General features: G+C 41.2%; 1 protein-coding gene and 2 non-coding genes across 4 annotated transcripts; 1 reads left to right on the forward strand and 2 right to left on the reverse strand.

Annotated features, from left to right (window-relative positions):
* The first annotated feature begins 7,387 nt into the window (after positions 1-7,387).
* On the forward strand, positions 7,388-7,494 carry LOC131232085 (small nucleolar RNA R71). Its single transcript, XR_009164688.1, has one exon. It is a non-coding gene; the product is annotated as a small nucleolar RNA R71 (small nucleolar RNA).
* A 17,816-nt stretch (positions 7,495-25,310) lies between these two features.
* On the reverse strand, positions 25,311-27,612 carry LOC131230956 (lysophospholipid acyltransferase LPEAT2-like). Of its 2 annotated transcripts, XM_058226978.1 has the most exons (3): positions 26,904-27,612; positions 25,925-26,164; positions 25,311-25,846 (listed from the first exon to the last, which is right to left on the reverse strand). In XM_058226978.1, exons 1-3 carry the CDS (start codon positions 26,964-26,966, stop codon positions 25,685-25,687), a joined length of 465 nt encoding a protein of 154 aa, XP_058082961.1. In that variant the 5' UTR covers positions 26,967-27,612; the 3' UTR covers positions 25,311-25,684. The 2 variants fall into 2 exon arrangements, with proteins under 2 accessions (XP_058082961.1, XP_058082960.1); XM_058226977.1 differs by lacking the exon at positions 26,904-27,612 and having other exon boundaries at positions 25,925-26,759.
* Positions 27,613-63,646: 36,034 nt separating this feature from the next.
* Positions 63,647-63,753, reverse strand: LOC131232096 (small nucleolar RNA R71). The gene has a single exon (XR_009164699.1). It is a non-coding gene; the product is annotated as a small nucleolar RNA R71 (small nucleolar RNA).
* Between the last annotated feature and the right edge of the window lie 8,336 nt (positions 63,754-72,089).

Consider the following 72,089-nt stretch of genomic DNA (forward strand, 5'->3'; position numbering starts at 1 on the left):
CAGAGAGAGTGTAGGCGAGGGCATGCATCATTTATTCATACCATTCTTGCCTTAATCAGAGTACTTAGGAATGTTTGATTGTATTGTTTTATCATTACTGCTTGACTGAATTGAGAACATGTTAACCTTTGCTTTATTGTTCCACTGAGTTGATCACTCACTCCCACGTTACGGGATGGTGTTGTACACACCAACCAGACTCTGTCTTAGCTGCAGATGGAGACCCGACTGATGAGGCAGAAGCGAACTTTGTCGATGATGAGGATGCCTTCTCATATATACAGTTTTCAGGCAGGTTCGTATAGACCGTTCTGATCGGCGGGGCTTCAGGGTTATACTTGTAGTGAACTATTACATTTTGACATTTTGTAACTTAAAACAATACATGTAATTATTGACCTGGCAATGCATACATACTTTGGGGACCTATACTGAGTTATAACGCTATACATATTTGAGTAAGTCTTCTGCTTGCGTATTATAACTGTCCCTGGATTATGTTTTGCTGCTTTGGCTTAATCTTATTCATGTTTTATGCACTAATACAGATAACATTTAATCATTATTAAATATGTTGCATTAGTGATGCGTTGGAACTCGGGAGTTGGACTTCTACTCGACATCCGATTTTCAGGGCGTTACACATACATAAATCCTAATCCAAATCTTAATCTAAGCCAACCCTAAACTTAGTAAACCCAGTCAACATAGACCCGACAAAAACCAAGCCCCAAAACCTAACCTTTAAGAAAAACCAGTCAACCCACTTAGTCATCCTACCCAGTCAACTCACCTTGTCAAACTAAGCCCAAAACCCATTTGGTCTAAGCCCACATCAAAGCCCAATCGAAGTACAGAGGAAGACAACAAAGCATCCATGTTTGGCCAGAGCTCTCTGAGAGGTATGAGAACTAGATCAAAGGAAGTTCAGAATTGAATTTTAATGAATTATCTTCCAATTGGATGAAGATAAGACTCTGATTCTAGTTGTGTTCTTGAATCAAACATAGATCTCCCTGATCTCTACAAGTGGATCCTTGGAAACCCTAGTTTCCCACCTTTGAAATTTACAAGTTTTAGTTAAATAATTCATCATTATTCTCCTACATTCTCCTGATTTAGATTACCTCTTCTTCTAGTTGTAGTTCTGGTTACTTTCGGAATACGCACAAGGTTCAGTCCCTGTGGATTTTACCTCGGTCTTACTGAGATTATTACTACATCATGACCCTACATTCAGGACGATTCTCAGACTCTTTATATTTAATCACTTGATTTTCTCGGATCTTTGACATGTGAATTCTTCAATCTCGGTCTCTTAAGATCCGTCCATTGCCTTGGTGATTTTTGAGCATCAAATCTATGCTTTTAATACCCTTTTTAGTCCAAGCTCTTAAATTCACCTTGCAACACAAACATGATTAAAATAGAATATTAAGCATTATCATATTCATAAAACCAAGTAATAACTGGGGTTTAATATGCAATATTTGACCCTCAACACAATCACCAACCAGTATTTTGCAAGTCTCGAGCAAAGTATGCGAAAAATAATTTGAGAATTACAGGACAATTCTTATAAACTTATGTGGTTTTTAAAAAGCAATCTAGATAATAGAATTCCAAGATACATCAATGTTGAGCATTTCCTTCTCTTAAACTCAAGCACACGGTAAACTTCATGGTCAAGTTCAAAGTATTAATTCATCAATTAGAACAATTCTAAACATTGAGTTCCATGGGTCAGAGTGTAATCTCGACTTATCACAATTAAAGGTCTAAATCTCAATTTTCATGATAACATTGTCAATCAAAAAGAGCATTCCGGATAAACAAACCTAACCTAAACTTACCTTACAGTTCAACATTTTTATTCTTCCAGCTTTTGATTTTTTCATCGATGGCTTCACACCATGTCAACCTTTTTAAAGATCTTTAATAAGTAGCCATTTTCGATGACACTGTTTTTTTAGCTGGGTATTCCTTTTTTTTTCTTTCTTTCTTTTTAACTCATGAACTGATGAACAAATTCCCCAGGTTGGTTCCTTTCATGCTTAATGATCACCAAGTTAATAATTCAATATCAAACTGAACCTTAATGTGCAAGCTAGATGTGACATGTGAAATCATGACTCAATCAATGTTTAAAACTTCTAATCATGAATTCATAATTTGAACTTAACTGTGAAATCTAACAGGTAACTAAATCCAAGAATCATAAATCACCAACATTAAGTATCTTATACTTCTTAAATCAATACTATCCTTCAAAATCACTCGAATTCACAAAATTTTTAGAAAAAAATTTAAAATATTTTCACAATTTTTTCTCAAGACTGAGAAAGCACTAATTAGGTAACCTAATCTCCCATCCCCAACTTAAAACCTATATTGTCCTCAATGTAAAATATATAAGTATGCAATGCACATGAGACAATGAAAGTAAAGGAGAAGTGATGGAAAGGTAGTACCCGATGAGGAAATTGTACAGCTTTTTCTAAAGGATCTCAGCAGGAAGGTGGGTCAACACAAGAGTTAAACCAACAAAAAGAAACTATCCTAAAACAAATGGAAAGCAACCTATCCTAACGGCATAAAATCGACTATCCTAAAATAAAAAAATAGAAAACCTAACTGCACCTCCATCAGACTAGGAGATCAATCCTGATAAACAAGATCATTCAGAGCTATGAACATATCCTCTGAATCAAATTTCTCAATAAATAGCTTTAATCAATGTCCATTTACTTTAAATTCATTGCCATTGTTTAGATTCTGAATCTTGACAGTCCTATGAGGATAAACATTGATAACAGTGAAAGGGCCGGTCCAACAAGATTGGAGCTTACCCAGAAAGATATGTAACCGAGAATTATACAAGAAGACTTTTTGACCTAGTGTGAATGATTTTCGAAGAATGTGTTGGTCATGAAATGCCTTCATCCTATCCCTATAAATTCTCAAGTTCTCGTACGCATCTTCCGGATTTCTTCGAGTTCATTCAATTGTAGTTTGCGTAGCGAGCTAGCGTTGTCCAAATTGAAGTTCAGATTTTTGATCGCCCAGTAGGCTCTATGTTCTAACTCTATAGGCAAGTGGCAAGCCTTCTCATAGACAAGTCTAAAGGGAGACATTAAAATAGGAGTTTTAAATGCAGTACGGTAAACCCATAAAGCATCGGTCAATCAGATTGACCAATCCTTACGATTAGGGTTAATTGTCTTTTCCAAAATGTGTTTGATCTCTCTATTGAAAATCTCAACTTGCTTACTTGTTTTTGGGTGGTATGGAGTGCTCACCTTATGAGAGATGCCATAATTCTTCATTACATTCGCGAATGACCTATTACAAAAATGTGAGCCCCCATCACTAATGATGGCTCGAGGTGTTTTGAACTGCGAAAGGATATTCTCTTTTAAGAATTTAATGACCGTTTGATGGTCATTGTTTCGGCATGGAATCGCTTCGACCCATTTAGTTACATAGTCTACCGCGAGCAAAATATATAAATGGCCAAAAGATTGGGGGAATGATCCCATGAAATCGATGCCCCAGTAATCAAATGCTTCTATAATCAAAATGGGGTTAAGAGGCATCATATTTTGACAGGACAATGCTCCTAATCTCTGACAACGCTCACAAGCTTTGGAAAACTCATGAGTGCCCCTGAACATAGTGGGCCAGTAAAAGCCACACTATAAAATTTTGGCAGTGGTCTTTTTAGAAGAAAAGTGACCACTACAGGCTTGAGAGTGACAGAAGGAGATAACACTTTGGTGTTTATTGTCTGGCACACATCTCCTTAAAATTTGGTCTGGGCAGTATTTAAACAAATAAGGATCATCCCAGAAGATTTTGCGCACCTTGGTGAAAAATTTCTTCTTATCTTGCGCAGTCCAATGTGTCGGCGTAAAACCTTTGGCAAGATAATTAGCAATATCATCAAACCTAGGTGAATGAGAGACTTTGAACAGTTGTTCGTCAGGGAACATGTCATTGATATGTGTCGTCTTAGGAAAATTAGAAAGATCAAGGCGAGAAAGATGATCAGCCACTACATTCTCTACTCCCTTTTTATTTTTCATTTCCAAATCAAATTCTTAGAGTAGGAGGATCTATCCAATCAGGCGGGGCTTAACATCATTCTTGGAAAGAAGATACTTGAGCACCGCATGATCTGTGTAAATGACGCTCTTAGTCTAATCAAGTAAGACCTAAATTTGTCCAAAGCGAACACTACACCCAAGAGTTCATTTTCCGTAGTCGAGTAATTCACTTGGGCAAGATTTAAGGTTTTATTTGCGTAATGAATAACGTAGGGCTTCTTTTCTTTTCTTTGGCCTAAAACCGCCCCAAGAGCATAGTTAGATGCGTCATGCATAAGTTCAAAAGAAAGGCTCCAGTCGGGTGGCTGCATAATAGGTGCAGTAGTTAACATACCCTTAAGCTTAGTGAAAGCTTCTTGACATTGCTCAGTCCACTTGTATGATGCATCCTTTTGAAGTAGATTACATAGAGGACGAGAGAGGAGACTAAAGTCCTTTATGAATCATCTGTAAAACCTGACATATCCTGAGAAGGATCGGATGTCTCGTATGTTCTTGGGTGGAGGTAGGTTAGAGATAAGATCAATTTTTGCCTTATCTACCTCGATTCCTTTAGACGAAATGATATGTTCAAGGACATTTTCCTTACGAATCATGAAATGACACTTCTCCCAATTGAGTACCAAATTCTTTTCTTCACATTTTTTCAGCACACATTTAAGATTCTTTAAGCAATCGCTGAAAGATAGACCGAAGATAGAGAAGTCATCCATGAAGACCTCTAGATATTGCCGCACCATATCAGAAAAAATACTCATCATGTATCATTGAAAAGTGGTAGGGGCATTACATAGTCCGAATGACATCCTTCGATAAGCAAAGGTGCCAAAGGGACAAGTGAATGTGGTCTTTTCCTGATCTTCAGGGGCTATCTCTATCTGGTTGTAGCCCGAATACCCGTCAAGGAAACAATAGTACCAGTGACTGGCTAGCCTTTCTAAGATTTGATCAATAAAGGGCAAAGGAAATGGTCATTCCTTGTGACGGTATTCAACTTCCTGTAGTCAATGCACATTCTCTAACTAGTAGTAACTCTAGTTGGCACGAGTTAATTGTTGGCATTGGCTACAATGGTGACTCCAGACTTTTTGAACCACCTGAGTTGGACTCACCCATTAACTATCAGATATAGGGTATATGATACCCACATCCAATAGTTTAAGAACTTCGGCCTTAACCACTTCTTTCATGTTTTGATTTAGTTTACGTTGTGATTTCCATGAGGTCTTCGAATTATCCTCTAGATAAATGCGGTAAGTATAAATCAAAGGGTCAATTCCCTTGAGGTCCACAATTATCCATCCAAGGGCTCCCTTATGCTCAATGAGAGTAGATATGAGCATACTCTCTTATTCTTACTCAAGGTGGGAAGAAATCACCATTAGTATGTCTCATCTTGACCTAAATAGACATATTTCAAATCAGAAGACAAATGTTTTAGGTCAAGCTTCAATGCCTTGAGGTTAGACGGCAGAAGCACTTCACCAGTTTGGGGCAACTCTTCAAATTCTGGCCTCCATCGGTTAACTTCAAGTACCGGCATAGTATCAAGCATGACACCCATCTCCCTAATCATGTCATCATCAAAATCATGGGAGTGGGCCAGGCACGTCTTTAGAGGATTAAAGGATAAGGTCAAAGGTGTTCTATCTTTCACGAAAGAGTCAATCATGTTATTGTCTTGGAAATCGTCATCATCCTCTAATCGTTTACCTGTATTGAAAAAGATATTTAGCTCCGATGTCATATTCCCCAAAGACATACTCATGACTCTATTCCTACAATTAATGATTGCATTTGAAGTGGCAAGAAATCGGCGACCAAGAATAACAGGAATCTGAATGCTCATGTTACTGATGGGTTTCGTATCTAGGATGATAAAATGTATAGGGTAGTAAAATCTGTCAACATAGACCAACACATCCTCAATTATCCCTCTCGGTACACGAATTGAGCGATCGGCAAGTTGTAGTGTGGTTAGGGTAGATTTTAATTCACCAAAACCTAATTGTTTGTAGACCGAGTAGGGAATCAGATTTACGCTTGCTCATAAGTCAAGAAGTGCGTACTCAATTCGGTAGTTCCTAATTATGCAAGGTATGATTGGGCTACGGGTATCTTTAAATTTCTGTGGCACATCTTACTTTAGGATGACACTCACTTTCTCAGTTTAGAAGATTTTCTTTTGAATATTTTACCGTCTTTTGGTTGTACACAAGTCTTTCAGAAATTTGACATATGAAGGTATTTATTTAACCGCATCTAGTAGAGGAATATTGACCTTCACTTATTTCAACACCTCTAAAATGTCTTGAGAGTTAGATAAAGGTTTTGGTGCAACCAACTATTGGGAAAATGGAGCAACTGGCTTGCCTTAAAGTTCTGGTTCTAGTTCTTATGGGGCATGGCTAGATCTATAATTGTTGTCCACTTTCGGGTCCTTAGGTTTTTTAGCCCTAACTGGAATGGTCTTGTCAATAGTCTTCCCACTCCTAAGAGTGGTGATAGATTTATCTTACTCCATCTGTTTCGAAGAGCTTGGGTTGTTAACTTCATATTGTGGTTTTGGATTGGGAAGAGGTTGAGCTGGAAGGCTCCCCTTTTTTCCAATCGCACTTTTAGTCTCAAGTCCTTGTATGGCCTATGTGAGGTCTTGAAAGGCTTGTACCATACCTTGATTGAAAAGCTCATGCTTTTGAAGGTGTTTTAGAACCGGGTCCTCTTCAGGTTTCTCTTGATTTGGAATTTGGTTTAAGAAACCTTGAGAGGTAGCAGTTTGTCTATTCCTTCAACTGAAGTTTCGATGATTTCTCCAACTAAGATTGTATGTATTAGAGGTGGGCCCACTGAAAAGTCTTTGGTAATTACTTACGGCATTAGATTGCTCATTCAGTACCTCTTGAAAGGCAGATATTGTCGGACAATCTTCAGTTGTGTGAATGTTACAACCACAAATACCGCAAACAATTTCCTTACCCTTATCATTCTTTAATTCCATGGCCTCGAGTTTTCTAGTGAGATAAGCCATTTTAGCATTGATATCATCGTCCTCTTTCAGGAGATACATTCCACCCCTCTCCTTGGATTGAGTTGGCTTAGACATGGTGCTTGGTTTTGGGGTGATGTCCCATGATTGTGTGTTTTCAACAAGCTTATCAAAGTAATCCCACACCTCATCGACACTTTTATTCATAAACTCCCCATTATACATTGTCTCGACTAATTGGCGCATGAGAGATGTTAGTCCATCAAAGAAAAAGTTCGTGATGCGCCATATTTCAAAACCATGTTGTGGGCATGAACTGAAAAGATCCTTGAACCACTCCCAGCATTGGAAAAATGTTTCATCTTCCCTTTGGGTGAAGTTCATAATCGACTTTCTAAGGGTGTTCGTCTTATGGTATAGGAAAAATTTCTTTATGAACTCCCTTGTCATGTCATTCCATCTACCAATAGATCGAGGACGTAGTGAATGTAACCACATCTTAGCTTTCTCTTTCAAAGAAAAGGGAAAGAGTTTCAACCTGACCATGTCGTCAGACACGTTAGGAAAATATATAGTGGCTATGATCTCATAAATCTCTTTTAGGTGTAAATATGGATTTTCTGACTCAAGCCCATGGAAATTTGGAAGGAGTTGGATCACCCATAGCTTGATATCCATATGTCCCGTATTTTCTAGAAAAACCCTGCATGAGGGCATGCTCACCCCCACCGGTTGTAAATAATCTCTTAAAGTACGAGGCAGGGGTGCTTGATGCACCTTATTTTCATCCTGGACTTTCCCAACCCGAGGTTGAGGTTGTCCTTCTGGTTGATTGGTCAGTTGATTTACAGTTATAACCTCAATTAACTTTGGAGATCTTAAGTGGTGTTTAATCCTGCGATGGATAGTTAACCCCTCAACCAATCCTCCTTCACTCAAAAGACGTCGAGTGTTGTTATGGACCCACTTGGGCATGAAACACTCTCAGCCCTCAATCTCAGATTCTAACCTAAACATAAAAAGGAAGAAAGGAAATAGAAATCTAGAATTAGAAAGAGAGAGGGAATTAGAAAGAAGTTACCAATTTAGAAGTTCCTATGTTAGGTCCTGCAAAATAAAACAAAACAAGTCAGTTTCTAAAATAAGAATTCTAAAATAAGAAAGTTCCTAAAAATAAAAATAGAAAGTAAACTAGTTTCTAAAAAGGAAAGTTTTTAAAAAACAAACCTTAATCTAAAAATAGAAAGAAAAAATTAAAAAGAGATTACAGAATTAGAAGTTTCTATATTACGATTCTACAAAATAGGAAAGTTAGGTTAGTTTCTAAAAATCAAACAAAAAAACCTAATCCTAAAATTAGAAAGTATAAAAACCTAATCTTAAACTAATATCAAAACTAGCTAATTTCAGAAAAACACAACCGTCAATCCTCGGCAACGGCGTAAAAACTTGTTCACAACCCCAAGTGTAGGGTCGCGTTGTAGTAATAATCTCGGTAAGACCGAGGTCGAATCCATAGGGACTGAACCTTACACGTATTCTGAAAATAACCAGAACTAGAACTAGAAGAAGATGTAATCTAAATCAGGAAAATGTAGGAGAATAATGGTGAATTATTTAACTAAAACTTGTAAAATTCAAAGGTGGGAAACTAGGGTTTTCAAGGATCCACTTGTAGAGATCAGGGAGATCTATGCTTGATTCAAGATCATAACTGGAATCAGAGTCCTATCTTCATCCAGTTGGAAGATAATTCATTAAAATTCAATTCTGAACTTCCTTTAATCCAGTTCTCAAGAGATGAGAAGTATGAGAACTAGAATTGATTCCATCACAAAACCATGCCCATGAGACAAAGCAAACAATAGAATTTAACTAATCCACAACCAATCTAAGAGAATTGTGAGAGTTAGGGAGAATTCCATTATCCAACCATGCCCAGGGGATGATAGTGAATTACTGGGTTCCCGAGTTCACAATCCCTATAATGAAGAGAACATACTCACAGCTATTGTAGATCTATTGTAATGTAAGTCACAACAAACCATTAAAAACTAAAAGTATTTCTCATAATCAAACTAGAATCAAAGTGAGTTCAACTTAACATAAATCAAAACCATAAAAAAAAACACCTTATCATGCTACAAGCTTCACCTCTTAGCCCTAGCTAAGTGGTTTAGCCAACCATTGGCATGCTTAACTAAATTCTCTTAAAAGAAACATATGAAAACAATGAAAGGAAAAGAAGAGGAAACTCCTTTTACTGGCCGTCTCTCTCTCTCTCTCTCTCTCTCTCTCTCTCTCTCTCTCTCTTCTCTTGCTCATTCGCGGCTCCACGGCTGCTTGATGATCCCCTCGCATCCCTTTCTCTCTCTATTTTATAGGCTGGAGTAGGTCGGTTGGCTTGGAGACAGTCAGTGAAGAGCTTACTCACTTTTGCACTTTATGCAGCTAAACCGCAAGAATGAGTTGCGTTTGGATTGGTTTTCGGGGCAGGGATCATCCACGCCGTCCATTCTTACTCCATGGGAAGGGTCGGTACCACCTTTTGCAGCTTTTGGACGGTCCGGATCATGGATCCGAACCTGACCGTGATCGCACAACGGCCCACGTTGGCCGGCAGCATCTAGACGCACGTCCTTGTGCATGTACCTATGCTGATATGCTCGGTGGGCCCATGATCAACATCAAAAGAGAAATCCACTCCGTCCATTGGATTTTTGGCGGAATTTCAGACGGAGATGGGTGGTTTTGGATTGTTGTTGACGCGGCCCACTGAATCTTAGCTTCTACCGTCCATCCTGCGTTTGAACATACTCCTCTTGTGTGTGAGTGCATGGATGCATGTGGACTTCATAGGTTTTGTTGGCCCCACCTTCCGGACACATTGGACAGTTCGAATCGGTCATCCGAATGAAGGAGGTGGGCCACCATGCATCACAGCGGGACCCTGTCCGCTCGCTGCATGCGTAATGGAGAAGGGAGTCGGGTCAGCGCACGCTGACCGACTCCCATGATTCGGTGCACTGTGAGTGCACTTGTACGCTGCGTGGGCACACCACTCAAGGTGGGGTCCACGGTGATGTTTTGAGGAATTTACTCCGTTCATCCGTTCTTCCATCCAATTTAAGGGGTGAGCCCAAGTTTAAAGCATATCCAGAGATCAGGTGGGCCCCAAATTGGTGATTTTGTCACTGATCTTTTCATTGGGCCACTTCCACTAAGATCCAATGGTTGAAATTTTACATATACAGTTACTTTATGATCCTCAATCTGAATATAAAGTTTCATGCCAAACGGATGGTGGGAACCCTGTGATCTTGCATTCAGGACGATTCTCAGGCTTCTTTATCTTCAATCACTTGATTTTCTCGAATCTTTCACTTGTGAATTCTTCAATCTTGGTCTCCTAAGATCCGTCCCTTGCCTTGGTGAATTTTGAGCATTAAATCTATGCTTTTAGTACCTTTTTAGTCCAAGCTCTTAAATTCACTTTGCAACACAAACATGATTAAAATAGAATGTTAAGCATTATAATATTCATAAAATCAAGTAATAACCAGAGTCTAATATGCAATATTTGACCCTCAACACTCTCTACATGTGTGGGAGAGCTCACCTACCAAAACTGGAAGGCTGGCTTTGTACAAGAGGCCCACAAGATGATGCTTACCACGTGGCTCGATCTATACTTTGGCCAGCTACTCATCCTTATGCAACTGGTTCCTTTAGAAATTCCAAGCATGTGCAAAAGTCAAATGCTCCAATAACCCCTCCCTTGTGCCAAAATTACATCATATGCCATCAAATCCAACACTTAAGAACTTGCCACGTGGTAATCTTAAATCTCAGCCATCCAACATTCTTTAACCTCAAACTTGGCTAGAATTGTAAGAAAACCAGGCTTGTGAGCTATAAATCCCCCCTCACTTCACATTTCAAAGCATCCTCTCTCATTTTCAAAGCCTTTAACCATCCCTAACAAGTGGTTAATCCTTAGTCTAGTCACTCCATCCCTCCACCAAGGAGATGAAAGAGCTATAGGAAAGAGTTCATCCTAGGTCTAGTTTAGCCCAACCTAATCTAGAGCCACCTGAGCCATCCAAATCTCAATCCAAGACACTCAATCCAATCATTGCATCACTACCGTTCATCTAACCGTTCAACTTTTAATCATCTTCATCTTAGCATTAGTATTGTGCAACATTCATTCCCTTATCAACCCTATTGCTTACTAAGTTTATCAATTCTGTATAATATTGCATCTTGCGCCTGGTCGATATTAACGTATGCTCTGTGGCTTGCCAACTAAGTCAGATCCTGTGCATCGGAATTTTGGACCGATTGGTCATTTTGCTTTGGCAAGTGAAGGGATTAGGTTGGATTTCTCTAGCACGAACCAAAGCTTGTCATAAGCTTTGCACTTAACATGATACTCCGCACACATTTGCTTCATTTGTGCACGAGAACTGATCCTTATCCCTCAAGAATAAGGATCTTGTGAAGTAGAGATCATATGAAAGTACGGGCAGAGAGGGTGATTAACACATTCTCTCTTTATAATTGTGATCCCTCACCCTCAATCTCTAGTCACAAACTAACAAAATCATCCTAGGGTTGAGAATCTCTGGATCCTCTCTCCTAACGTTTCTATAGCTAGGGTCTAGCCGACTATAAAGACGAACAACTGGCTAGTGGGGACTTTGGTCAAACACAACACTTTTTCAATTACAACACGAAGCCCTTTAAAAAAGGCACCCGTGGAAACACGAGTTGATTCCGCACCCCAGGATTCAACATCCACATATGGGCAACTCACATCAAAGGTGGGCTCCACATGATGGGCAATTAATAATGGTGGGCCCCACATGATGGATGATCCACATCAAAGGTCAGCCTAATGATGATTCACCCATATCCGAGGTGGGTCCTGCATGATCGATGGATGGACCGCATTGGAGGTGGGCCCACATGATGGACGGTCTACATTAAAGTTCGGCCTAATGATGAGCCACCCATATATAAGGTGGGTCCCACATGATGGAGGACCCACATCAAAGGTGGGCCCACATGATGGACACTCCACATCAAAGGTAGGCCCCACATGATGGGTAGTGGATAATGGGATGGGCCCCACATGATGGACAATAATATTGATGGTGGGTCCAAATGATAGATTACTAACATCAAAGGTGGGCCCTACCTAGTGAAATTTGCACATTAAAGGTCAACCCCTAATATGATGAATGGCCAACAACCAAGGCGGGCCTTGCATGATGGACTACCCACATCAAAGGTGGGCCTTGCATGATGGACAACCCACATCAAAGTGGGGCACACAATGAATGATCCACATCAAAGGTTGGCCCAACATGATGGTCGATGACTATGAGGGGAACCAAACAGACTTTCAAAATAATTACTTATGATGGAGACCAAATGTGCTTTTCTACCTTTTGGATGATAAGTATGTTGTTTGCTAAACATATTTATCTGTTAATTAACTACAAACCAAGATAAGCTACATATGACATAAGTAGCTTACCTAAAGTAACTTACCATCCAAAGGCCTCCTTAAGATGCCTGGTATGGCCTAATGAAGGATCGGAGTGGCATTTGTAGAATATGACCTATATACATATGAGTTGGGTTGGCTAAAATGCCTTGAGCCGACCCTGGCCCAAAAATTGAATGGATGCCATCACGCCATGCTCAAGCCCGGCCCATGGGCCTATCTAGTGGGTCTAAGCCAGGTTAAAAGCCGGCTTAGGCTCTTTGGGCCCGGCGGAGCACTAAGCCCATTGCTGCCGGTAATGGATTCCATGTATGATAATTACATGAATAGGTCATAGATGGGAACTAAAGGCCACAGTGCCTTTGTGGACAGTTTCTAATCGCAGAGAATAATCATAGGCAGTTGATACCAGATTCAACCGAACGCGCCATATATTTTCTTGAGAGAAAACATTAATAAACCAAATTAGAAATTAATTTCCATTACAACGCTGTTTGGTTGCCACTTAAAATTGAGTTCAAAATTAAAAGTAATTATGCGTTAGAAATTATGAAAAGGATTAAAAAATAATCTTGATAACCCCATAATTTATATAACACTGCGTTTGGTTGAAATTTCATGATATTTTGCATCCAATTAGACTTATTAATCATGAAATTTCTTAATGTTTGTTGTACCCAAAAGCATACTAAACTATGATCTCTGTCCTATAATATCCTAGGACAGAGATCATGAAAGTAATTATGCGTTAGAAATTATAAAAAGGATTAAAAAATAATCTTGATAAACCCATAATTTATATAACACTGCGGTTGGTTGAAATTTCATGATATTTTGCATCCAATTAGACTTATTAATCATGAAATTCCTTAATGTTTGTTGTACCCAAAAGCATACTAAACTATGATCTCTGTCCTATAATATCCTAGGGCAAATACAAAATGAAAGAAAAGGAAATAAAAATAAAAATAAAATCCCATGAAATTCTGAGATTCAATAAGCGAATACTGACCCCACTAGGACTGATTTGGCCTGACCCTTGAGACCAAAGGCCAAAGCCTGGACCATGCCCAGCATGGGACTAGACCCAACCTGGCCCAGACCAAAAATTGCTAAATTTCCTATTTCTTGCTCAAAAGTTACTAATCTATCCATCACGAGTTGGCCACACATGTGCAAAGAAATAGATATTTCGGATGGACGAAACTAATGTTGCATTCAAGATGCATGATGCTGCCTGACCAAGGATTGAAATGGCATATTTGTAGGATAGGACAAATTTGGGCTGGATTATAAAAAGCCTAGAACCGTTGAACCGAACCTGTTTTTACAGTCCAGTTCCAATTCGACTCTAGGGTGCAAATGGTCCTGTTCCGGTTCTAGTTTTCCTGGAACCATTGGGAACGGTTCGGCTTTGGTTTCACCCAAAACCAGATCGAACCGAACTGTGTGCACCTAGGGCTGTACACGAACCGAGTTAGCTCAGTTAGCTTGCTCGACTCGACTTGAAAATGCTCGATTCAACTCAGTTCGAAATTGAGTTCGAGGCGAGTTGAGTTGATTTTGTGAGTTCGAAAAAATTTCGAACCGAGTTTGAGCTTACTCGAGCTTGACTCGACTTGGGTTAAACCCCAACTAGAATCGAACTCGGTAGTTCAGTGACTCGGTTACTTTGATATTGATGTTGCTTACCAAGTGTTTGATGAAATGACTCAATGAAGTGTCAGTTGGTGGCAAGGAAAGTATGTATACGAAACGAATATATTTTTTCTTGATTTTGATCTTGCCTACAAGATGTTTAATGAAATACTTATAAACCGCTATTGCTATTTTACATACAGTAAGAAATTAAAAGTGCACTTCATATGTTTGTGAAAATGCTACAAAGGCTTGAACTCGGCTTAAACTGGCCCGACCGGCTGATCGAACCGAGCCGAGCTGGTTGCTCAAGGACCGAGCCAAGTCGAGTTCTAGCTGGGGTCAACTAGTGGCCGAGCCGAGTCGAGCTGTGCCAAGCTCGACTCGAAGCTAATAGGTCCAACCGGGTCCAAAGTCAAGTCGGTCTTGTTGGGTCCGGCCGGTCGCCATTCCCATTTCCACCCTTAAAATTGAGATTGTTAGTCCAAAGGCACCTTTTTTTTTTTTGGGGGGGGGGGGGGGGGGGTTTGGTTTTTAGTACACACCCATGTCAGTACACACACTCATTGTTAGCCACCCCCGCTAGGGATCGATACCAAGACCTGGGTTAGTTTGTTATTTACAATTTCAGCCTCCATAAGATCCATTTTTACGGAGCACATCTCATGTACAATGACCCTCCTGAAAGACAATAGTTTTGCTGGTCCACATGGGCACACTACACAGGTACCTTCACACGCAACGCCCATGACAATGTGACAATTTTTTGGGACACCTGACCAATGACTGAGATTGTCACCATCATGAAAATTACCACAAAAGCAGGCTATTCCAATCAGCAGGTGGGCCACCCTTATTCAAAAACATAAATACTCTTGTGGCCCGCCTACCTGCCTTAATCTTACATATAGAAAACATGATGGTGAAGGCCATTTTATTCACCAATCAGATGTGGGCCCCACCATGATGTATATGTTTCATCCATGCTGTTCATCTATTTTTCTAGATCATTTTATGGTACCAGATCAAAATTGAGGTATATACCAATCTAAAGTGGATCACATTAAAGGAAAGAGTGTTGAATGAACGTCAACTATTAAAAACTTTTTGGGCCATAAAAGTTTTGGATCAAGCTCATCTTTGTTTTTTCCCTTCATCAGGGTCTGTATGACCTAATCAACAGATTGGATGTCAAATAAACAGTACGGTGTGCCTTAGGAGAATTTTAATGGTGGATATCCAATCGCTATTATTTTCCCGTGGTGTGGTCCACCTGAGATTTATATCCCTATCATTCCTGGGATCAAGCCCTGAAATGATCCGTAAAAATGGATGAAACACATACATCATGGTGGGCCCACGGAGCACCGACCGTCAGCCACCGGGCTGGTGGCTGGGGGAGCAGCCATCCTGGTTGGCACGTGTGTTGGATGTGATAGCGCGTGTTGGGTAGCTAACCTCTGAAAATGATATAAGAGATAAGAGATTGTAACTCAACAACTGAAAATAGAAATTACTAGTAATAGTATACTTAAAAATTAAGAAGAAGATGAAGAAGAAGGAGAAGAAATTAGCATTAGTAATACTCTTTACTCAAATCTCACAAGGCACGCTCAGGAAATTAGTCAGAGGTGAAAATCTAAGCCACTTATCAATTGGGTCCACCGACCTGGCTGGTGTGTTGACGTCACCGAGAGCTCCACCGTGAGGTATACTTGAAATCGGATTGCGTACCGAGTTACTCAGTAGCTCTTATCATACTGAGTAAACTCAGTTGGGCCCACCTCGAATGCATGTGGTTTATCCATGCCATCCATTCGTTTTTCCATATCATTTTATGGGTTCAACCCAAAATTGATGCATATACAAAGCTCAAGTGGACCATACCACTGAAAAAAGTGGAAGTATTGATTTCAATCGTTGAAAACTTTCTAAGGCCCCTAGTGATGTTTAATTGTCATCCAACATGTTTATAAAAACAGAATGACATGGATGAAGGGAAAACACAAATATCAGCTTGATCTAAAACTTCTGTTGTCCCCAAGAACTTTTCAATGGTAAATGTTTAATTCACACTATTTCCTGTGGTGTGGTCCATTTGAGGTTTGGATAACTCTAATTTTAGATTAAGACCCTAAAATTATGTATTAAAAGAGATGGACGGAGTGGATACAATGCATGAATAACACTGGGCCGACTGAGTTTACTCAGTACGCCTTCCGTACTGAGTTACTCAATACGCAAAACGCTTCCGTTATACTTGGATCCCCCCTCTAATTGTTCGTACATTTTGGGGCTCCAGAAGCTGACGTGCTCTTATTGGAGCGCCACGTGAGCACCAGCAAAGTTCGTGGTGTGTGGTACACCAGCGAATCCGCCTCTCATTTAAACGGAAACAGATTGGCTACTCCCTTGCTACAAGTGGTCGGTGCAATGTGGATCCATCATGATGTATGTGTCTCATCCATGCCGTCCATCCATTTTATCAGATAATTCTATGGTATAAATCCAAAACTAAGATAGATCAAAATCTCAAGTGAGCCACGTATTGTTGATTGAACTCTCACCATTAAAAACTTCTCGGGACTACAAAAGTTTTGGATCAAGCTGATATTTGTTCTTGGCCTTTATCCAAGTCTGTATGACCTAATTGTTGGATGTTGAATAAACATTATGGTGGGTCCTAGGATGTTTTTAATGATAAACGGTCAATCACTAATGTTTTCCCATGGTGTGGTCACCTTAGATTTTGATCTGCTTCATTTACCGGATAAGTCATTAAAATGATGTGTTGAAATGATGGACGGTGTGAATAAAACACATGGATCATATGGTCGAGCCCAGGTAGCATCGACTACTGTCCACCTGACCAGTGGCAGCGTCACTAGCCAGACCGCGTCAACAGTTCGCACAGCTCCGAAGCTCTAGAACGTCAGCGCTTGCATGCAAAACCGGATCGACTACTCAATTGCCAATAGCTAATGACCGGTGGTCGATGCTACGTGGCACCCAATATGATGTATATATTTTATACGTGCCATTCATCTATTTTTCTAGATCATATTATGATATAAAACAAAAAATGTGATATACTTCAATCTCAAGTGGACCACATTATAGGAAACAGTATTGACTGAACTTAGACCATTAAAAACTTTTTGGGGGTCATAAAAGTTTTGGATCAAGTTGATCTTTGTTTTTTCCCTTCATCCAGGTCTGTATGGCCTAATCAACGGATTGGATGTCAAATAAAAAGCACAATGGTCTTAGGAGGATTTTAATGGTGGATATCCAATCACTATTTATTTTCCTGTGGTGTGGTCCACCTGAGATTTATATCCCTCTAATTTTTTGGATGAAGCTCTAAAATGATATGTAAAAATGGATGAATGGAATGGATGAAACAAATACATCATGGTGGGCCCCACATAGCACCGACCAAAAGGGGGAGAAGGGAAGCGGATTGGCTGGTGTACCACACACCAGGTATGTGTTGGAAGACAGATTTGTTCGAACAAAGGTGATCAAAGTTACATGGCCCCACAATGATGTCTTTATTATATCCATATTGTTCATCCATTTTTCGAAATCATTTTAAATTATTATCCAAAAAATAAATCATACCTAAAAATCAAATGGATCACACCACAAATAGCTGTGGAGATAATAATTTTCATCGTTAAAAATTTCGTAGACCCACCATTACATTTATTTTCCATCCTATCTGTTCATAAGGTCACAAGGACCTGGATTAGAGGATTTTTTTCCCTCATATTGATCCAAAACATTTGTGAACCCTAAAAGGGTTTCAATGGTACATTCAATCCCCTACTATTTGTTATAGTGTGGTCCACTTGCTTGTTATATCTGTCTTATTTTTCATCTCAAGCCTTACGACGAGTTCTCAAAATGGATAGACAGTTTGGATATAACATAGACCTCATGATGGGACTTACAGAACTTGCTAATGCTCAATACACTAGCAATATAGCTGATGTGTAGTACATCAGCCAATCCGCTCCCAAGAGTAGCCAATCCGATGGAAGCAGATTGGCGGGGGTACCTCCCACCAGCTGTATTGCTACTGTAATTACATTAGCAAGTTTAGTGAGTCTAACAATGAAATATGTGTCATGCTATACCCAAACTATCCATACATTTGGTAAGCTCATATTAAGGCTTTATATGAAAAATAAGATAGATTTGACTATCAAGTAGACCACACATTGAACGTCTACCATTGAAACCCTTTTTGGGGTCACAGAAGTTTTAGAGTAGTATGAAATTTTTTTTCCTCTTGATTTAGGTCTTTGTAACCTTATGATTAGATTGGATGGAAAATAAACATTATGGTGGGCCCTACAAATTATTCAACGGTGAAAATTAATATCTCTACTGCCATCTGTGTATGGTCTAGATGATCTTTGGATATGATTTATTTTTCAAATAATGCTCTAAAATGATTTCTAAAATTAGATGAACAATATAGATATAATAAATACTTCACCATGGGGTGCATGTAACTTTGATCTCCTTTGAACCATTAGTACAACTTGGAGTTCGAGGAGCGTGGATGCAGATTTTCTGCAAAAGCCTTTAACAGTAAGCTTCGTAACCAAAGCTCAAGTGATCCTTGCTAAAAGAAAATATAGTTAGGAAAGTTTTTACTGTTGAAACCTTCTTGGGCTCAATAATGATGTTTAGGTGTCATCCAAATGTCATTGCTATTAGGATGAATTGAAAACAAAAATATCAGCATGAATCAAAACTTCCGTGACCCCATGAATATTTTATCCGTAGACATTTAATCATTCATGTTTTAGGCTCACTTGAACTTTGGATATGGTTCATTTTTGGCCACATGTCATAAAACGTTTTAGACGGAGAGGATTTTTCGCAAACATCACAATGGGCCCCACCTGGGTTCCAGTGCAGGGACTTCCTGCGAGAGGCTTTCGCAGGAAATCCGCGTACCCAGCCAATCCGCTTCCAATCCGATACCTTTTACACACACCAGCCAGGTGGGTGGTGTGGTACTGGTACACCAGCCAATCCGCTTCCAGTCTGGGGTATTGTTTTGGTAAATTAGCCACCATTCACAATCAATCGAATCATGCAGGCCCAGCTGTTACAAATTGTAAATTGCGATCCTACCACACAATCTCTTAGCCGAGCATTTTTATAATGCCTCAAAGGAACTAACAAATGGTCCATCTTCAACATCATTGAATCCACTGTATAACAAATGCAACAGCCTGATTTACAGGCCAGGGCATATAAATAGTGGACCACAGCAGATGAAAGAACCGGATTCCTCACACATGTGTACTACATTGGCACGTGAGGTGACAGTCATACTTTTGGGAGCACACTTGCCATTCCTCCCCAGTCCACCAAGAAAAGGTCATACGCACGTTAGTGGGGCACGCGGCAAGGATGCTGGATGGGGCCCACCGAGATGTTTCTGAGAAATCAACTCTGTCCATCCGTCTTTTTAGATCATTTTAGTATCTATTACAAAAATTGAGGTGTATCCAGTACTCAAGTGGGCCACACGAGAGGAAGCAGTGGGAATTTAGTGAGCACCGTTGGAGCATTCTTATGGCCGTAAAAGTTTTGTATCAGGCTATCTTTTTACTGTTTTCACTTCATCCCATTTCTAATGACCTTATAAACGGTTTGGATAGAACATAAACATCAAGGTGGTGCCTAGGAAGATTTCAACGGTAGGAATTTCTTTCCTAAAATTTCACTCTCGTTTGGTCCACTTGAGTGTTGGATACACCTAAATTTTGGTCCTATGTATTAAAATGACCTAAAATAACGGATGAATGGGGTGGATTTCTCGTAAACATCTCGTTGGGCCCCAGGCAGCATCCTTGCGCAGGAACTTCCTGCGAAGGGCTTTTCCAGGAAATCCGCATCCGTTATTGGGTGCCAGTTGCAAAGAGTTCACGAAAAAGCGAGGCAGTGTGTAGTCTCCCTCGGAGTCTTTTACGCAAAAAAAACAAGAAATCCTTGCAAGTCCAATCTTGTTGCTATCCTAGGCTTAGCTAATTGTTAGGCTTATTTATTTTTCAATACGAGAGATGGTGATAATACACAGGGTATACAAGTTGTACACTTGGTCGGTTGACCGGTCTATCCTTTCTCAACTTGGGTGGGACATAAGCTAGAGACGCGTCCCTTCAGACGGTCCTAATTTTCCCATTGATGGGCATTTTTCAAAGGCAGCAATTAGGCGTTTCTTGGGTAACATCAAACTTTTGGTGAGGCATGAACGTTGTCCCATTTCATTGCCCGTTAACCCTCGGGGTCAAGCCATAAAAGGATATGTAAAAATGGATGAACGGAATGAATGAAAAACATACATCATTATGGCCCCACGGAGCACCGACCACCAGCCACGGGGCTGGTGTCAGGGAGAGTAGCCAATCCACTCCCGTTAACTTTCAAACTATTGTCAGGTCAAGTACGTACTCGTCTCAGGATGCCGTTTGGGTACTACGGTCGCTTGTCCCAAGATCGAGACATAATGGGCCAATCCATTCTCCGTTAACTTTCAAACTATTCTCAGGTCAAGTACGTACTCGTCCCAGGATGCGGTTTGGGTACTACCGTCGCTTGTCCCAAGATCGAGACATAATGGGCCTATAAGGGGCCACCATGATGTATGTCTTTCATCCTCACCATCCATCCAAATTGCCATATCATTATTAGTCTACGATACCAAAAAATAGACAGATCCAAGGCTCTAGTGAACCATATAGTGGGGATTAAACAGGTATTTTAGGTTATGAGCCACAAAAGTTTTGGATTAAGCTGATATTTGTGTTTGTACTTGATTTAGGTCTATATAACCTTATGAAAAAGTTCGATGCAAAATAAACATAACGGTGGGCCTTTGGAAGGTTTTAATAGTGGGCATCATTAGCATGGTTTGTTACTGTGCGGTCCACTTGAGCCTTGGATCTGCCTCAATTTTGGCCTCCTAATCTAAAATGGTATGGAACAATGGATGGATTGTGTGGATAAAATCCACACATCATGGTGGACCCTCAGCGCCCTAGTATGTCCTGAGCTTAGGATAGACGGGGGTAGTACCCAATACACGACTCTACGCTCGCCAGCATCTGCCGGCCAATGAAACAGCGCCATATTAGGGCCTCACTAACTTTGATGTTACCAGGGAAACACCTAATCGGCTTCCATCTCTACTCGGCCGTAAGGGTTAAAAAGGCTTATTTTCCCTCAGTTTGGATGAGCAGGTATTTAGCCTCACAGGATCAGTAAAGTTCCGAGTCGAGTCTGCGAACATTACAAGTGGGCCACACTAAAGTGTAGAGCAGTACACAAACTGAGTTAGCTCGGTTAACACGGTTAAGCTTATTTTTTTAAATTCAAAATTAATTCAATTCAAATTGATTATATATATATATATGGGAAAAGGTACTATACGCTCGACCTTACGGAAGCACTCTATAAGGTCGAGCGCTATCAGCTTGCTTGCCGTCAGATGGAGCCATTTTGAAACCAACGGCCATCCGTTTACCACAGTAGAACCGGTCATACCGGTTTCATTGAGGGCGAGGATGTACACGGCCCTTCAAATAGAAAGTTTTACTCAGCTAAAGCCATACCCGTGCAGCCCTCTCCCTCTCTCTCTCTCTCTCTCTCTCTCTCTCTCTCTCTCTCTATAGATCCCCAAAGCAGTTACATCCCGTGCAGCATCTCTCTCCCTCAATCCCTAACACCAGCCACGTCTGCCTCCACCTGTCGCTCTCCCTCTCTCCCTCAATCCCTACTACCAGCCACGCCCGCCTCCACCTCTCTCTCCCTCATTCCCTACCACCACGCTGTGCAGACCTCAGATTGGGCGTTACAGGTAAGGCCTCTGTTTTTTTTTAATATTTTCTTTGTTTTTTTTAATATTTTCTTTGTTTTTTTTTTCCTTTGCTTTTGGTATTTTCTTTATTTTTTTCCTAACCAGCAACATTCATATGTGGGATGCACCGCATCTTCTTCATTCATTGGAAGATGTTTCTAACCATATTTAATTTTATGTCCTGCATCAAATCCACTCATCAGAAGAGCCAGACTTGTGTGAGGAAAATGGTCAGTTGAAAAATCACCAATTGTCCCAGATTGTCCCATCAGAAGGGCCTGGCTGCTGGCACTGGGCAATGTTCACATTGAGTCCCACCTGGTAATGGCCCGGATCTCCTACACGTTTGCAACACAAGCTGTTGCTGCAGTTGCTTCTTGGGTCTAAATTCTCATGAGTGGAATCATATGATCCTACACCGACGCCCTGAACAATTTATTGGGCTTTTGAATCTCAACAATTTGCGCTCGTGGTTCTCTAATCCAGACCATTGGTGTTTTTCGTCCTACTGTTTATTGACATGCCACCAAAATGTCGCAGATTGGAATGTCAAAGTCACCGAACTTGGGCCTTTACTCAATTAAATGGAGTCAGTTGCTGTATCTCTCTTTTCAACCATCTATTTGCTGGCAGCAAATGGAAACTCCTCTTTGGACAAGAGCTATCAAAACATAAAACTAGACCAGGACCATTTCACAAATTTCCACATGAATTGGACAGATCGTTTAGGTAGGTTAGATGAGGTCAATATTCCTTGGAATGTTGTTCACATGGGATGAACAAGATCTATTCTCTTTGAAATCACTCGGGGTAGGTTTTGGTTTGCTCAACAGGGCCTAGGTATCGATTCCACCAATGTTGTTTGTTGGACAGCATTGTCATAGAGATTCTAATGTATGATCATCGTCTTGCAAGCATGCATTTCATTCATATGCAGTCAGCCGAAAGAATGATTACTTTTTAAGTGAAGATTATGATTTTCAGTGTTGGATTGGTAACATTGTGCAAGTAGCATTTGAGGAACATAAACATATTGTTTTTGTTGGTTTTTTTTTTTTTTTTGAAATGGATATTTATGTTCTCAAATAGTTGAATTGTGTTTAGTGTCTTAATGGCCAGATTGGAAATTTTGATGGAATCTAGAGTTTCAACAACATCTTAGTAATTCCTCTTGGTATGATGTTAAGTTCTATTACTATTGTTGTTATTGTTTTGTTTTTAATTGAAATAGAATAGTTATTTGCTATAAAAATGGATTTCTTTTGTGTGTGTGTGTGTGTGTGTGTGTGTGTGTGTGTTTTTCTTTATGCTTGAAATGATTAACTGGTACCTTGATTTTTTGGCACTCATATCTTTTCATATCAGGTTAGAAAATGTGATGGAATCTAGCTTCTGGCTGTCAAATGAGGTTGTATTTTTCATTGTTATATTATTATTATTATTATCTATTATTATTATTATTTATTGGTGTTTTTATACTGTATTGGAGGTCCCTGAAGTGTGGAAAACATCTCTACCGTACACATGCCACTTCTTCATTGTGATCAGGGCAGTTTACTTGGCGGGCTACCACGTGGATGGACCATAAATCAGAAAACAATAAGATTTATTTGTTGTAGGTATAAGGTAACTAATCTGCAGCTTGCAACTCTGTCTAGAATTGCAGCCTATGGCCTGATTCACAAAACAAGAAAAGGCAAAAGCCCCATAGGACTCGAACTTAAATTGACCTCATTTCATACTATTTAACACTATTTAAGATTCCAAAAAAGTATGAATATTAAGTATTTTTTTTTCCAGGCCTATTTGGATTAGTACCTTGGATTTTCCATTCTAAATTCTAACTTCATGAATCTGGTCTTCTGCTGCAGGTTTCGAGGAAGAAACTATAGAACTTGGTTAATTAGCTTTGAGTTTTCATTTTCTTTACCATTCAAACCTGAGGACACTGACTATATCACCATCATTTGACTTGTAGAATACAAATTGACCATATTGCTTGGGACTAGGAGTGATGAAGTTTAAGTGCGGTTGATTAATAGTGGAGGTGATTCGAGTGGGAGCCATGGTCTTGAAACACAACTCAAGCTTTATGGTATAGAGGCCAAAGAACTCAAGTGGGTTTTTCTTTTTTCTTTTTTCATTTTTCCCCCCTTTCTTTCTTGGAGGCTCTGAAATAGCATTTGGTTGTTTTTTTTCTTTGAATTTGGCTCTCCAATGCTAGGAAACGGTAACTTTCATTTTGGGTTTAAAAATTCCTAGGGCCTCAACTGCAAAAATTCAAAGAACATACCTGTTGGAAGGTATATCTTCAAATTATCAGTTCTTCTCTTGTAATTGATAAGAATTTTGACTTGTAGTTGACTCTATGGTTGGACTATTCCAATTATCTGATCAGTTTGATGCCGCTGGATAAATTAATCTTTTGTGCTGCTTATTGTTTTTGTAACTTATTATCCAGTCGTAATTTTGGAATGACAACGATCTATAATTTGTAGCTGAATTGGGTTTTCTTTGGAATTTTTTGTTGGAATTCTGCTTTCATTTGAAATTTTAATTTCATTGTTGCATTTTTCTTTAGTCTATTGATTGGGTTTACTTTTATCTTCATTACTTCCGTTTTCTCAATCCCTTCTTCTTTGTTTTGGCAGATTAAACAGAGAAGAAAAGAAGGAAAAGTTTTAAAAAATAAAATTAAACAGTAAGTTGTCTACTCCCTCTTTTTTGTTGTGGTTTTTTCTTTCTTCTTTTCGTGCATTATTTCTCCTTTTCTCAAGTTCATCCTTACTGTTATGCGTTTGTAAGCCATGAAGTCTTTATCTGTATTAGTTTAGATGAGTTGATCAATCAGGACATTTACCAGCAATGGTTAGAGACACCATTTTTATAAATTTAATGGGAAATAGCTACGGATAATAGCCGTAGCTTTATTTCTAGAATCTGTAGCTATTTCTAGAATCTGTAGCCATCGTTGGTTTTGGCATATTGCTACGGATTTCGTTGTACTTTTAGGTACAAATATCATCCGTACGTAGCTTGAGCATATTGCTACTGTGTATTATTCTTCAAGAATCCTCTCTCACCCATATTGAATGTAACCACAAATGTGCCATTTTTACAAGAGATGTTTGTTTCTTGCAAGGGCCAAGGAGCAGCTATAGCTCTTCATCAAAGCCGGAATCCAAAACTAGAGACAAGTGTGCTGTAATATAGAGAAAGCATTTGTATATGATGTATTTCCCTCCCTTTTTTTGGCTAATTTGTTGTAATACATGAAAATAACAGCACCTAAGCAATCATCATTTGCGTGAATTTCCAATCAGCCTTTTTTTTTTTTTTTAGTAATGTAAATAAAATAAAAATGATCAAAAGCAATAGCCTTGTTACAGTACTTTCATTTCAAGATAAGCCAAACATAGTTCATTTCATTTAATCATATTCCCATATGTTCATCATAAAACCTCTAGTTTCCCACCTATTGTAAGTCACACAGCGTTGAATTAGAAGCCAATCATCAAGCATTTCACAGGGACTTTAATATGCCCATATAATCATCATGCAATCACTAGCTTTCCACCTTCTATCAAGCCACAATGCATTGAATTAGAAGCAAAGAGCGCAACAAGCAGTGGGTTCCTTCTTAGGCAGGCCATGAAATTGTCGGAACTAACAGCACCATCATTGTCACTGTCAAACAAGTTGAATAGCTCAGATACCTGCATCCATGAACAATTGTTTCAGAACCCAAATAGGGATGGTGGAATATAAGAGCAATTGCTTCTGCGCATACTTACATTATGGTCATTCATGCTTGGCATTGCAGAATGGATAAGATCTCCTAATGGTGCACACAATAGGATCAGAGACAAGGGGGCAAAAAAGGCAAAAAGCTTGTTACAGGAAAACAACGGAGTAGATATTACCTGTTGGTTTGTGATGTAACCCTTGCCTTCGTCATCACAACCATTAATGGTTGTTATGCAAGCTTGCTGAAACAATGGCTGCTTCATTATATGGGTTGATTCGAGCAAGAACTGTGGGGTAATCAATTGGAAACAATCTCGAAATTTCATCAATGGGTCATGCTGTGAGCTTGAATCTCGATTTGGCAAGAACATTTTACTAGAAAAATGGGAGACCTAGCCTGCACGCAGAGTACCAGGTTTCCTTGAATGTGAACTGCACTCAAATTGGACATCGGCACAATGACCTGGAGAGATCATTTGGTGGGGTCCTGGTTGGGAATTCCTGCGGATGCATCCAATCAGTGTAATAGTTGGTTTTTGAGGAATGTTGGCAAAATGGTCTATGATAGTGCAAATGATCCATCATCTTGGTGGCTAGGATCTCCCAATCCATGCAATTTGCGGAAAGTGATCTATCAAAGATATCCAACCAACAAAATGGCTGAACGATGGGTGTTTTTCCATGTCCAATAGAAGTGCGGCTCATCATGTAGGCAATTTCGTCAAGATTTCCTCTTCGTGTGATACGCCTGTTGTCACAGGAACAGTTGACGAAAGCACACAAGTAATGCTGATCACAAATGATTTGATATTGTTTTCACAATAAAAGATTGTTGCCTGCAGTTCCTGTCAAGCTTCTTTGAAAACTTTACAAATGGATGTAGTCATTTGCGTGAAGCAATTTTTTTTCAAATTCTAAAAAGTTTCAAAAAATAAAAAAGACAAAAAAGTGGATTTTGTAGAACTCATTTGAGGAACCTCTACAAGAAATGACATTTATCAAATGGCACAAAATCAAGTAGATTACCTGTCTAAATGTGATGGATCCAAGTTTCTCAACATCAATGAAAGCAAAGACCCGTTTCTTCATTCTCCACTTCTCTTCTTGCCCATAATCATCAATCTGATTGTATATAGTCAACCAATAACTAGTAACTTCCAGAAAATTCTCCAGAAAATGAGTTTGGTTAACCAAAAGCTACGAAAATAAATATGAGGGCACAAAAATTACTATTTATAAATGAAGAAGAAAAAACAAAACAAAAAAAAAAAAACAATAACAACCTGTAGCTTATTCTAGTGAATAATATTGGCATATTCTACCAAAGTATCAAATAACTCCCTTCTATATAATTTAAAGAATTGAAACAAATGAGGATGCAGAAAAAATTATTTAATTGTAGAAACATATCAAATTGGAAGGATTTTTTCATATTTGAAAATTCAAAATTTGTTCCTTTTTCTTTATAACTCTAGATACTTTAGTCGAATGGTTTTATCTACACCGTCTCTACAAGTTGGTTTCCATTGTTCGAGCACCTACCAACCCCCCATGATTAAAAAAAAAAAAAAAAAAATCATCCTTTTTTAGTGTCCCAGGTGAACTATTCATCCTTGTCCACCGATCTTTTTTGGCTTATTAGAGGGGTGAACCACCAGTTGGATGGATCATATGCTAAGTTCACCTTTCACCTGCTTACTCCATGTGCATTTGGCTCTCTGGCAATGAATTTTGCAGGCTATGATCCATTTACCATCGGATCCATGGTCAGGGGTGAATCAGGCTCACATCCTACATTTGCAATGGTGATGCATGCAGGACCCCATTCCATCACCCACCCAAATTGTAGACGGATGTTTGTAGGCTCACCCACGGCAAATAGGCACCGATACTGTTGTGTCACCCAATGCCACTCAGCTGATTCCATTTCCTTTTCATTGCTTTGGTTACTGTTATCCTTCGTTTGTACGCATTCAACCTTTTCGCCTTACAATGCACCCAGCATCAAAACACAGAAAAACAGAAAAACGACACAGCCGAGTCCACTGCAACAAACATAATGTTTGAGCTAGCACACCAAGTCCACTCGCTTTGTGGACAAACCAGCACACCAATTCCAGTTAGCTTTGTGGAGATGACAAAGATTGTTCAAATACCATGCGAGTCCATTTATCGGGCACACTTGGTGAGTGAACCAGCCTAATGTAGGGGCCCTACCTGATTCGTGACAACAAGCTCAAATGGGCGCACCACATAAAGAAGGCAGAACTTCCTTTAGCTTCCACTATAGGAAAAAAGGCCAAACAGACCCACCAACAGGAAGAACATGGGCAAAAAAAAAAAAGAAAAGAAGTAGAAGAAGAAGAAGAAGAAGTTGGAAGGCCTCGAAACACCATGCAGGAAACAAAAACTGCAGGCTTTGTACAACAATTAAAATAGCTATTTCACCATCCCAACGTCCTTGCCTGGCTTGTTAAGACAGCAACCACCTAAATTCTAGATGGCTAGAGAAAGCCTATAAGCTGACATTGTGGCAAATCACCTACAGAGAGAAGTGGGTCCATAGCCAAAATTGCTTAAAAGGAGCTCTAGTGTCATCAGGACACATCATGTACAATACAAAGTGTGTGACCTTTCATGAGACATATAGATATAACTGCTATAAATAAAGGATGAAAGACATATGAATTTTAGTGATTATCACTGCCTAGTTAGTCATGTGAACATTGTAGGCATGATTAGTGCTCGCATGTAGGTCCACAATCTGATCAAACTGCATGAGTTTCAGTGCAACCCAAAATCTGATAGGCATCAAATCAGGCCAACCAGATCTTACTGGATGGTTTTAGCGCTGGGCCTTCTTATAACCCAGATAGGCTGTGGTGACCTTTTGATTGTTGGTGGCAGATTGCTGTGATAAGGAGGCCTTGATGGACCAACTGAAGTTAAAAAGTAATCATTATTTCGGCTGACTGCATATGAATGAAATGCATGCTTGCAAGACGATGGTCATACATTAGAATCTCTATGGCAATGCTGTCCAACAAACAACATTGGTGGAATCGATAACTAGGCCCTGTTGAGCAAACCAAAACCTACTCCGAGTGATTTCAAAGAGAATAGATCTTGTTCATCCCATGTGAACAACATTCCAAGGAATATTGACCTCATCTAACCTACCTAAACGATCTGTCCAATTCATGTGGAAATTTGTGAAATGGTCCTGGTCTAGTTTTATGTTTTGATAGCTCTTGTCCAAAGAGGAGTTTCCATTTGCTGCTAGCAAATAGATGGTTGAAAAGGGAGATACAGCAACTGACTCCATTCAATTGAGTAAAGGCCCAAGTTCGGTGACTTCGACATTCCAATCTGCAACATTTTGGTGGCATGTCAATAAACAGTAGGATGAAAAACACCAATGGTCTAGATTAGAGAACCATGAGCGCAAATTGTTAAGATTCAAAAGCCCAATAAATTGTTCAGGGCGTCGGTGTAGGATCATATGATTCCACTCATGAGAATTTAGACCCAAGAAACAACTGCAGCAACAGCTTGTGTTGCAAACGTGTAGGAGATCCGGGCCATTACCAGGTGGGACTCAATGTGAACATTGCCCAGTGCCAGCAGCCAGGCCCTTCTGATGGGACAATCTAGGACAATTGGTGATTTTTCAACTGACCATTTTCCTCACACAAGTCTGGCTCTTCTGATGAGTGGATTTGATGCAGGACATAAAATTAAATATAGTTAGAAACATCTTCCAATGAACGAAGAAGATGCGGTGCATCCCACATATGAATGTTCCTGGTTAGGAAAAAAATAAAGAAAATACCAAAAAACAGAGGCAAAAAAGAAGAAGAAAATATTAAAAAAAAAACAGAGGCCTTACCTGTAACGCTCAATCCGAGGTCTGCACAACGTGGTGGTAGGGAATGAGGGAGAGAGAGGTGGAGGTGGGCGTGGCTGGTAGTAGGGATTGAGGGAGAGAGGGAGAGAGACAGGTGGAGGCGGACGTGGCTGGTGTTAGGGATTGAGGAAGAGAGTTGCTGCACGGGATGTAGCTGCTTTGGGGATCCAGAGAGAGAGAGAGAGAGAGAGAGAGAGAGAGAGAGAGAGAGAGAGAGAGAGGGCTGCACGGGTATGGCTTCAGCTGAGTAAAACTTTCTATTTGAAGGGCCGTGTACATCCTCGCCCACAATGAAACCGGTATGACCGGTTCTACTGCGGTAAACGGATGGCTGTTGGTTTCAAAATGGCTCCATCCGACGGCAAGCAAGCTGACAGCGCTCGACCTTACAGAGTGCTTCCGTAAGGTCGAGCGTATAGTACCATTTCCCTATATATATATATAATTGTTGAGGACAAAATCTGGGCCACCCTTCGCTCAATGTGGCGGACATTCGATGAACCCTGGTCCTGCACAAAAGGGTGAGCAAAGGAGACCTTGGCTAAGCCGGGGGACCCTCCGATGCCTAAGTCAGGTTAGGGAATCTAGGTCTAAGTCGTATGTAGAGAGAGGATGCGAGATCTTACGTACCTATGATAATAGGGTCCCCTGGTATTTATACTTGTGGGTAGAAAGGACCGCGCCCGTTAATCTCGGCAGATTTATTCAATCACGCGGATACTGTAATCGTGAAGATATTATTCGTAATCTTTGAGCCGTGTGACTTATCGTGTCTTAAGGGCGCATATCCTTGGACGAGATCTTCGGTCACGTTTGCATTTAGGTTAGTCTTTAGGCTCGGCACAAGGAGTGTCCTCACCCGGGCTCGGCCTCAACCTGTCCAGACCCGAGGCCGAGTACTAGTATTTAGAGTGTCAGCCTAGGCTTGACTTTGTCTTGTCTAAGCCTGAGACCGAGCAGTCGGAGTTTAATGTCGGAATGCTCGGGGTCGGAGTTCATGGGATGTCATCCTCAGACGGGGACGAGGACGAGGACGAGAGCTCGCCTCGCCCTGCTAATAGTCGTAACTTAGAGGTCGACTCAAACTTGATGTGATATTTTTCTTTTGAAGCTTCAATAATTGACTCGGGTAGCTCAGACCGACCCTGATTATCCTTGTTTAGATTTTCCCATATCAGAAGCCCCTTATTCTCTAGGTTCGAGCTTGGATCTGGAGAGTAAATACTCGGGGAAATGAAACAACGTCTCCCTTCCCTAACTCATGATGGCGATTGGAGTGATTGGGGCGTATTCAATCTGATTCGTACACATCCGATTCCACATGCGATGCAACGGCCGCAACTCTTCAGTTTCTATCCTCTCAGTAAAGGACACGTGGCGACGGTTACTATTTGCGGATGACGGAGCGAAGGAAACAGCGCCACGTGTGTCGGAGGAACGAGGAGGCGCCTGTGTCTTTAATGACATTAAATGCTGAAAAGATTCTGACCTCGAAGCATGGGTTTGGATGTATCGCACTCTTCCATGTGTCCCTCAGCATCAGTGCTGAGTCGTATCGGCTTCTGGGACGGTCAATTGTAATGATGGCATTGAGCAATGAGGTAGCTATATAAACCCCTCCCTCCCTCGCTCTCTGTAACACCCTGGGTTTTTAGGGGCCATGTAGGAACTCGGCCTCCAAATTCTCGAGTGTCGCTTATATCCTAATTATGGTGATTTGTACATAAATTAGTTTAAATGAGTAATACAAGAATCGGCTGGAACATAAACCACAACCACAACTAATCTACTGAAATAAATGCGACTAAAAACTACAAGTCTATAGGAATATCAAACGGGTCACAAGGCGTCACCTAAAAAAAATTATAAAATAAATGTCCAAAAGAAATGGTATGCTAGATGCACAACCCAATAACCCATAATCAACCCACACAGTTTAAGGTGATCCGCCCATAAACTGGAAGTAGGAAGCTCCTCTTTCTCATCCATGCTCACCTCGCTCAGCTCGTCGAGCTCCGCCTCACCTGCATTTAATGACGTGTCTGGTTGGTATTTTAAAACACCGCCCTAGAGTGGGAGTGAGTAGCTAACTTAGTAGGTGCCATTAGCCATAAGTTATATCAAATAACAATTCCATGATGAATTTAATGAAAAATATAAATTCACACATCTCTAGCTAATCTTATTAATTGCGTATGCTTGAATTATGGTATGATGCATGGCCTCACCTACAACATTCCCTTGAGCGACTTCATCTCACGGTCGCACATGACCAACATTCCCTCATTGCGACCTTAACTGCCGAGTCGCCAAAACTACCTAATGCGATGCATGAATAATGTTAGCCGAGTATTTAGTTAATTCCGTTCATCCAGTAGGTTAGAGAAACTAGTACACCCCGACGATATCAATGCCCTCATCAATTTACGAGGCTGGGACCCCTCAACCTACGAGGCTAAGACCCTATGATCCTTGATCCCATCGGAGTCCCCAACCCTGATTGCAAGCACGTGGGGAGTGCTGGGAAGCAGGATCGCTCACGGTCACTACGGGGATGCTCGTCGCCCTAGCGTAGGCTGACAGATCGGACACAGTATCCCATTCCACCATGCCCAGCTCACGAGACCGTGGATCAGTGCGCTAAAAACTTGATGTTTTATTTTTAAACTAATCTGATTTAAATTATTTTAAACTCACAAGTATACGAATCAGATGTAAATATGGTACGTATTACGAGATCGTTCCCACGAGGACCGGTTGTCACAATTTAAATCTACGATTCTTCTTAACTAATCCAACAAATAATTGAGTAAACTACTAACACAAATATGTCGAAAATAATCGAGAATAATGAGGAAAATTCAATCAAGGAGAAGACTAGGACTTTCGAATCCACCCCTAATTATCTTAATCCTTGTTTTACCTATTAATTCACCCTATTCAGATAGATATAAATTAAATAAATCACAAACTATGCCCTTGGTCGGGCATACAGAATGTATAATCCTTTAAAGAATATGGATCACATCTTTCCATCCATGGTCAGGTATGAAGAGATGTAGATTCCTGTTTCTTCCTCTATAGAAAACCTGTTCATGGTCAGACACAAGCACCTAGAATAATATTCCAAATAACATCCATAACTAGACTTTAGTTAAGCTCGTAGAATGGAGAAGTATGGAGATTTCAGTTAAGCACACTAGAGAAAGAGGCAAACCAATCAAATTCAGATAAAATCAACACATACAAGAGTCATTCAAATTAGGGGCTTCATCTTAGCCCTAGCTAAGAAATTAACAACTCATGGGATGGAACAAAGAATCTGGAAAGAAAAATATAATAGAAAACAAACACATCCCTTTGATTGCTTCACGTCAAGCTCCTTTGCTCTCTTTCTTCCTTTCTTTCTTCTCTCCAAACCGAGCTCTCCCTGGATCTCCTCTCCCCCTCTCGCTCTGGCCAAAAACTTCTTTTATAGTTGCCAGGGGCAGTGGAGAGCTGTCGCAGCGACAACTGCATATGCGCAGCGAAAGCCTTTTCGCAGCTGTTGAGGGTCAAATATTGCATATCAGACCCAGTTATTACCTCTATTTATGAATATGGTACCGTTTAATAACCCATTTTAATCATGTTTGTGTTGCAAGGTGAAATTGCGAGCTGGGACTGGATCGAGATGCTAAAAGCATGGATTTAACGTTCAGAATGCACCAAGGCAAGGGACGGACTCCAGGGGACCAAGATCAACGGAATTACACGCTAGGGATCTGCGAAAATCAAGAAACTGAGGCTCAAGCGGCCTGAAAGTCAGCCAGAATGCAGGATCACTGGGTTTCCATCATCTGTTCGGCTCAAAAGTTTATTCATGGCTCGAGAACCAGAAAATAACCGTACACGTCAAATTTCAGCCATTGGACCCCTCTGGAAGTGGCCCAACGCTCAAATTAGCCCATAAACCATTAATTTTGGGACCCGCACGATATCTGGACATGCCTCAATTTTGGTATCAACTGTTTAAATGAGATGATAAAGGGGAAGGACAGATTGGATTTTGCATAACCATCATTGAGGGGCCACACGAGTGCTGCACGAGCATTGCAGTAAGTGCACTTGCAGTGCACTGCACCAGAACAAAATTTCAAAACACTCCAGTCGGTTTCCTTTCTAGAGACGGAAGCTCTGTTCGCCTTCACGCACGATCCGTCCACTACTTCATTAGCGGCCCACTTTCATCATCCAGATGAGTGATCCAATCCATCCATCATGCAGAGGATATCGAAAAAATCAAAATCACGTTGACCGTGGGCAGCCATACATACATACGTGTCTGCTACAGGGGTCATAAGGAGATTGTTTTAAACCGTTCAAAGCAGGTGTAGCTGATTTAATTCCGTGGGCCGCATCAACGGACAACCAAAACCGTCCATCTCTAACCGGAATTCCGAGGTGAATCCAACTGACGGAGTGGATTTCCTCTCCAGCATCTTTCATGGGCTCCACTGACAGCACAGCGCAAGAAGTGCGCAGGCTCTGTTGCGCGCAACAGATAGTTCCGGGCCGTTCTGCAATCTGGGTGAGGATCGGACTGACGATCCTAGCCGCCCAAATCCTTCCCCTGAGGCAATTGACCATCACCAAGAAGTGCGAATGGATTAGATGTTCGAAACAGATCGGCTATGGTGTTAAACACGGTTGAGCGCGGTCCTCTGCGCAGGTTTCTCGCTGATCTCGAAAGAGAGTCAGTGTTGTAATCGGACTGGCTGGATACGCAGGACCAGAGGTTGCGGTATGAGGCTCCAGCGCTTCTCCATGCACGAGACCACCATCTATAAGAAAGGAAGAGAGGGAAGGAGGAAGGAGGTAAAAAAAAAAGGAGGATCATTTTTTTGGCTAGGGGAGGTAGCTGAGGAGCTGGAAACGAGGAGGCTTTAAGGCTAGAATGTGGCACATGAACTGAGCTTGGTTGGAGGGAGATCTGAAGGCTGGAACGTGAGGGGGCTGCTGGAACGTGAAAAGGCTGTAACGTGAGTGGGAGAAAAAGCCTTAAGTGTTTTTTTCTTTCCTTTTCTTTTTGTTCCGTTTTTCTTTTCCTTTGTATTTATTTTAGGTTCAGGCCATCCATGTGTGGCTAAACCTCTTAGCTAGGGCTAAGAGGTGAAGCTTGTAGTCTGATGGGAGAAACTTTGCTTGTGCCTATTGTTTAGATGGACTGATATTGATTTTTGTTCAAATTAAAAAGAATACTTTCAGTTATTTTTAAGGGTTTGTTGTGACTGAAATTACAATGGATCCGCGATGATTTTGAGTATTTCCTTTTCCTTTTGATGTTCATGACGTCAGGAAGCCCTGTTGTTCACCATAGTCTCCTGGGCATGGTCGGATGGCAGAATCCTTCCTAACTTCCATGCATTGTTGATTGGTTGGTAATTAGTCTAATTCTGTTGTTTGTTCTGTCTCCTGGGCATGGTTTGATGATGGAATCCATTCTAATTCATCTACCTTTCATCTCTTGAAAACTAAATCAAGTAAGTTCAGTTCAATTTCCATAATTCTTGAAGCGGGCATAAGATCTCCCTGATCTCTACAAGTAGATCATCTGAATCCCTAGTTTCCTTCCTCTAAATTCCTTAAGTTTTAGATAATTATTCCACAATTATTCCTTAAATTTTATTTGGGTCAGATCACATCTTAGTCTAGTTCTAGATCTGGTTATTTTCAGATAACGTACAGGTTTCAGTCCCTGTGGATTCGACCTCGGTCTTACCGAGTTTATTACTACATCACAACCTTGCACTTGGGGTGTGAACAGCAGCCACGTTTGGGACTTCAAAACTCCCTTGTTCCTTGCCTGTGTCCATCAATTCAACGTCCCCTGGGACTGTTTTCGATGGACTACACGATGGACGGATCAGATCTTCCATCTGATCAAATATGGTGGGCCACAACCGCTGCAAAAGTCGGACAGCATCCGGGCGTCTTCTTTCGCACTGACCGCGCTGTGGTAATGGTGGGGCCCACTTCGTTGTTGTTTTAATCAATCCAAGCCGTCCTTTGGATTCCTCTCGAAAAACCGTTTGGGAAGGGATAGTTTTGGGTGTCCATTGATGCGGCCCACAGAGTTTTAAACCTACCGTCCATTCTGCTTTTTAAACAATTGAAAAACTAATAACGTGATGTCTTCAAATTCTGTCAGTTAGGCATAGGTTGTGGCTGCCCCAGGGAACGAATGAACGGTCTGAATCAACCGTACGGACGATGGATGGGGCCCACAACTGCAACCGATCAAAAGCATGTGCGAACGCTGTTTCAAAATTGAAAACTTCCGTTTTTGCGGAAGACGTCGGTCAAACCGACTTTGACTGATGCATTCCGGTCCGATGCACGCGCGGGTGTACATGTGCACTGTGTACACGCTGCACTAGGTGGGGTCCACTGCAATGTTCTGGAGAAATCTTCACCATCCATCTGTTTTGTCTTCCCGATTAAGGGGTTGAGACCAAAGTTGAAGCATATACCGTTATCAGGTGGGCCCCACTTAATGAATTAAGGGGATGATCTGGCCGTTGGCCCACTTCCCGCGATATCTAATGGGTGAAATTTAATATGTACGGTTAATTTATGGTCCTCAGGCCATGTATGAAGTTTCGGGCCGAGTGGATGTTGGGAACCCTGTGATCTTGCATTTTGGACCATTTTCGGGCCTTTTGACGTGAACGGCTTGATTTTCTCGGATTCATGGCCTGTAAATTCGTCGATGTTGGTCCTCTGGAATCTGTTCTTTACTTTGGTGACTTCGGAGTGTCAAATCCACCCTTTTAGTACTCTTTTTCAGTCCACGCTCCTAATTACTCCTTACAATAAAAACACGATTAAAATATGACATTAAACATTATCATGTACATAAAATCAAGCAATAATTGGGGTCTGATATGCAATATTTGACCCTCATCAATGCTCGTCGCCCCAGCGTAGGCTGACAGATCGGACACGGTATCCCATTCCACCATGCCCGGCTCACGAGACCGTGGATTGGTTTCCAGCTGTTGACAGTGGGCGTCAGTGGGCGAGGGGTGTTTCAGGTTCCAAACAGGCATGAGCAAACATGGTTAACAAACATAGTTGGTCAGTCGGTGGACTAGACCGTCCAAGTTCAGGCGAGCACGTAATGCACGACATTGGGTGCAAGCAACCCATGTAGTCCCACTACTGTCGCTCGTTCGCGTCTGCCCAAATCAGTCAGTCTGGTCACAGGGTGACCCAACCAGCAGGACTGCCCTCACAAATCGTAGATTCCTGACCAACTGAGAGAATAGACTACATTCAATATCACTTCTAAGCTGATGAGATTCATCTTTAAGTTCAAATGAAAATAAACATATAGTAAATCAAGCATAATTTCAAGATGTTAAAATGAATGTAAACTACTCCTAGCAGCAGAAATAAGACGTGTGTACATGCAATGTCGGATTGCTTAAGAGACAAGAAGATCACAAGTCAACCATACAGTAGGAAAATACAATCATACATGCAACAAGGAAGAATATGTAGGAAATGAGATGCAAGAACGAACATATAACATAGTTTCCAGGTCCAAAACAAATTGAAGACTAATCTAATACCAATTTATCAACACATGCATGTTAGGTAGACTTATCAGACAGGATCCTAATTAGGGTTTTCTCTAAATTGCACATGCACATCAATCTAACATGCACAATCATTAAATTTATCACAGAGTTGGTACTTGACCACCTAAGGATAATGGTCCGCACCTATTGTCGACTGGAAGCCTTTGCAAGCATCCTAACATCGCTGGGTCCGCAAACTCGACGTGCTAGGGCCCTGAGTTGTAAGAAAATGGCAGTAGGATGCATTCATGTTGTAAAAATCAGGGAAGATGTAATTTAGGACCCCATCTTACCTTAGATGGGTTGGAATCCCACTCCAACAACGATAGGAGTCGGCGTGGAGATGTGAAAGTATCGGGATTTCAACATCCCAAGCTCCAAGCTCACATGCACCACATACACCAAGTACATTCATTAAACCTATACTAGGCATGATATTTGACTACCTAAAGGTAATGGTCCTCACCTAATTACAATCGGAGAGTGAAGAGGCGATCCTAACGGCGCCGGGTCCGTAGGCTTGAAGTACTGGGGCCCTACATTATGTAGGATGCACAAGGATTAAAGATAAAGCTGAATTTCATGGAAATTAAAGGGAGAATCACTATATTACCTTAATTAAGGTGAGATCCCTCTTCCAACTGTAAGAAATTTAGGGATTTTGAGGGAGAAGGGGAGAAAGATGCCAGAATAGACAAGAAACGGCCATCGGGGGTGCACGTAAGGTGGTGGCTCCTACTTTCTCTCTCACTCTCTCTTAGATTTTCTCTTGTTGGAAAATCAACAAATGGGAGAGGGTTGGGTCATATATACTTTGGGAATTAAATCCCTTGGCCTTAAATTTCATAATATCTCTTCAATGGTCCTGTGGGACTCCTCTTAGGTTGCTGGGGCTGCCCTGTCACCCCCTTATCCACCAAATTTGTAGTGTAAGTGCCTCATGGCCCGATGAAGGGTTGTGCAAAATTTGAAGGCAAACGGATGCGGAGTTTTATCGTACGGGTCCGATCTTCAAATGGCCTTGTGGGGCCACTCTAATGCTCCCTTGGCTATGAAATCTGTAGGATAAATGCTTTATGGCCCGATGAGGGGTTGTACAAAGTTTGATGGCAAACGGACGTGGGGTTTTACCGCATGGGTCCGATTTGCAATCAATGGTCATCATCCCTCGATCAGGGCCGCGGCTATATGGATATGAGCAGGAAAATATCCTTACTCTACATGTGAAGTTTGGTCATAAACCGACGGTCCAAAATTCTCAACTTTATATAAGAGTGGACGACCCAATTCACTTAAGTTTCAACTTCTTCCTTCAGGGTATTTGCACTTCTTATGCACTCATCCTTTGGCTCAAGTTGAGCGGTTCTAGATACTACCCAGGTCTGACTCCCGCGATGGACGTCAAGCCCAGTAAGACGGACATTATTCTTTAGTTTTGGAACTAGTGACCCACTAATGAGCGGTCTAGAGCTTGTTCAGAAAATCGGGGTATTTTTGGAATGAATTAGGTATTGAGATTTCTCGTGGATAATGATTAGGGTTTGGATTAACTATGTTCATAGTGTGGCCTATTTATAACTAGTGAAAGTTGAGATTTGGTCATGATTACTCTAAATCGTCGGTTTTAGGCTAAAAGAGTAACGGGGTTGATTTGGTCTATTAGCCAAGATCTAGGCCTTATTTGACTCGGCCTTGGTTAGATATTTAATTTAGTTATGATTGTCTTGATTAGTTAGCGATGGATCGGTTATATTTGGGCCCTATGTGAGTAAATCATGGGGCTAAACTTGATGTTCAAGTGATCGGGCGGATTCGTTGGCTTCCTGCGGTTGATTAATTAGACTTGTACGGTTCTCTACTGGTACCACCTGTGTATAAACTAACATTGAGTGCTAATGGTCAGTAAGTGATAATATAAGTTAATTACATTAAATTTATTTTAAAGGATTTTTGAAAATCCAAAACAGTGAAAATCCAGGATGTTACACTCTCACACTTCTCACGTTCTCATTTTCTCTGCTCCTTCCTTTCGAATCATCTTCTACTGGAAATCACCTTCGCCGAAAATCTCCCTTCGCCGGAAATCACCTTCTGCCAGGCATTTTGATCGCTGGATAAAGGATTCTTGACCATTGGAGGGGCCCAGCGGAAGACATCATAGTTGGAAAAACTTCTACTAGAGGGAATTGCCTGCAACGCTGTGGGTCCTCCAATACTTTAACGCATTTTTTCCTTCATGTCGAGTGACTCTTACGAGATGGGCGTGGTCCAAGGAGCTGGTTCAGCGTCCAAACTAGAGTCTTCAGTCTCGGGGCCCGAGGAATCTGAAGGCCCTCTTAAGGCTGTACCCCTTTACACTCCAGCCCTGGCCCGAGGAGCCATAAGTTAGAGGACCAAGAGTCGAGGCAAAGGGACGAAGAAGGTCCTCAGGGATCCCTCAGGGCGGTTACAGGCGGGCCCTAAGGGAGGCAGAACGAAACCATCAGTTCTTGGGGGATCGATCATGGTCTAGTCTTAGATGGCTCAACTTCGTGAAGATTATCATATCCCTGACTCGGTTCACATCCGAGCTCCTGCCCCCACAGATAAAGCGGGATCTCTGGTAGAGGGGGAGATTGCTGCCTTCGTTTGCGCCCTCCAATGTGAGCTTCAATTCCTCTACCATCATTTCTTAAGTGAGCTTACAACACAACTGAAAATCATGCCGGGGCAGTCGGTCCCGAATTCCTGGAGGATCCTAGCCTCCACTTTTGTCCTTTGGCATTGGGCGAGGAGCCAGAGGTTAACGCTAGACGAGTTTTTATTTTTGTACATGGCCAAATACGATAACACCAATAAGGACTGGTGGTATTTCTCCTCTAAGCCCCCATGCCTCCCGGGTCTGGTAACCCAACTCTCTTCCAACAAAGACTGTAATGAGAAATGGTTCTGGGCCTCAGGAGAATGGGAGGCCCTTGCCTCCGAATTGGACTGAATGCGGATTTGAGTCCCTACTTGATTCGACAATCCAGGTTAGACGTTTCTCCTAATCGCCCTGCATACTTAATTCATCTTTCTATATCTAACTCGTTCTTCACTTCTATTTACAGTCCAACCGAAAGGGGGCCTTTGACCTCTCTGTCCTCCAGAAGCGACAGGTCTACCGAGTCCGGGTGCTCCCTGCGGACCAGCGTGCTTGGTTAGACCTCATCAGTCAGGAGAACTTGGTATATTCTGGCTTTTGTAGATTCAGCCCACCCTCTTTGCCTTGGGTAAGCGCGATTAGGGCCTTTAGAGACTAATTCATTGACATTCATCCATTTCATGGATCTTACTGGGCTGATTCCTCTTTCTTTTATAGGGATGGAGGCAAGCGGTTCAAAGAGGAGAAGGCCCCTGCGTCCTCCGATGGACGTCGTCCTCTCCTCCAAACCAAAGACGAAGGTGACACCGAGGAAGAGGAATGCTTCTGAAGCCGAGGCTGAGGCTGCCCCGGCTGTAAAATTAGCTGGAGTTGGACCTATCACAGCCCCTTCTGAGGCCGTTCCTGCCATTGTTCCGACCCTTGCTCCCGAGGTTCCAGCTACTGAAGCTCCTGCCAGAATCAAGCCTATCACCATCTCATCACCTTCTGCGAAGGAGCAAGTCCCCAAAGCTTTCCCTTTGGCAGTCACAGGTCCTTCTGGGGTAAGGAGAGAAGTGGTAGGGGAGACCCCTGACATGGCTGTCTCTGCACGATCTGCAGTTCCCCCTTCTGCTGCCGAGACCTAGCCCTTGGTCGGCCAAGGTGACGTCCTCGTCGGGTATGCGAACACACCCGAAGTGATTGCCCAAGCTTCCGCGGCCAGCGGGGTTGGAGGAGCTTCCGCACCCTCTCCAGGGGTCTTACCTCCTAGTTTTCACATGGTTCAGCTGAACTCTTAGGTGACTAAGCATGCACCAGAGTCGCGGATAGTCGACACGCTTTCCTGTCACCATGTCAGCTTCATGAACAATTATGCAGCTGTATGTTACCAGTCGCTGCCAATGATGGTTGAGGTGAAGGAGAGGCTGAAGGAGATAGAGTGACTTGGAGCAGAGCGGGCCAAGTTTGTGGTCAAGAAGGCAGAGCAAGACGCACTGCGGGTCAAGCTCGAGAAGAAGCTAGAACCTTCAGTTACGGAGCAGGAGGAGCTGAAGAAGGTTGTTGCTGAGGCTCAGGTAAGAGAACTCGCGCTTTAGGGTGAGGTTAACCAACTCCAAGCTCGCTTGGATGTGGCTAAACCCGAAGTCAGGTGTTTACCCCGGACTAACGAAAACTTGGAGTTCAGGGCCATGGAAGCTGAGTCGGGGCTCGAGTTGGCAAAAGAGAAGCTCGAGACGGCGCAACAAATGACGGCGAACCAGTTGGTTCAACAATGGATTGTCTTGAGTCTACTACGTCTGCGGACAAGGCGTCTCTATGGGCAGAGCTTAAGGCTCGAGCAGTCTCGCAGGCGGTTGCGGCAGTGGCCGAATACAAGGATTCGACTGAAAGGGCCAAGGAGCTGGATAAATTGTATTACTTTGGCTATGATACTGGGATTGATGCTTGCTTGGTTGAAGTTAGAAGGCTTTATCCGACTCTCAACCTTGATGCATTCACGACAGACACTACTGATGACGCTGAGCTTGTTGTGGCAGACGAGCCCGAGAATGCCCCTCCTGCTGTGGAAATCGCCCCAGATGCTTCTGCCTGTGAAGCCACTGCCGACGCTCAGCCTCCCAGCTCGGTAACTGGTCCCTCTATTCGGAGGGAATGATGATTTTTTTTTCTTTTTTGCAATTAATGTAAATGGATTTTTTTTATATCAATGATGATTTGTAACACCTTGGTTCTCAAAACCTGAGGATAATTGCTCCTCATTGAGAACCCGAGTGTTACAAGATGGTATCATGGAGAGAGTTTAGACAAACCTTGCCTTTGGGGAAACATACTTATACAAAACTTAAATGTCTCAAGTTAGGATGTTAAAATTAGAGATTTGAACCTAGGTGAATCTCCCTTAGACTTAGGAAAGTTTGAGAATGTAGATACCCAAACTTAAGTTTCCTGTGGAATTGATAAGATAGCCATTTGAATTCATTTAGAATTCCCTTAAAGTTAGGAACAATTTTGAAAATAGAGAGGCAAAATTTTAGGCTCCTTTGAAAATTTTAGATTTAGTAATTGAAACTTAGAAGCCAAACTTAGATTCCCTTCAAAAATTGTTTGGCTAACCACTTAAACTTATATAGAAATCCTCTAGATTTAGAGAGAGTTCGAGAACATAGAAACCTAAATTTAAGTTCCCTTCAACTCATTAGGGTAGCCATTCAAACTTGATTGGAATTACTTGGGAAATTGTGAACATAGAAACACAAAACTTTAGGCCCCATAGGAAAGTTCAAGTTTAGTTGTTTGAACGTAGAAATTGAATTTAGATTCCCATTACGAACTATTACTTGTTTGAACTTAGAAACTAAACACCAGGGCCCCTTACAAAATTTATTAGAAATGCCTTTTGGATTTATGATAAATTCTATGGGAAGTTGAAACCTTGATCTCCTTTAAAATTTTAGAACGAGTTATTTGAAAATTTGGACAAGCACTTTAAATTCCATGAAAAATTTCTAGAATAGTTGAATTTGGAAGCTACCTAGGTACTAGGGGAAAACAAATTCCAATTATGATATATCTAAGGTCTGACAAAAACATTCCATGAACTTGACGTCTAGGGAGCACTTTTAGAAATCTAGGATTTTAATTTTAATTTTTTATTTGGTTAGAAATAGCATCTTCATAACACTCATCAAGTGAAACAAATCTTCACAACACTCATCAAGTGAAACAAACTTAGGCATTGTAAGAAATTCTTTACCACCACATTGCACATTATATCTAACATAAACACTCCCTAAACTTAAAGAATTGTACTACGGATCACAATATGAACTCTCCCAACACGTCTCTTTTGTTAAAGACTATTTCTTAAAAATACTAGTACCTACAATTAACTAGAGAAGAAATTATAGAGTTTTGGGTAAATTTCTAACCCTAGACTAAGCACATTAGAACTATATTTGAAAACTTAGGTGAAATTAACAAAAATTTTAAACTCGAATTTCCATGTAGAAACTTAAATCCTGAAATTTTAGGTAATACACTAGGCAATCAGATTGCGTAGTGAAAAGGTGTTGGTCATTTGGGATTGTTTCACCTAGATTCCAAGCACTTCTATTATAAAAATAGAAAGTTTCATGATATTCCAAGTGTCTAGAATAATCAGGACCACGAGTTGATGGAATCATATTTTAAGTAAAGCATATACGGTTTGATCCATATTCTATATCCTAGAAAATTTCAATGATCTCAATGCCCTGATCAGCAGAAGATCGAAAATTAATAGAATTAGGAAATGATGCTGGTAAATCCACTGCTCTGCGCAAGCAGAGGACCGATGTATCAAGCTCAAACCTATTACAACCATCTGTTCATAATAGCACGAACACTAAAGATAGAAAATCGCATTGTACTTTAAATGGCAGGAAACTATCATTAATCGTCACCTAAACAAACTTGTAATCCTAATAAATACCATTGGAAATCGTGATGGTGATAAGCGTTGGAACAAAATTAGATATACAATCTTAGGAATTCAAATCGTGATTGCACATACGAATAGATCCAAGATGAGATGCACCATCGGGTGATTTTACTACTTGTAATGGTGTCAAATGCGATGTACATGATTGAATCTCATGGACGAGATTTTCTTTAAGGGGGGTAGATTGTAACGCCTGTGCTTTTGAATACTCCATGTAACCAAACATAGCATAAGTACCAACCTAGCTTATGTTAACATTTACCTCTAATCTAGCCTAAGTGTGACCATTGGGAGTAATCTCCACTCATAGATCAAGTTTTTATCCAACCGTTAATTTTAATAAATCGGTAACTGAAGGTTAAGACCCATGTATCGTGGCCCACTTACAAAAATAAAATGATCCAATCCTTCTAATTAAAGCTCGATAAGGGCCGAATGAATGAATAAATGGCATTGATCGGAGTGTGACCCACGAAAATAATCTAGAGAAAATTAATAATAAAATAATGATTATATAAATATTTAAATATAAATAAGTAATTTAGTTTTGAAAAACCTGTAAGACATCCCCGGAGGAGAGAACCAACAGGTTAGATATAAGTAATTAGTGATTAAAAATATAAGAACAATTTTAATAATAATGAGGATATTAAAAGCAACATAAAAATGATATTAAATATTATGAATACGTATTAGGCCATCTAATATATATTCTAGCCATTAAATTTTTGATAGATGGTCCCTTGGGACCATTTTGAACATTGACGCTCAACCATAGAATAATCTAACCATTAGATCAATAGAAATCATTAGTTAAATCATGAAAATAGAACAAAATGGTCTACTTGAGCTTTGGATCGGCCTCAGCTCCGGTCCAATGTCCTAGTTGGACCCATAAAACCTGATGGACGGTCCAGATTTCTCAAGTCATCATGGTGGGCCCCACCTTGCATGGTACATGTGCACAGTTGGTGCGCACTCGCGGTGGACCAAACTACAGCTCGGGTCAACAAGCTGTTGACCCGATGAAAATCCAAAAAAAGAGGATTTTCCTCTTTCTTTTAAATTCTCCCGCCAGTAACGGCGTTTGAAAAACACCGTCCGTGTGCGTTGCATGGGGCCCACCATCATGGATCATTTCAATGATCTGAACCATCCATTATGTTATCATGGTGGGTCTGACCAAAACCCAGTTCCTCCTACAGGTGGATGCACCCGTACACGTACACGATATCTTGCACAAATCGGGTATGTGCGGTTACTTTTCCAAAAACGGAACACTCCGTTTCTTCTCCTGTTTGCCAGGCTGGCTACGCGCATGCAGAACCTCCCTAAATCCTAGCCCTCCACCTCAGCAAATCCCTGCCTTACAATCCACGTAGACTTTAGGGCTCCCATCCTCTCACAAGAGCCGCCGCCGCCGCATATTGAAACCGAGACTTAAAACGTTAATGGCAATGCATCTAGTGGGTCCCACAGTGATAGGTGAACTCATCCAAACCATTCATATGAATCAGATCACCAGATCAACCACTCATCATGAAACCGCCATTACGTATGATATCTTCTTCTCCGTTTAATCGTAGACACCCATCACTACGAAATGGGCCATTTTCCCTGATCTGAGCCATTCATTTGACGACCCAAAACCTCAGATGGCCAATCATGGTGCTGGATTATGTCCACGAAAGCTTGATTCGGTTATAACAATGCAAAACGGCACACCTTAACAGTTAAACACCGTAACTAATCTCTTGATTAGTTACACTTTCGAAACGTCTAGAAGAGGTTAATAGGGCCTTTATAAGGCTGCTTTTTAGGGCCTCCTTTCCAGAAATGGAAAGAGATAGAGAGAGAGAGAAAGGGCGCCACTTTGGGTGTCACATTCAGTCGAGTCGACTCAGTTCGAATCGGGTCGAGTCTCATCGAAACCAGCTGCTGGATGGTGGTTGCTGGAAGGAAGAAGAAAGCAAAAGAAGATCGGAAAGGAGAGAAGAGAAGAGTGAGAGGAGAGGCGCGGTTTGGATTGCTGCCACGCCTAGGCGATCCGACCGGCTAAGAGTGACTCGGTGAACCATCTACACTGAGTTGCTAGTTCGACCCCGTGTTGGGTGCCTGTCTCACCAAAGGGAAGAGAAAGAAGAAGAAGAAGAAGCACAGATGAAGGAGAAAACAAGAGGAGAGAGGGATCGGGTCGCTGCCGCACTCCCACCCAAGCTCGGGCCGAGTTGGGCCTGGTTCTGTCCAAGTCACCCAAGGAAGATAAAAAGAAGAAAGAAGAGAGAAACAGAGGAGCAGAAAAGAAAGGAAGAAGGAAGAAAGAAGAAGGAAAGAGAGAAGAAGATGAGAGGAAAAAGAGAGGAGAAGAAAGAAAAGAAAAAAAAGAAATAGAGAGGGAGAATGAGTCAAGTTGAGTTGACTCAGTGTGTCGACCCCACCGTTTCAACGACGAGTCGGGCTGACTGGGTCCGGGTCTGACTTGAACTCAGACCTTGTAGAAGGCCAGGGAAAAGAGAAGAAGGAAAGAAAGATGAAGAAGAAGAAATGAAGAAGTGTGAGGAAGGAGAAGTGAGTTGAGGGTCATGTTGGCTCAATGAGTCGACCCACTCATTCAGGGTTGAGTCAGATTAGTCGCGGGTTGAGTTTGGTTGGGTTAGCAGCATTGCATCAGGGATTGAAATTGATTTCAAGAGCCATTCGCAACTTCTAAACCTCATTTGATTTGAAGAGAGTCCTCACTCTAAGGTGAGGAATTTCCCTATAGCTTCTTTCATTCATTCATTTCCATGTTAGCTTAATTCTCTAATATAGAATCATAAATATTGATTTTATCTTTCTTACTCTTAGTTTGGGTTGATAGTCATGAACTCTTAATCTCTATTACTCTAACTCCATATCTGTTAACCATGGTTATAGAATGTTGTCCTAAGATTTTCATTTCCGATTGGTTGAATATGCATCTACTAATCATGGCATGAAATAGAGAATTTTCATATTATTCTAGTTATAAATTATATAGCGAAGAATTTCCCTTATTGACTCTTACAACCACTAGTTTCTATCTTAATTTAAATTTAATGCCTAGAAAATTTTAAAATGTTGTGAATATGAATTTGTTCCTGTCATTGATGTATATGAGTTAATGCTTTAATTCCTATTCTATATAGATTATTCATGTGTATAGAATTTAGCCTTGTACCCTTTATGACACATATGTGATTGCTTAAATATAGGTATATTTCCAGTGGGTATGACAGGAGCCTTCAAATTACATTTCATTTTGTCTTATAGACTGTATAATGTGGATTACATGTTGAATGTCTTCTGTTGTAAGAAATGTTGAGTGAACTTTTAAATATTCCAAATTGTTTAGCCGTACGTGAGATGGATATGCCACATTTGTGGGCCTTCGTTTGAGCTTAAAGTAATTATAAGGATCCATGTTAAACTCATGTTTGACGTTTAATAGTTTACCAAGAGCCACATGATTTGATTATGTATGTGATTTAAAAAGCTATTTTGCTAAATCTAATGATTTGATAAATCTAAAGAAAGTACATAAATACCATGGTGCATGACATCCACGCATGATATATGAGCTTTTCCGAGTGCTTAATGTAAGCCACACTTTGTTCGATTTACTGAAAGTTCTATCACTTCAGTTAAATTCACAGCGCATGTGCATTTGTGTCACTTTGGGCGCTCTTCTTTACATGAGGCTTTTCCAGGATTTTAAGACCTCCTCGGGCGTATCCTGAATATTTTTCTAGGAGGTCAGACATCCTTGGGCACACTATCTTACATGGCCTTTTCCAAGTAGTTAATCTACTGCGGGCGGTCTTTTCTTTTGACATGGCCTTTTCCAAGTAGTTAATCTACCATAGGCGGTCTTTTCTTTTGACAACTGGATGTGTATCCCCAGATCTATGACTTGAGCATACGTTCATACATTCATGCATGTATTCATATGACTTTCCCTTCATTATGATATTATTGTCTTATGAAATGAAAATGCTGGTTTAATCTACATTGGAATGATTTGATATGCTTGAATCTTTGAGGGAAGTTCCCACTGAGTTTCCACTCATCTAATCATGCGGTTGCACCAAATAGACGCAAGTTTGATGACAGGTGGAGACCCTTATGACGGGATCATAGGGACGACTGAGATGGAGTTTGATGAGGAAGGACTCTATGTGAATGTCGTTAAGCCATTGGGGCTTTAGGATTTACTTGCTTTTGTACTTCAGATTTTATAATTTGCTTGAATTGTAATAATAACTCCCCACTGTGAGATTTCATTTTCCTTTACTTGTACTGAACTCCCTTGTTGTTACTCTTGATAATCTAGTTTACATGGTAGTTGCCTTGTTTTACGTCATGAAATTTTCTAGTGATTAGATGGTCCAATTTATAACGTTAACACTCGGGTTCTCAATGAGGAGCAACTATCCTTAGGTTTTGAGAACCAGAGTGTTAAATGATTACTGACAGATGGCTTGTTTGCGTGTGTTGATTGTCGTGATAATTCTTAAATGTTATTGTTTTAAGGACCGACCCCTTGAGGGGCCAACCCCCCATGAGTGGTGCACTCAGTTGCTTTTGTAGAACAGTCGTTGCATGACAAGCCAACCCCTTTCTCATGGAATCGGGTCGTCTTTAGGCTTTTTCCCTGCGTGTGAGGGTATCCCCATATAGATTTTCATAGGTTTAATGTCTCGACTCCTTCTTGAAGGGATCGGTCTGTTAAGTTAGCATCTGCTTGTGAGAGGTAACTTTTTCCGTTTGTAGATTGCACATGTAGGAAAGGAGAAACTTTTATTAGAGGCCTCAAAAGGTTAGTAGCTCTAGGTAGTACATTCATTGAGGGCCTTCAATGGCCGATAGATTCTCACTGATAGTATATCTTCAAGTGTTTGACGTCCAAGGATGGGAGAGTGGACGTCCCTCGAGGTCTTCCAAGTGATAGGAGCCTGGCTGGGTTGATCTAATCACATGATAGGGCCCTTCCCAGTTGGGTCCGAGTGCCCCAGCCCCTGGTTTTGTCGTATTTTGAAAGACGTGACAGAGGACCAAGTCCCCTGGCCCGATACGCCTTGTCTTGACCCTTGAGTTATAGAATCATGCCACTTGGTGATGTCTGACAGCGACTCGAAGTTGATATCTCTAGCTTCTTCGAGCAAGTCGGGGCTTGCTGTGATGTGCTTTGCATTCTGATCTTCCTGATAGTTTCTGACCCGAGCTGTCGGGAGGCCGATCTCGACTGGGACGATCTCTTTCGAGCCGTAGGATAGCGAAAAGGGGGTCTCTCCAGTAGATGACTGGGCTGTGGTTCGATATGCCTATAGGACAAATGGGAGCTCCTCAGCCCACTTGCCCTTCACATTTTCTAACTTCATTTTCAGGTGGTGCTTGAGGACCTTGTTTATAGCTTCCACCTGCCCATTGGATTGCAGATGCTGAGGCGAGGAATAAGCGTTCGAGATGCCGAGCCCCCTACACATGCCCCTGAACTTATCATTGTCAAACTGCTTGCTGTTGTCAGAAACGATGGTGCGTGGGATTTCGAATCGACCACTTTCTATTTAGTTATCTTAGCCACGGGTTTGGCCTCGACCCATTTGGTGAAGTAATCGACCGTGACAATAAGAAACTTCACTTGTCCTTTCCCAGTGGGCAGAGGTCCAATGATGTCGATCTTTCACTGAGCGAACGACCATGACCCACTCATAGGGGTCATTTCTTTCACGGGTTGCCTCGGTATTGCTGTAAACCTCTGACATTTGTCGAACCTTTGGACATAATCTTTCGAGGCCTCTTGGATGGTTGCCTAGAAGAACCCCTGGCGAAGTATCTTTAGAGCTAAGGCTCGACCGTCAGAGTGATTACTGCGGATGCCTTCATAGATTTCTTATATCATGTAATCCAATTCTTCGGGTCAAAGGCATCTGAGGTAAGGCTGTGAGTACCCCTTCTTGTATAAGACCCCATCCAGGATAGTATATCGGGCTGCTTTGATCTTCAGGTGTTGAGCCTCCAGCTTGTCTTGGGGGACCTCACCAGATACAAGGTAATCGCAGACTGGGTCTATCCAACTTAGTGCAGTCTTGATTGGGTTGACCACTTCTCATTCCATTTGGTCGATGCTCAGGCTCTCCATGAATTCTATGGGAATGATCTGAGGAATGTTTCCTTCCGTGGCTGAGGTTAACCTTACTAGGGCATCGGCCCAAGAGTTTTTGTCCTCAGAATTTGGTTAATGTTGGAACTCTAGAACCTCTCGATCAATTTCCTGGCTTCGGCCAAATAAGCCACCATCTTGGTTTCCTTGGCTTCGTACTCAGTGGAGATATGGTTCACCACAAGTTGGGAATCACATTGCACTTCAAGGGACTGAACCCCCAAACTCGCAGCCAACCTGAGTCCTGCCAATAGAGCCTCATATTCTACTTCATTATTAAAGGCTTTGAAACTGAGCCTGATGGCATATTAGATGGTTGTATAGTCGGGCACGACTAGGACGATTCTTGCCCTAGCTCGCTTGGCGTTGGAAGACCCGTCGACATAAAGGACCAACCACCGCTCCAACTCCAGATCTTTGGCGGGCGATGGAACTAGTGGGGTCACCGAGGCTGCTTCTGTTTTGGTATCATCAGTCGGGGTAAGACCCGTATCCTACACCGTACTGCTCCTTAGGCTTACGTGGTCTTCCTGGTCGAATTCCGGCAACCTTCGACCCTTAACCGGCAGTTGCGCATGACCCTCAGTCACACGCCATCAACCCGAGTCGACTCAACCCAAGACTTGTACCCTAGCGACCGCACCGTCGCCGCGGTTCCGATGCAGCGTCTCGGGCGCCGAGGAGATACACATGCCAGGAGATATGGGCCCGCGTTTAGTTCGAGGAAAACGCCGCGCATTGTAAAAACTCAAGAAAATCTCTACGACTTGTCAGCTCAATCAATCAATCAATCCCATCATGTCAAGTACACCATCACCTCACACCCATCCCCAAGCAATCCTAAAAGTCAAAAAGTTCTTACACACTCCATACCTTTCTTACACCATTTACTCCTAAAAGTCAAAAAGTTCTTACACCCATCACTCCATCACCCATCTCTCTTTCTCTCTCTCTCTCTCTCTCTCTCTTTACAACCCTCTCTCTCATTTCTCAAACTCACTTACAAGCAACCAAAATTCCATACATCCAAGCCTCTTTAAGCTCTCCCAAGCAACAAGTGTGGCCCACTTCCTAACCCTCTCATCTCCCATCTCAACCATCAAAACTCCATCTCTTCTGTTACGATCGAAGCTAAGGAGCAAAGGAAGCCTAGGGAGCAAGAAGAAGGTGGTGGGTGATCTTGGATTTTGTCTTTCATTCATTTCTTTTAAGTTAAGGTCCATATATGTGGGACCCACTTGATGTATGCTTGTATCCAAGAGGGGCCCATAGTGGCGGGGCCCCTCCGTTATCTTCGATCTCTCTTCTCTCTTCTCTCTTTCTCTTTCTCTCTCTCTTTCTATGATCATGGCCCACCCATGAAGTATATATTTTATCCATGCCATTCACCTTCATGAGACCCACCCAATGGATAAGTCGGATCTACACCATCCAGCCTGTTACCGGGCATGGACGAAAGGAAAAACACAACTATTAGATTGATTCAATCAGGTGGGCCACGTCCATGTGGGACCCATCATGATGCCTATGTTGTATCCATTGTCCAGCGTCCAGGGACGCTGGACGTGGCTAACAGTGAAGGGTGGACTGACATGGGGTGGGCTAACAGTGTAGTGTGGGCTGACAGTGGGGTCCATGAGACCCATCCACGCCCTCCATCCCTTCAATGGGCCACACCATAGTGTATGTGTTGTATCCGAACCGTCCACTTCCCCTGGACGATGGGACCCACGTCTGTGTGGGGCCCTCCTTGCTATGGTGATCCACACCCAGATCCATAGCTCTAGTGGTAGACTGAGTGAAAGATACCTCGCTTCAACGCTGCCAGTGAAGTGTGTACTGACAGTGAAGTGCGGTTGGTGGTGGGAGTGGCTAACAGTGTAGTGCGAGCGGACAGTGGGGTTCGTGGGACCCACCCACATCGCCCACCCATTTCAATGGGCCTCACTGTGTTGTGTGTGGAGCACCCACCGTCCCCGGACGGTGGGACCCACCCCACGTGTGGGCTACCTTGATGTATGTGTATGTCCAGGTCGTCCAGGGCCTGGACATTGCACTTTATTAATATAATGTTAATATATTATATTATATTTTTTTAATATATAATATGATATTTATACATTATAGTATAATATAATATTTTATATATGTGATAGATATATACATGCATAAGAGTGGCCCTATGTGGGATCCACCTCTGTCCCCTTTAATGCAAAAGCTGCACTGACAGCTACTATATTATAATATATATATATATATATATATATATATATATATATATATATATATGAGGGTGGGTCCTACGTGGGACCCACCTCTGTTCTCTTTAAAGCAGCTGTAGCTGCAACGTACAACAACTATGTAGCTGTTGTGTACGTCCAGCTGGTGGGACCTACTGTCCATTCACGTCAGCACACTCCATAGGTCCCATGTGATGTATATATGCCTCCAAACCGTTCTGATGGTGGGACCCACTGCTGGACTGACGTCAGCAAGTTCCATGGGTCCCACGTGATGTGTATGTCATCCCAGCCGTCCTGATAGTGGGACCTGCACCTGGGCAATGTATGGATGGTGCTGATGCACCTGGACAAAATTTTGGATGGTGCTGATGTATATGGAAAATGTTTGGGCAGTGTCGGTCATCATTAAAGGGCCATGTGCCCCATGGGTTGATAGTGTACAGTGGTACACATGTTACACCTACAACTATTGAAATGAGTTTGGTGTGGTCCAAGCCCACTTAAGGACCATTGGTGCGGCTCATCCATGAGGCCATCATGATGTATTTTAGCCCATGGGCGGGGCCCACATATTTATATGGTTAGGCCCATATCATGTGGCCCATTTGATGTAATCAAGGCCCAGATATATGGTCCATTTGTTGTATATGAGGCCCACATGTGAGGCCCATGGTGATGCATTGAATCGGCCCATTTGATTCGGTCCATTTTCTCGGCCCATTTGAAATCGACCCATTAGAATCGGCCCATTTGATCGGCAAATCCGATCGGCTCGATGCGAGGTATGTGAGGCCTATGAGCGAGGCCCAATGTGATGTATGTGTGGCCGTTACATTGTGTATGAATTCCTTATGTAGGCCACTCCTTGGGAGCAATGTTGGTTATATGTCCACATTGATGGGCAATGATGGTTAGATGTCCTCATTTGTGACCTTTCCTTAGGCCTTGTTAGGCCCATTCTCTTTGTGGGTTAGCCCAAATAAATGGGTCCCATTCGCCGTACGTGATTGATTGATTCTGAATTTCAACTCCGATTATGGGTATGTGACAACATAGCATCATGTTGCATGTTTATACGCATCATTTGCATGTTTGGGATGAGATGTGTGATTGATCATAGCACATGCCATTAGGCAGATTGTTATGGACTCCCTGGTAAGGGGAGTTGCCCACATGAGCACGCGGTATGCGTATGTTTGCTATATGACTGGATGCATGATTCATGCATCTAGCATTGTGTGACATGTGTACTGTACGCCCTAGCGACATCAGGGCCATAGCCTCCACAGGCATATCGTGGTTGGCAGGATTGGATACTAAAAATCTTGTTCTACATGTGGTGCTATAGATATCCCTAGGTGAAAGTCCCTAAACTCTTATGGTACCAGGAGGTTGCTCCAATGTCTAGAATGAGTGGGTGCATAAGCCCCGAGTGCCAATTACCAGAAGGCTGCGCTTTCCACTGTGTCGTGGTCGGTTGGTAGGGGGTGCAGCTTTACCCACCCGAAAGGAGGGGGCAAAGATAGGCTGAGTCTGACCAGCTCGAGGAATGGGTCCGCTATCGACGAGCCGAGCCCGATATTGGCAGGTGGATAGTGAGGTCTCTTTCACTCATCTTTTTGCGCGCGATGGGGAGACAATCTGGTTGGCGTGTACTAGACCCCGATTATATTCTAGAGTTGAACTGTATTGATATGTGCACTCAGATGAAGATTTGTATGTTTGAGTTGTATCTTACATCGTATGGCCTTGGTATGGCTGATATCATTCATGCCTTGCATCGCATAGCCTTGGTACGACTAATAGTATTCATGGATTCGTCAGCATATTCCACATTACTAGCTTGCGCACACACTTTCACCACCCTCTAAGCTTTCCATAGCTTATGCACGACCGTTACGTATAGGTGACATTAGATTGCAGCAGCGCCGAGGCTAGAGCACGTGGCAGATCATTTTGGAGCTTTTATCTATCATCATTGTATTTCCTTTTATGCGCTTGTACTTGTAAATTTTGATCATTGTGGAAATGTGATGGAGTTTTGGTTGTTGTTTGTGGGTTATGCCTTTGGTTATGCTTATTACGAATCAAACTGATGTTAAAAATCCTCCTCGTAGCATACCAGGATTGGAACCTGGCGAATAGGCGTTAGGAGCTGAGAATGGGGTATTAAGGAGGCTGTTGGCGCCGGATTTGGCGATAAAAAATTTTGTGAGCCCGGTCTCCGAGTTTGGGGCGTGACAGAAGTTGGTATCAGAGCATAACTTGGGAATAACTGAGAACAACATTACATGTCTGTTATGAGTTTAGAATGACTAAGTTCCGAAGTTCAGATAGCTTAGTGATTTTTTTAATGGTACAGGCCCTTAACGTGCGTACCTTTGAGAGTTTTCAAAGTTGATAAGCGCCTTTGCCCTTTCCTGTAGGATATAATGCCCAAGAGAGTGACCCGATCGACTCCTGCACCATCAGCTGAGACTCCCACACTACCACCTGAGACTCCTGCACTACCGCCTATGATCCCCGCTCTACCATCAGAGATTCCTACTACTTAGCCTGAGGATGCCACTCCTCTACCAGAGATCGGTGCGGATCCGACCGTACCCGTGAGTGCCGCCCAGTTACTGTAGATGTTGTAGGCTGTGATGGCTGCCCTTTAGGGGCAGGGCAGGCAGCCCAAGTAGAGCAGGAGTGCATGAGTGCCCTCCTTCGGAAGTTTTGATGGCTTGGTCCCCCACATTTCCAGGGCGAGCCAGACCCGACAGTAGATGAGATATGTGTAAGTGCTATGGTCTCATACTCCTTTGGTTGTCAAATTTTTTTGTGCCAAAACTTCATTTTTGTCTCGTGTTTGTATGTTGTTATATATGTTCCAGACATTGTTTCACAAGTGCTTCAAGTTAAGTACAATGATCGACTTCAAGCCAAGTCAAGCCATGTACTTTAAACATCAATGTTCAGAGCTACATCAATAAAGAGTACATGACTCAAGTACATTTCATGACTCAAGAGCAACTCAAGTTGAAGTTTGATGTCAAGCTTTCGAAGATCTCAAGATGAAGCTACATCAAGTAGAGATCTCAAGCTTTGTAAAGTTCAAAGGTCAACAATCATTTAATAGAATGGAGTTTCAATATCCATACTTCATATCCCAGGTATGATTGACCTTAGATTGACCTTAGGGTAGGTCATTTCGGATACATAATTCAAATTGTATGTTTATATATGAATTTGGTCTGTTCTAAGACTAGTCCTAGACCTTGTTCGACTAGTCCTAGCACTGGTTCGACCAGTCCAAGAAATTTCACGACCAATCCTCAGTTGTTGAAGATTTTTAAAATTTTTTGGTTAGCCCACGACCAGTCCTGGAGGTCCTTCGACTGGTCGTAGGTGTGTTCACAACTCGAACTTCGACCAGTCATGGGTCATCGAGTCAAACTACAGCGACCTACTCATGCGGTCTACGACCAGTCCTGGGTCATTTACGACCTGTCGTAGGTGGTCCACGACCAGTCATAGACACTCCACAATTAGTCGTAGAACGGTTTTTAAAGATCGCGCTTAAAAATTCAAAATGCCGTTGAAGCTACGACCAATCGAAGTTTCCCTAAGACTAGTCGTAGACGTGATTTTTGCTTTTATAAATTGATCACGAATCTCAGAATTTCATAACTCAATTCAAAGAAATTTAAGGCTTCACTCTAAGATAAGTTAGTGTTCATTTTAAGCTACTTTGTGCATAATTAATATTTCCTTTTGTTAGCTTATTTTTATTTAATTTTGTTCTACATTCCAATCTGATTTGAAAAGGGAATATTCTGTAATTCCTTCTTCTTGGAATCAAAATCAAATAGAGCTAGCCCATTTATTTAATTTAAAATCAATTAGAACTTATAACCATTTTAAGTGAGTATTGGACATTGAACGTTGATTCGAACTTTTACTCCGATTGGTTCTTCCGGGCTGCTATGAAAGGAGAAATCCAGGTATTTTACGTTTATGTAAAATTTCTATTCTTTTGGTTTTTATTTGAGATTCGCCAGAAAAATCTCATTGTGTGGTTATCTGAGGAGAGCCAGAAAACTCAGAAAATGTGGGTTTTTGGATTGTGTAAGCCCAAGTTAAAAAGACACAATTGTGAAGGTTTTAGGTGAATCTGTGAAACCTATTTTGTTAGTGAACGCTAATATCCCCTGTGTGAGGATATTAGGAGTGGAGTAACATTCTATGTGGCTGTTGTGAACAGTTGGTGTACACACAGGCGAACCACTATAATCTTTGTCTTGTGGTTTGAATGCTTGCTTAAGTTTTGTATCTTTTATCATTCAAGTTTGTGGGATGTATATGTGGATGTGAATGTTATAAAATTTACATTTCAAACAACTGTGTGGAATATTGTAATAATTTAGATTTAAATTCTTACAATTTATTTCAATTCCTTACTATTTATTTATTTCTCTTCAGATTGAGTTTTTGATACAAAGGACGTTCTAAAAATAAGGTTGTCCTGCCATAAACCCTTGATTTTTATGGTGTAAGGTTGTCCTTAGAACTGAATTCGTATCAACCTCTCAATACTTTTTTATTGAGGTTGATTTTATTTCAGCATTGTGAATTAATTTATTTTATTTGGCTATCTCTTTATTTTATTTCGCTATTATAATTATAATTTGGCATAGTCATATTCACTCCCCCTTCTAAGATGTATAACTAGGCCGTTTCAAGTGGTATAAGAGCCTAATAGCTCGCTCTTATTGCTTTTTATTTGGATTTATTTTTTGAGCTAACGATCTAAGCTATATAAAAGATGTCAAATTTTGATAGCCTATCAGTCACTAGGCCTCCACCCTTTGATGACTCCAACTATGCCTATTGGAAAGCAAGGATGAGGATCTTCCTCAAATCAATGGATGAAAGTGTATGCTAAGCCACAGTGACTGAATGGAATTCTCCTACCACTGAAGTGACTGGAATCGATGGTTCAAAATCAATGAGAGTAACTCCTTATTTCTCTTGGACCACCCTTCAGAAAAATGAGAGTAGTGCCAATGCAAAAGCACTAAATGCAATCACTTGCGCACTATCATCGATTGAATTCAAAAGAATCATATCCTGTGATACTGCAAAGTAAGCCTGGGATATATTAGAAATGACACACGAGAGTACTACAATTGTTAAAAAATCTAAAGTCTAATTCCTCACAACTAAATTTGAAGAAATTCATATAGGGGAAAATGAAATGTTTATGGACTTTTACACAAGATTAAATGACATTGTAAACTCAATGTGGGGTCTTGGCAATAAAATCCCAGAAAGTAAAGTGTGTGCAAAGATACTACGCTCTCTTCTTGAATGGTTCAACTCTAAAGTAACCGCGATCCAGGAACTTCGTGATACGGACAATATGAGGGTTGAAGAACTAGTTGGTTCTTTACAAACCTATGAGTTAAACTTTAAAGCTCCTAAAAGTAAATCCATCACTCTTAAATCTTGTAAAGGTATTTCTCATGAAAACTCCGATTTAGAAAATTCTGAAGACGATATTGCTCTTTTAGCGAAAAAGTTTTACAAGATTTTCAAAAGCAAGAAAAGGATAGATTTTTAAAAATCAAATAATAAGAAAAGATCTAAATCTAAATCTAAAAATTGAAAGTCTTTGAAAGATAGTCAATGTTACAACTGCCAAGAGTACGGGCACTTAGCAAACAAATGTCCTAAAAAGCACAAAACAAAAAGGAAGGGTATGTTGGCTACTTGGGATGAATCGTCTGATCCTGAAGCTTCTTCTGAATCAGAAGATTCTGAAATTGAGTCAGGCAATGAAGTTAAAGCCCTTATGACTTTAGCCAAGTTCACTTTTTTAGATCCTGATGATTCGACTAGTGAGGAAAATTTGAATAGTGAATGTGAAAATGAAGAGGATCTTCAAGATGCTTATAATGCCCTATACAAGGAAAGTTGTAAAATTGCTGTCAAACTTAAGCTTCAAAAAGAAAAGTTTTTTAAACTCAAAGAATGTTTTGAATCACTTATTTTAGAAAAATCCCAAATTACAGATTGTTTTGAAAAATTAAAATGCGATTTAGAATTCAAAACCTCCCTGATTGAAAATCTGAAATCTGAAAATGAGAAACTTAAAAATGAAGTATCTTCTCTTCTGAATTTAAAGGACACATGAAGATATGCCCAAAGTGATCCAAAGTTAGAAAAACTATTATCCAGATCAAGAAAATGTGGTGATCGATCTGGGTTAGGCCATGATAAGAATATACCTCCTAAACAAAAGAATACTCCTCTTAAGTTTGTGAAAGGAGAGACCTTAAACTCAAAAGGGAAAAGTACTTATCAAGGTTTTTCTAAAAATACAAAAACTTTTCAAAAACCTAAAAGTAGCTATGTCAACTTTAAAAATCAGAACCGAAACCCACTAGCTGAAAAGATAGTTGATTTACTCAAGGAGCTCTTAAAATCTAACTCAGTAGGTCATTCTTACAACAACAGACAGAGGAAGACCAACTATACTCCTAAACCTAAAACAGTTCTAAAATGGGTTCCTAAAGTTGCCTACTTGGTTACCCACATTGCTTTTAAAGCAACAAGCCATTCAAAGTGGTACTAGATAATGGATGCTCCAGGCATATGACAAGCGACAAGGCTTTATTCACAGATCTAAAAGATATGACTAATGGGTCAGTCACATTTGGTGATGGTAGCAATTGTAAGATTATTGGCAAAGGTATGGTCCAACTCTATAACCTCCATTTATTTAAAGACGTTTTATATGTTGAGGGACTAAAACACAACCTGTTAAGCATATCTCAAATATGCGATAACAACCATAGTGTGAAATTTTCCAATCAAGGTTGTGAAATAATAAATAAAAAGGGTTTTGTTATATTAACTGGCCGCAGAACTTCTGAAAACTGCTATATTGTAAGAGATGGTAGCTCATCTAATCAATCGTGCTACATGGTCCATACTGAGGAGAGATTTATGGCATAAACACCTTGGACATGTACACTACCGGAATTTATACAGATTGAGCAAAGGAGAATTAATTAGAGGTCTACCAAAGTTGCAAAAAGTAGGTAAAATCTATGATGAATGCCAGTATGGTAAACAAACTAGGAGCTCTTACAAAAAGGTGAACTCCAATGCCACATCAAGACCACTTGAGCTGCTCCACATGGATCTTGTAGGACCAACCAGAATGGAGAGTTGGCAAAAAATATATCTTAGTTATCGTAGATGGTTATACCAGATTCACTTGGGTAACATTTTTAAGAGACAAATTAGAAACCCTTGATGAAGTGAAAAAGATCATCAAACGAACCCAAATTGAAAAAAGGTTCTCATGTCAGTAAGATCCGTAGTGATTATGGATCTGAATTCGAGAATAGTAGTTTTGAGAAATTCTGTAGCAATCAAGGAATATCGTATGAATTCTCTGCACCCAAAACACCACAACAAAATGGAATTATGGAAAGAAAAAACAGAGTGCTTCAAGAAATGGAAAACGTAATGTTAAATAGTATGAAGCTCCTTAGAAATCTTTGGGCTGAAGCAGTGAATACCGCCTGCTATATTATTAACCGGGTTTATACTTGTAAATCTAATAATAAAACGGCTTACAAACTTTTCTTTGATAAGAAGCCTATTGTCAAATACTTTTGATTTTTTGGCTGCAAGTGCTATATTTTACGTGACCGTGAAAGTTTGGGAAAGTTTGACACTAATAGTGATGAAGGGATCTTTTTAGGATACTCTTTAAACAGTTATGTGTTGAGGGTCAAATATTGCATATTAGACCCCAGTTATTACCTGAATTACGAACATGATACTGTTTTAATGGGTTATTTTAATCGTGTTTGTGATACAAGGAGAATTGATGAGCATGGATTGAAAAGGATACTAAAGGTATAGATTTGACGCTCTGGCATCACCAAGGCATTGGACTGGACTCCATGGGACTAAGATTGAAGATTTGCACACCAGAGATCAGAGAAATCCCATCCACTCACTTCAAACAGGCCTGGAAGACGTCTATAATGCAAGATCATAGGGTTCCTACCATCTGATTGGCTCCAAACTTTATATGAGGCCTGATGATCATGAATTAACCGTACACGTTGATTTTCATCCATTGGATCCTTGTGGAAGTGGCCCAACGCTCAGATCAGCCCATAAACCATTGATTTTGGGCCCACCTGTGATCTGGATATGCTTTAAATTTGGTCTCAACCCATTATCTGAGGAGACAAGACGGATGAACGGAGCGGATTTCCCAGATCCATCATCATGGACTCCACCCGAGTTGGACGTGCATATAGTGCACACGCAAGTGAGCTACACCGGACCTGCCGGTCTGGTCAAACCGCCTCTGACCCGCGACTCCAACTAAAAACGGGAATTTCCATTTTCTGCTGCGCCAAAACGTGAAACAGGGACCTGCGGTCCATTCTTGTGGGCCACCATCGTAACTCAAAGGTCCGATCCGAACCGTCTATCAGAATTCTACAGGTCCACTAACCATGACCTAGGTGGAAATTTTCTAAGAAGCAGCGTTTATCGGATTTCGACCGTCGAAACGGAAGATGGACGGCAGTGCGAAAGCTCAGGTGGGCCACACCAAAACAGACGAAAAACGGTCATGTACGACTGGTTTTCTGTGTACAATCCAATGAACGGACCCGATCTCGCGAGAAACACCAAGAAATGGGCCCCACCATCATCCCATCGCAGGTCTTGCGCAGGCCGTGCGTCCACGTAGAGCCCGGGTGCTGCCATTTTTCATGGGGGCTTATTTGATCTCAATCACGATCGGATCAATGATCTAGACCGTTCAAATGATGGAGAATGGGATCTTTAACCTCACCATGTAGTCAGATCCCAAAGATGGGCCATGGATCTACGGTAAACATCATTCAAACGTAAATTATTTTGCGTTCTTACGCACGCTGGCTGCGTAAAGAGTTCCATCGCCTCTGGCTACGCACAAGAACGATTTCAACACCTCTCCTGGTGTCTATAAAAAGAGAGAGGGAGGTAGGAGACCGGGGGGAGGCCGGGAATTAGAACGGGAAGCTTGGAGGCAGCCGTGGATGTAGGGCTGGGCATGAGCAGAGGCAGAGAGAGAACGTGGGCTGGCTTGGGCAGGACCTGGTTTTTCTTTTTCTTTTCTTCTTCTTTTATTTATTTTGAATTTAGCCTAATCATGCCCGTGATCGGCTAAACCTCTTAGCTAGGGCTAAGAGGTGAAGCCTGTAGTGAGATGGGAGACTTTATTTTATGCTTTTAATTTAAATTCATGAACTGAATTTGATTTTAGTTGATTATTGAAGGAATGTTTTTTTAGTCTTTAGTGGTCTGTTGTGACTAAAATTACAATGGGTCTGCAATGGCTTTGAATATTTCCTTTTTCCTTTTGATGTTTATGACGTTAGGAAGCCCTGTTGTTCACCATCGTCTCCTGGGGCATGGTCGGATGATGGTACCCTTCCTAACTTTCATGCATTGTTGATTGGTGAGTAATTAATTTAATTCTGTTGTTTGCTTTGTCTCCTGGGCATGGTTTGGTGATGGAATCCATTCTAATTCATATATACCTTTCATTTCTTAAAAACCAGATCAAGTAAGTTCAGTTAAATGTCCATGATTCTTGATGCAGGTATAAGATCTCCCTGATCTCTACAAGTGGATCCTCTGAATCCCTAGTTTCCTTCCTCTGAATTGCTTGAGTTTTAGATTAGTATTTCACTCTTATTACTCAAATTACAACTCGAATTAGATTTCATCTCATTCTAGTTTTAGTTCTAGTTAGTTTCAGACAACGTACGGATATCAGTCCCTTGGGATTCGACCTCGGTCTCACCGAGTTTATTACTACATCGCAACCCTATACTTGGGGAGTGAATAAGTTTTTGGCGCCGTTGCCGGGGAATGACGGTTGCGATTCTTTGAAATTAATTAGGTTTAGAATTAGTTTAAGATTAGAATTTGACTAACTTTAGTTTTAGATTTTCTGAACTAACTTGTTTTCCTATCTTGTAGGATCTTGACAGAAGTTTCTAAATTGGTAATTCCTTCCCAATTTCTCTACTTTTTCTACTTTTAAAATTAGGGTTTAAATTTTAGAAATTTTCTAATTCTAGTATTCTCTTATTTGTAGGAAATAGTCTATTTTTAGAAACTTTACTCTTTTGTTTTTAGAAACTAGGTTAGTTATTTCCCTTTTTAGAAATTAACTTTCTATTTTTATTTTTAGTAACTTTCTAATTTTAACTCTTTTAGAATCTAATTTTGTTTCCTAATTTTCTACTTATAGAATTTTTGTTTAAAAACTAACTTTCCTATTGTGTAGGCTTTTAAGGTAGAAATTTCTAATTCGGTAAGCTTTCTCTCTACTTTCTATTTTTCAGTTCTTTTTTAGTAATTTACTTTCTAATTTAGGACTTTCTTCTTTTAAAAACTAGTTTACTTCTATCTTTCTTTTTAAGTATTTTCTAATTCTAGACATTCTCTTTAGAAACTGACTTGTTTGTTTTCTTTTGCAGGTCTTTAACTTAGAGACTTCAATTTGGTAATTTCTTTCTAACTCTCTCTTTCTTTCTAGATTTTCTTTTCCTTTCTTAGGATTATGTGTCGAATTTGATTGAGGGCTACGAGTGTTTCATGCCCAAGTGAGCCCGTGACAACACTCGACGTCTCTTGACTGAAGGAGGATTGGTTGAGGGGTTGACTATCCATCACAGGACTAGACACGACTCGAAATCCCCTGAGTTAATTGAAGTGATGGCTGAAAACCAACCTCTTCTACCCCAACCTAGGGTGGAAGACATTCAGGATGAGAATGGGGTGTATCAAGCACCCCCGCCACGTACTTTACGAGATTATTTACAACCAGTGGGGGTGAGTACGCCCTCATGCATGATTTTTCCTGAAAATATAGGACATATGGACATCAAGCCAGGGGTTAAACAACTCCTTCCTAAGTTCCATGGGCTTGAATCTGAAAAACCATACCTACATTTGAAAGAGTTTGATGAGATCAGAGTCACTTTATATTTTCAAAATGTGTCTGAGGACACAGTCAGGCTGGGACTCTTTCCTTTTTCCTTAAAAGAAAAGGCTAAGACGTGGTTACATTCACTGCGTCCTAGATCCATTGGCACATGGAATGATATGCAAAGGGAATTTATAAAGAAATTTTTTCCACATCATAAAACGATTACCCTTAGAAAAGCAATCATGAACTTCACCCAAAAGGACGATGAAACATTTTACCAATGTTGGGAAAGGTTCAAGGATTTGGTCAGTTCATGCTCACAACACGGCTTTGAAACGTGGCGCATTATAAATTTTTTCTACGATGGACTGACATCTTCTATGCGCCAAATGGTCGAGACAATGTGTAATGGAGAATTCATTAATAAAAATGTCGACGAGGTATGGGATTACCTCGATAGTCTTGTTGAAAAAACACAATCATGAGACTATTATCCGAAGTCGAACACCACGTCTAGGCCGACTCAATTAAAGGAGAAAGGTGGATTGTATCTCTTGAAAGAAGAGGATGATCTCAAGTGTAAAGTGACTACGCTCATAAGGAAAGTTGAGGCCATGGAAGGAAAGAAGGATAAGGTTAATGAAAGTGTTTGCGGCATATGTGATTGCAACATTCGTACAACTAAAAATTGTCCTACGATACCCGCCTTTCGAGAAGTGTTGAATGAACAATCCAATGCCATAAATAATTATCAAAGACCTTTTAATGGACCAACCTCTAATACGTACAATCCTGGTTGGAAAAATCATCCAAACTTTAGTTGGAGAAATGGACAAACTGCTACCCCTCAAAGTTTCTTCAATCAAAATCCAAATCAGGGGAAACCTCAAGAAGAACCGGTTCAAAATTCCATGCAAGAGCTGACCCATGCAATGCGAGACTTTATGCAAAAGATGGATTCATGTATGACGGTTATAGAAAAGGGGATGCTTCCTGCACAACCGCTCCCCAATCCTAAACTGCAATACGAGACAAGTGATCCCAGCTCTTCAAATCAAATGGGGCATGCTAAATCCATCACCACTCTTTGGAGTGGGAAGATCATTGATAAAACCCTTCCGGTTAGGCCCAAAAAACCTCAAGAGCCAGAATAGGATAGTAATAATGGATCTAATGAGGCCCCACAAAAATTAGAACCGAAACTTCTAGAAAAGCCAGTTGCTCCATTTTTCCAACGGTTGGTCACACCAAAACCTCTCTCTAACTCTCAGGATATCCTAGAGGTGTTGAAACAAGTGAAAGTCAACATTCCTCTACTTGATGTCGTAAAACAGATACCTTCATATGCCAAATTCCTGAAAGACTTATGCACGACCAAACGACGACAGAGTATTCAAAAGAAGATCTTTTTGACCGAGAAAGTGAGTGCCATCCTAAAACAAGATGTGCCACAAAAATTCAAGGATCTCGGTAGCCTAACCATATCATGTGTAATCTGGGACCATCGAATTGATCATGTACTTCTTGACTTAGGAGCGAGCGTTAATTTGATTCCCTACTTGGTATACAAACAGTTAGGTTTGGGTGAATTAAAACCCACCCTAACCACACTACAACTTGCTGATCGCTCTGTTCGTGTACCAAGAGGGATAATTGAGGATGTGTTGGTCCAAGTTGATAGATTTTACCACCCTGTAGATTTTATCATCCTGGACACTGAACCCATCAATAACATGAGCACTCAGATCTCTGTCATTCTTGGTCGCCCATTCCTTGTCACTTCAAACGCAATTATTAATTGCAGGAATGGTGTTATGACTATGTCTTTTGGGAATATGACATCGGAGTGAAACATTTTTTTCAATAACGGCAGAAACTTAGAGGATGATGATGAATTCCACGTCATTAACATGATTGACTCTTTAGTGGAAGATACGACTCCTCTGACCTTATCCTCTGACTCTTTAGAGACGTGCCTGGCCCACTCCCATGATTTTGATGATGACATGATTAGGGAGACATGTGCCTTGCTTGATACTGCACCGGTACTTGAAGTTAACCGGTGGAGGCCACAATTTGAAGAGTTGCCCTAAACTAATGTAGTGCCTCTACCGTCTAACCTTAAGCCACCGAAGCTTGACCTAAAACCTTTGCCCTCTTAGTTGAAATATGTCTATTTAGGTCAAGATGAAACATACCCAGTGGTGATCTCTACTCACCTGGAGAAAGAACAGGAGAGTATGCTCATATTTACTCTCATTGAGCATAAGGGAGCCCTTGGATGGACGATAGCGGACCTCACGGGAATCAACCCCTCGATTTGTACTCATGGCATTTATCTTGAGGATAATGCAAAAACTGCTCGGCAATCACAACGTAGACTAAATCCAAACATGAGGGAAGTGGTTAAGGCTGAGGTTCTTAAACTATTGGATGTGGGTATCATATACGCCATATCCGATATTTAATGAGTGAGTCCAACTCAGGTGGTTCCTAAGAAGTCCGGAATCACCATCGTAGCCAATGCCAATAATGAACTCGTGCCAACTAGAGTTACTACTGGTTGGAGAATGTGCATTGACTACATGAAGCTGAATCCCGTCATGAGGAAGGACCACTTTCCTTTACCCTTCATTGATCAAATCTTGGAAAGGCTAGCTGGTCATTCCTATTACTGTTTCCTTAACGGGTATTCGGGCTATAATCAGATTGAAATCGCCCCTGAGGACCAGGAAAAGACTATATTTACATGTCCCTACGACACCTTTGCATACAGAAGGATGCCATTCGGATTGTGTAATGCCCCCACCACCTTTCAGCGATGTATGATGAGTGTCTTTTCTGATATAGTGGGGAAATATCTAGAGGTCTTCATGGACGATTTCTCTGTTTTCGGTTCATCTTTCAGCGAGTGCTTAAAGAGTCTTAAATGTGTGCTGAAAAGATGTGAAGAGAAGAACTTGGTACTTAATTGGGAGAAGTGCCATTTCATGGTTCATAAGGGCATTGTCCTTGGACATATTATCTCGTCCAAAGGAATCGAGGTGGATAAGGCAAAAATTGATCTTATCTCTAACCTACCTCCACCCAAGAACATCAGAGATGTGCGATCCTTCTTAGGACACGTAGGGTTTTATAGACGATTCATAAAGGACTTTAGTCTCCTCTCTCGTCCTTTATATAATCTTCTATAAAAGGACGCACCATATGAGTGGATTGAGCAATGCCAGGAAGCTTTCACCAAGCTTAAGGGCATGTTAACCACTGCACATATCATGCAACTACCCGATTGAGCCTTCCTTTTGAGCTTATGTGCGATACTTCTGATTATGCTCTTGGAGCGGTTCTAGGCCAGAGAAAAGATAAGAGGCCCTACGTCATTCATTACGCAAGTAGAACTTTAAATTCTGCCCAAGTGAACTACTCGACTACGGAAAAGGAACTCCTAGCCGTAGTGTTCGCTTTGGATAAATTTAGGTCCTACTTGATCGGATCCAAGATCATTATCTACACAGATCATGCGGCATTTAAGTATCTTCTTTCTAAGAATGATTTTAAGCCCTACCTGATATGATGGATCCTTCTACTCCAAGAATTTGATTTGAAAATTAAAGATAAAAAGGGAGTAGAGAACGTAGTGGCCGATCATCTCTCTCACCTTAATACCTCTGATTCCCCTAAGGCGACCCATATCAATGACATGTTCCCTAAAGAACAACTATTCAGAGTCTCTCATTCACCTTGGTTCGCTGATATTGCCAATTATCTTGCCACAGGTTCCATACCGACACGTTGGACTGCACAAGATAAGAAGAACTTCTTTACCAAGGTACGTAACTTTTTCTGGAACGATCCATATTTATTTAAATATTGCCCAGACCAAATCTTGAGGAGATGTGTGCCAGACGATGAGCATCAGAGTGTCATCTCCTTCTGTCACTCACAGGCCTGTGGTGGTCACTTTTCTGCTAAAAAGACCACGGCCAAGATTTTACAGTGTGACTTTTATTGGCCCACTATGTTCAGGGACACTCCTGAGTTTTGCAAGGCTTGTGAGCGTTGTAAAAAATTGGGAGCATTGTCCCGTCGAAATATGATGCCTTTGAATCCCATCCTTATCATAGAAGCATTTAACTGCTGGGGCATCAATTTCATGGGACCATTCCCCCAATCATTTGGAAATTTGTATATTTTGCTCGCCGTAAATTATGTCACTAAATGGGTCGAAGCAATTCCGTGCCGAAATAATGACCATCGCACGGTCATTAAATTCTTAAAAGAGAATATCCTTCGCGGTTCGGGATGCCTCTAGCCATCATTAGTGATGGGGGCTCACACTTTTGTAATAGACCATTCGAGAGCTTAATGAAGAAATACGGTATCTCTCATAAGGTGAGCACCCCATACCATCCACAGACAAGTGGACAAGCTGAGATTTTCAATAGGGAGATCAAACATATCCTAGAGAAAACAGTTAACCCTGATCGTAAGGATTGGTCAATTCGATTGACTGATGCCTTATGGGCATACTGTATTGCTTTTAAAACCCCTATTGAAATGTCTCCCTTTAGACTTGTCTATGGGAAAGCTTGTCACTTGCCTATGGAGTTGGAACATAAAGCGTACTAGGCGATCAAAAATCTGAATTTCAATCTGGACAACGCTGGCTCACTACGTAAGCTTCAATTAAATGAACTTGAAGAAATTCGGAACGATGCGTACGAGAACTCGAGAATTTATAAAGAAAGAATGAAGGCGTTTCATGACCAACGTATTCTACGGAAATCATTTACACTTGGTCAAAAAGTCCTTTTGTATAATTCTCGATTACATCTCTTTTTAGGTAAGCTTCGATCTCGTTGGACTGGCCCTTACATTGTGGTCACTGCGTATCCTCATGGAGCCGTTGAGATAAGAGATCCTGACAATGCAAGGAGTTTAAAGTAAATGGACATCGCTTAAAGCCATTTGTCGAGAAATTTGATTCAGAGGACATGTCCATACCTCTGACTGATCCTGTTTACCAGGATTGATCTCCTAGTCTGATGGAGGTATAGGTAGGTTTCCTGTTTTCATAGGACTAGGGTAGTTTTCCTTTATTCTGTTTTAGGATAGACAGTAAACTTAGGGCTCCTGGGAGCCAACCCAGCTTTTCATTTTCCTAGTTAGTTAGTTCAATGTTTGTGGGTAACATTGCTGCAAACCCTCACGAGACTACAACTCGTCCACTAGGAGCAACCTAGGGGTTTAAAGGCTTGTTGCATATGCTAAATGCAATCGAGAGCACTTGCGAAAGTGGTGTAGGTAGGATTTTATTTTTGTTATTTTTATTTTACTTCTGTTGGTTTCTCTCTTGTGCTGACCCGCTCTTACGTAAATATCTTTGGAAAGCCTCTTGATTCTTTCATCCAGATACTATCTTTCCATCACTCCTCTTATATTTTCATTGTCCCATGTGCATTGCATGCTTATTTCTTTTACATTGAGGACAATGTAGATTGTAGGTTGGGGGTGGGAGATTAGGTTTCCTAATCAGTGTTTTCTTGGTTTTGAGCAAAAATTGTGAAAATTTTTGAAAATTTTTAATTTTTTTCTTTGGAATTTCTTATGAATTTCAAGATACATAATGTTGGTAATTTATAACTCCTGGATTCAGTATCTTTTAATTTCATAATTAAGTTGAATGGTTAATCCGGAATTAAAAGTTGTAAACATTGATTGAGTCATGATTTCACAAAACACTTCTCGCTTGCACATTAAAGGTTTAGTTCGATATTGAAGGATTAACTTGGTAATCACTAAACATGAAAGGAACCAACTTGAGAAAATTGAACGGATTGGGCGAACAGTCTTTACCATAGGTTTGCTCCCTATAAGTGAGGATTCGATTCCCCATGGATGATATCTGAGAAATAGTTGGGTGTACAGTCTTTACCATAGGTTTGCTCCCTATAGGTGAGGATTTGATTCCCCTTCTTGACGTTACTTTTAATTAAAAAAATAAAAAATTAAAAGAATGAAAAGATAATGTGTGAGGCAAGTTTTGGTTATCGTGAATTCTCTTATTGGTTACCAAGGATATCCTTAAATAGAAAGGTGAATTTTAATGTTGATAAGTCAAGATTAGACTATACATCCATGGAATTCAATGTTTAGAATTGTTCTAATTGATGGACTAATATTTTGAACTCAATTATGAAGTTACCGTGTGCTTAAGTCTAGGAGAGAAAGTAATGCCAACATTCATGAATCTTAGAATTCTAGTATCTGAATTGGTTTTCATAAATCACTTGAGTTTATAGAAATTGTCCTGTAATTTTCAATTTATTTTTCGCATACTTTGCTCAGGACTAGCAAAATGCTGGTTAGGGGTTGTGTTGAGGGTCAAATATTGCATATTAGACCCCAGTTACTACCTGAATTACGAACATGATACTGTTTTAATGAGCTATTTTAATCGTGTTTGTGATACAAGGAGAATTGATGAGCATGGATTGAAAAGGATACTAAAGGTATAGATTTGACGCTCTGGCATCACCAAGGCATTGGACGGGACTCCATGGGACTAAGATTGAGGATTTACACACCAGACATCAGAGAAATCCCAGCCACTCACTTCAAACAGGCCTGGAAGACGTCCATAATGCAAGATCACAGGGTTCCTACCATCTGATTGGCTCCAAACTTTATATGAGGCCTGATGATCATGAATTAACCGTACACGTCGATTTTCATCTATTGGATCCTTGTGGAAGTGGCCCAACGCTCAGATCAGCCCATAAACCATTGATTTTGGGCCCACCTGTGATCTGGATATGCTTTAAATTTGGTCTCAACCCATTATCTGAGGAGACAAGACGGATGAACGGAGCGAATTTCCCAGATCCATCATCATGGACTCCACCCGAGTTGGACGTGCATATAGTGCACACGCAAGTGAGCTACATCGGACCAGCTGGTCTGGTCAAACCGCCTCTGACCCGCGACTCCAACCAAAAATGGGAATTTTCGTTTTCTGCTGCGCCAAAACGTGAAATAGGGACCTGCGGTCCATTCTTGTGGGCCACCATCGTAACTCAAAGGTCCGATCCGGACCGTCTATCAGAATTCTACAGGTCCACTAACCATGACCTAGGTGGAAATTTTCTAAGAAGCAGCGTTTATCGGATTTCGACCGTTGAAACGGAAGATGGACGGCAGTGCGAAAGCTCAGGTGGGCCACACCAAAATAGATGAAAAACGGTCATGTACGACTGGTTTTCTGTGTACAATCCAATGAACGGACCCGATCTCATGAGAAACACCAAGAAATGGGCCCCACCATCATCCCATCGCAGGTCTTGCGCAGGCCGTGCGTCCACGCAGAGCCCGGCCCTGCCGTTTTTTGTGGGGGCTTATTTGATCTCAATCACGATCGGATCAATGATCCAGACCGTTCAAATGATGGAGAATGGGATCTTTAACCCCACCATGTAGTCAGATCCCAAAGACGGGCCATGGATCTACCGTAAACATCATTCAAACGCAAACTGTTTTGCGTTCTTACGCACGCTGGCTGCGTAAAGAGTTCCACCGCCTCTGGCTATGCACAAGAACGATTTCAACACCTCTCCTGGTGTCTATAAAAAGAAAGAGGGAGGTAGGAGACCGAGGGGAGGCCGGGAATTAGAACGGGAAGCTTGGAGGCAGCCGTGGACATAGGGCTGGGCGTGAGCAGAGGCAGAGAGAGAACGTGGGCTGGCTTGGGCAGGACCTGGTTTTTCTTTTTCTTTTCTTCTTCTTTTGTTTATTTTGAATTTAGCCTAATCATGCCCGTGATCGGCTAAACCTCTTAGCTATGGTTAAGAGGTGAAGCCTGTAGCGAGATGGGAGACTCTATTTTATGCTTTTAATTTAAATTCATGAACTGAATTTGATTTTAGTTGGTTATTAAAGGAATGTTTTTTGTTTTAGTCTTTAATGGTCTGTTGTGACTAAAATTACAATAGGTCTGCAATGGCTTTGAATATTTCCTTTTCCCTTTTGATGTTTATGACGTTAGGAAGCCCTGTTATTCACCATCGTCTCCTGGGGCATGGTCGGATGATGGTACCCTTCCTAACTTTCATGCATTGTTGATTGGTGGGTAATTAGTTTAATTCTATTGTTTGTTTTGTCTCCTGGGCATGGTTTGATGATGGAATCCATTCTAATTCATATATATCTTTCATCTCTTGAAAACCAGATCAAGTTCAGTTAAATGTCCATGATTCTTGATGCAGGCATAAGATCTCCCTGATCTCTACAAGTGAATCCTCTAAATCCCTAGTTTCCTTCCTCTGAATTACTTAAGTTTTAGATTAGTATTTCACTCTTATTACTCAAATTACAACTCGAATTAGATTTCATCTCATTTTAGTTTTAGTTTTAGTTGGTTTCAGACAACGTACGGATATAAGTCACTTGGGATTCGACCTCGGTCTCACCGAGTTTATTACTACATCGCAACCCTATGCTTGGGGAGTGAACATCGTGCATATCGTGTACTGAACAACAAGACCGGTGTGATTCAAGAGTTCATTAATGTGGTCATTGATGATTAATTGAATACACCTGCCCCTAGTCCAGATAATGATGAAGTTCTTTTAATTAACAAACCAGATAAATCATCAAATCAAGTTAATTCTG

Source organism: Magnolia sinica, chromosome 17 (genome assembly GCF_029962835.1).
Source record: "Magnolia sinica isolate HGM2019 chromosome 17, MsV1, whole genome shotgun sequence".
Taxonomy (NCBI): domain Eukaryota; kingdom Viridiplantae; phylum Streptophyta; class Magnoliopsida; order Magnoliales; family Magnoliaceae; genus Magnolia; species Magnolia sinica.

Excerpts from the sequence above, each read along its gene's own strand:
- LOC131230956 (XM_058226977.1), bottom strand. The coding sequence starts at position 26,248 with ATGTTCTTGCCAAATCGAGATTCAAGCTCACAGCATGACCCATTGATG. Across the intron at positions 25,847-25,924 it reads CAAGCATGAATGACCATAAT|GTATCTGAGCTATTCAACTT; the intron begins GTAAGTATGCGC and ends TCATGGATGCAG.